At 41.8% G+C, this 71,728-nt stretch overlaps 1 protein-coding gene and 1 long non-coding RNA gene across 2 annotated transcripts; both read left to right on the top strand.

Moving 5' to 3' along the window:
- Nucleotides 1-825: 825 nt before the first annotated feature.
- On the top strand, nucleotides 826-7,653 carry LOC117498787. Its single transcript, XR_004557605.1, has 3 exons — nucleotides 826-924; nucleotides 5,352-5,706; nucleotides 7,525-7,653. It is a non-coding gene; the product is annotated as an uncharacterized LOC117498787 (long non-coding RNA).
- A 7,059-nt stretch (nucleotides 7,654-14,712) lies between these two features.
- Nucleotides 14,713-54,092, top strand: LOC117498786 (NLR family CARD domain-containing protein 3-like). Its single transcript, XM_034150937.1, has 14 exons — nucleotides 14,713-14,796; nucleotides 15,012-15,208; nucleotides 29,505-29,597; nucleotides 29,887-29,988; nucleotides 31,175-31,266; nucleotides 32,128-32,136; nucleotides 34,467-36,279; nucleotides 36,982-37,155; nucleotides 39,108-39,278; nucleotides 40,506-40,679; nucleotides 43,026-43,055; nucleotides 43,242-43,282; nucleotides 44,443-44,489; nucleotides 53,824-54,092. Exons 3-12 carry the CDS (start codon nucleotides 29,515-29,517, stop codon nucleotides 43,243-43,245), a joined length of 2,652 nt encoding a protein of 883 aa, XP_034006828.1. The 5' UTR covers nucleotides 14,713-14,796; nucleotides 15,012-15,208; nucleotides 29,505-29,514; the 3' UTR covers nucleotides 43,246-43,282; nucleotides 44,443-44,489; nucleotides 53,824-54,092.
- Nucleotides 54,093-71,728: the final 17,636 nt, after the last annotated feature.

Genomic DNA, 71,728 nt, shown 5'->3' with positions numbered 1-71,728 from the left:
GTTTTATTATTATTGATGTCTTTTCTCTGTCACTTCTTCCCTCCATCAGGTGACTCTGCTGTGGAACAGGAAGTGAAGACAGGCAGAGAGGTGAGAGAGGAGCAGCTGCACCGTGTGGAGTTTATTGATGAGGTTTCACCACTGATTAAAATGTAGTTATTAGTCAGTGTTTTTCTGGGATCCAGACAAATCTGCAGCTCAGGTTTGATTTGTTCACAGTTTATTTATTACGTGTTTGAGACGTGAAGAGGAGCGTGGAGGCATTTTGGAAAATAATCAAGAATGATGGGACACTTTCTGTCCTCAATATTAAACAAACTGACAGTATACCTTCCAATAAAAACAAACAATTGCACTGAAAGATTTTCTTGAACAAAGATTTGCCACCATAATTCTACAGACATTTAATTTACCAACTGGTATCAGAGTTAGGATTCAGTTTGTTTCCAATTAGGTTTTTTCACATGTAAGCAATTTGCTTTGGTGGGAATACATTTAATTATACATCAGCTCATCAGCTGTGAGCAATGTCCGCCCCAATGTGCTGTGATTGGCTGGTGCTACTGTGCTGTGATTGGCTGTAACTCTGATTGGCTTGTAATACTGTGCTGTGATTGGCTGTAACTCTGATTGGCTGGTGCTACTGTGCTGTGATTGGCTGTAACTCTGATTGGCTTGTAATACTGTGCTGTGATTGGCTACTGTTTTGTGAGCGACAGTAGTGGACATGGCTCAGCACTACATGACATGTTAACCGGTTACTTACCCGTTGGAAATCAACGATGAGCTGACAGAATCATTTGAATTTTAGATTTTTGTCTCACAATGAACTGGATTTTTATTACAATAACTCACTTTGTACCTTTCATAATTCCAGGCTCCAGTTTCCTTCCCATCTGAAAACACACCTGAATCTTCAGACAGGTAATCCTATAACAGGACCAAACACTTCTTTAAAAATATGTATTTGTATTTAATATAATAAATAATAATAATAATACATTTAATTTATATAGCGCTTTTCCAGACACACAACGCTTTACAAAAGTCACATTTAACAAACACAGTCATTCAGATTGGCGGAGTTATGACATGGGTGGAGGACCGGAGTGACGGGGTCTCGGCGGTGGGTGGAGGTGAGCAGGCGGCGGGCGGGGAGTCTGGACGTAGAACCGTAGAGGATGCTATTACAGTACTCGAGTCTGGAGGTGATGAGGGCGAGGGTGAGGGTTTCAGCAGCAGAAAAACAGAGGGAAGGTCGGAGGAGGGCGATGTTCTTGAGTTGGAAAAAGGCAGTTTGGTGATCAGGTGAGTTGACACAGCGGTTTCAGATCTGGGTGGAGGGGTCGACTTTGAGCTGTCAATAGGCGCGTTCACACCAACTACTTTCCTGTACTTAGTTCCGGCACTAAGAGCCCCGGCGCTTTTTACCCCAGGGCACTTAGTACAGATCGCGTTCACACCGGAGTACTTTTCTCTGAGGGAAGATTGCGCAAATGAGCCGCTGACGTCACTTCTCTTCTTCTTCTTTGGCTTTACTGGCAGGCCACAAACCACTTCAGGGCGAGTACAGTAGGTGGCGGTATGCACCTTAAAGTTGTTTGCAATCCGCTACAAAACAAGAGAAGAAGAAGAAAAACTTCCCGCGTATACTGCGACGCCCACCCACTCGCTGTACATTAGGCGTCTGTTGTTTACCTTCCGACCTCAGACATGATGGAGATGGAGTCGACTGAAGTTGTGCTGTTTGTGCTCATGTTATACAGCTTTGTAACTGAGTTAATGCAGCCTGAGCAACTTGCGTACAATAACAAAACAAGCCGAGCACGAGTGGTGGTGGAGAACGCTTTTGGCAGACTGAAGGGCAGGTGGCGGTGCTTGATGAAAAGAAACGTCTGCAAGATCACAATCCAGGTGGCAGCATGTTGAATATTACATAACCTTTGTGAAAGTAATGATGAGTACAGGGACGAATGGACTGCCTTACCGGCGACCCAGCTTGATGGGCCAGCGCCAGCCATTGCCGAAACTGGGGGGCAAGACACGCGCACAGCCCTTATGAGGCATCTGAACAGCGTGTAAATTGTACATTGTAAAAATGTTGACAATAAAGCTGATCTTTTGTACAGTGCTTTTGTTTCTCTTTTATTTTCCAGTCAAGACAGGCAACATACAATAGTGTACAGTGTGGCAATATAATAACAATAAACTGTGCCAGATGTGTTGTATGCACAGTAAATAGGCTCAGCAGCAAACACACCTGTATTATTTATTATATATCTTCCTGAGACCCACTGCATCCGTCTGCCATAAACACTATGGAAACCTACATGTTAGTTTTGGCCCATAGTGGACTCCATTTTGTGTTGTGTAAAATGGGGGGGGGAATTCAAAGTTTGCAAATCCCCATGTCCTCCTCAGAGGATAATCATAAAAACATTTAGTTTTAGGTCAAATAATATTTAAAATGATATAAATTATCATATTTGTGTATGTGCCCCTGCCATTCCTCCACAAGGTTGCAACATTGATGATAAATAAATGACAAATAAAGCTTTGCCAGTTTATAACCGATGAAACATGATGGTATCAGAATAATCACTTACATGTGATGTATAGGATGCTACACAGGTCACTAAAGATAAAGTGTCAGGAGAAATAAGCAAGCTACAGGATCTGTTTAACAGTAAATAGAAGTTCACATTTTTAATGTAAATAAAATAGAAGTTGTACATGTAAATTAACATTATCAATATAAAATAAAGTGTCAGTTGTATCAAGACTATATAATAACAGTAATAACAATAATATAAAATGAACTGGTGAGCATCTTGTCCTCCGTTTCCTGGGCCTTGGTGAACAGCACCATCTGATCCCCGTGCATCGACTCTTTCACCACCACGCACGCCGTCCTCCAACGCCTGGACGGTGTCAAAGAAATTCGCATCCCGTGTCCGCTTTCCTAAGAGGGGAAAATAAGCAATATACAAGATCTGTTTAGTCGCCATGTAGTTTTACAACATACTAGTGTGTGTGTGTGTGTGTAGCTGCCGCTCAAAGTGCCCTTCTTTATTGTTTTGTATTTTTGAAGAGTGCTTCATGTATGCTTGAACTTTGTTTAATGTTGTTGAGGCAGACATTTATACCAGATACAAAGGGAAGTAGGAACGGGAAGCACTTGGGGGAGTAGTAGAAGAGAACAGAGCATTAACAGCAGGATAAAAGTGGGTCACTCTGGATTAAACTCATCACTGCATCTGATTGGAAAACATCCAAATGGCAATTGTGATGGTTGCCAACAACCAGAGACAATACATCATGTATTTTTTAGCTGCCCGGATTATAACAGACAAAGACTCATTCTGAAAACTGCACTGGAACAACTCAACATCAAGGACATGGATTTCAAGTCAATATATGAAAGTAAATCAAGAAATGAAGCAAACAAGCTGATCTTCAAATTCCTCAAAAGCACTGGTCTGAGGACAAGGATTTAATATAAACATTTAATAAATCAACAGTAGGTGGCGATATATGCTCCAAGTGGAAGCGATTTCTTACCGGAAGTCATGTGACCTCTAGCCCGGATGTTTACAATGTTTGTGAGAGAGTAAAAAGGCGCGAAAATGTGTAAATGCCGGTCTAGGCGAATACGTTTTCACGCTGTTTCATAATTGTACCAAGAAGGAAATAAACATGATTGTGAACATCAGTTCCATGCGTAACGTTCTTTCAAGACAAAGTTACAGTGTGTGTACCTTTGCGTTTGGTTGCTGGTAAGGGAGACGAGCAAGCGCTTTGATCTTGAAGGCAAAGCTCGCTTGTTTCCAATCCCGAGAGTTGATTTTCCTCGCCTGAAACACACGATTAGTGCCATGAGTTAGTGAAGCAAATTACAGAAACACTGCACAGTTATTCACAAGTCAAAACGTTTTCATAGCGGCCGAGAATATCTAGCTAGCTAGATGTTATTAGCCAGCTCGGGGCCAGTGTTAGCCAGTTCAGCCTAGCATGGCTAGCTTGATCTACTGAGCAAATAAAAGTACATCTGAGACCATTATTGTGCAGATTAAAACCCCAGTGCATGTAGTTGATTTTACCTTCGTCGTGGTCGTCATCGTTGGCCACTGAATCCGCCGTTTGAGCGGCCTCCCACACCATCGGTCGATGCTGTCCGGGAGAAAAGGTCTGTGGCCTAGCAGAGCATCCAAGCGCTCGTACCATTTACTGGTCTTCCGGTCGTTACCACTCTTGTTATAATAGTCTTTAATTTGTTTGTAGTCCTGCCTGAGTTTCTTTATTTTTAGCCGGTATGCCGTGGCGCTGTGCACGATTCCCAGGTCGAGTGAAAGCTACTGAACTGGCTTCAGTAGCATTCCCTGGGTCGCGTCCTCGGCGTAGATCTCCAGAAGCGCCGACACCTCCTCATCACTCCACCGCTCCGATGATTTCTTGATGCTTGCCATAACTGCTTTCAAAAACAAACTACTCTCCGTCGGTGCGATGGGTTTTGTAGCGAGGAAAAACAATGGCGGCTCTACACAACATTTTCACAGTTGTACGGGGCGTGGTTTGCAATTCGCCCAGCCAATCAGCACTGGGGCACTTTTCACCCAGGAAAGTACGATCTCTCAGCGGGCTCTAAAAATGGGGGTAAAAGTTCCCGAGATTAAGTACTCTTTTGGTGTGAACGCGACATAAGGGGTACTAACGGAACTAAACGCGAAAAGTACGGTGAAAAGTGCTCCGGTGTGAACGCGGCTAATGGTGAGTGAGAATCACTGGGCAGAACAGGTGAGGGAATCCAGGCAGATTCATATTTGTGATTTATTGAGTTGGAGTACGTTTTTTTTGCATCCATAGTTTATGATCTGTAAGGCAGGCGGAGAGGGTGGAGTGGGTGGTGACTGTGATGTAGCAGGGGAAATCGATGCCATGTTGGCGGAGGATATGATGGGAAGGATGTACATGATAACGAGGAGGGGGCCTCTATGTGTAAGATGCTATACAGCAGTGGTTCTCAACCTTTTCCAGTCTCAACCCCTCAGAATACATTCAAATGTATCTGAAACATTTTGGATGATTCAACAACATATAAAACATAGGTGTAGTGGTTTAGGCGATTCCTGAGGAACTGTTACATATTAAGTATATCAATATTAATACTTGTATTCAAAAGTCCAGCTCTGGGAACGTTGAGGAATATAAATATCTCAGTTTTCTTAAAGCAGAAGACAGGAAGTGATTCACAGAGCAGATGGTATCAGTAGCAGAGTCACTACATTTATGAGACCTCTGTATGAAGTGATTGTTGGTGATTTCATAAAAGTGTTTTCCTGTTTATCTTCCAGGTCCACGAGGACAAACGTCCCAAAGAAACGGTGCATTTTGCAGTGAACATCTGATCAGAGCGTATTCCAAAACGACAAAGAAAACCTGAACTGCTGAAACACTGTTATAAAAGAAATACAGCGAACATGTACATTTTCACTTTAAACTGTTATAATTCACAGAGAAAATACATTTGAAACCAGTAAATATAACAGTGTTTTTCTGGTGAATTAGCATGACGACGCTGAATTTAAACAGATTGATTATTTCAGTCATTTTTCCTCAAAATGTATGATGTAATGTTTTCTGCTGTATTAATCACAAGAGCTTAACGTGATAGTAACTTTTAAATATTGCAGCTCTGTCATAAAATCTGTTTCTATAAATCCTTATTTACACTTTACAAGATTAACCCTTATGTCCTCCTCGGGCCTTTTTGTACCTTTTTTCAACTTTTGTTTTGTATTTGGGGATCGTTCAGCAGAGAAGAGGGTCCTGGGGTTGTGGGAGGGGTCAGTGAAGATGTTGGAGAGGGAGGCCGATTCAGTGGCAATAAGAGCATCTTTGTAAGCATTGAGATGGAGTTTGTGTGAGGGATGTTTTCTTTGAAAGACGTTCAAGTTGGCGGCCTCGCTGCTTCATTTGACGGAGTGCGGGTGAACCAGGGGGAGGAGGTCTTGAGAGTGACAGTTTTATTTTTGAGGTGGCTGGGGGTGTTGAGGGAGGGTGAGTAGGGTGGAGTTGAGGTGGGCTGGGTGTTGAGGGAGGTGAGTAGGGTGGAGTTGAGGTGGGCTGGGGGTGTTGAGGGAGGTGAGTAGGGTGGAGTTGAGGTGGGCTGGGGTGTTGAGGGGAGGTGAGTAGGGTGAGTTGAGGTGGGCTGGGGGTGTTGAGGGAGGTGAGTAGGGTGGGAGTTTGAGGTGGGGCTGGGGGTGTTGAGGGAGGTGAGTAGGGTGGAGTTGAGGTGGGCTAGGGCGTTGAGGGAGGTGAGTAGGGTGGAGTTGAGTGGGCGGGGTGTTGAGGGAGGTGAGTAGGGTGGAGTTGAAGTGGGCTGGGGTGTTGAGGGAGGTGAGTAGGGTGGAGTTGAGGTGGGCTAGGGGTGTTGAGGGAGGTGAGTAGGGTGGAGTTGAGGTAGGGCTGGGGTGTTGAGGGAGGTGAGTAGGGTGGAGTTGAGGTGGGCTAGGGTGTTGAGGGAGGGTGAGTAGGGTGGAGTTGAGGTGGCTGGGGTGTTGAGGGAGGTGAGTAGGGTGGAGTTGAGGTGGGCTGGGGTGTTGAGTAGGTGAGTAGGGTGGAGTTGAGGTGGGCTAGGGTGTTGAGGGAGGTGAGTAGGGTGGAGTTGAGGTGGGCTGGGGTGTTGAGGGAGGTGAGTAGGGTGGAGTTGAGGTGGGCTGGGGGTGTTGAGGGAGGTGAGTAGGGTGGAGTTGAGGTGGGGCTAGGGTGTTGAGGGGAGGTGAGTAGGGTGGAGGTGGGCTGGGGTGTTGAGGGAGGTGAGTAGGGTGGAGTTGAGGTGGGCTGGGGTGTTGAGGGAGGTAGTAGGGTGGAGTGTGAGGTGGGCTGGGGTTTGAGGGAGGTGAGTAGGGTGGAGTTGAGGTGGGCTAGGGTGTTGAGGGAGGTGAGTAGGGTGGAGGTGAGGTGGGCTGGGGTGTTGGAGGGAGGTGAGTAGGGTGGAGTTGAGGTGGGGCTGGGGTGTTGAGGGACGGTGATAGGGTTGGAGTTGAGGGTGGGCTGGGGTGTTGAGGGAGGTGAGTAGGGTGGAGTTGAGGTGGGCTAGGGTGTTGAGGGAGGTGAGTAGGGTGGAGTTTGAGGTGGGCTGGGGGTGTTGAGGGAGGTGGGTAGGGGTGGAGTTGAGGTGGGCTGGGGTGTTGAGGGAGGGTGAGTTAGGTTGGAGTTGAGGTGGGCTGGGGTGGTTGAGGGAGGTGAGTAGGGTGTGGAGTTGAGGTGGGCTAGGGTGTTGAGGGGAGGGTGAGTTAGGGTGGAGTTGAGGTGGGCTGGGGTGTTTGAGGGAAGTGAGTAGGGTGGAGGTTGAGGTGGCTAGGGTGTTGAGGGGAGGTGAGTAGGGTGGAGTTGAGGTGGGGCTGGGGTGTTGAGGGAGGTGAGTAGGTTGGAGTTGAGGTGGGCTGGGGTGTTGAGGGAGGTGAGTAGGGTGGAGTTGAGGTGGGCTAGGGTGTTGAGGGAGGTGAGTAGGGTGGAGTTGAGGTGGGCTGGGGTGTTGAGGGAGGTGAGTAGGGTGGAGTTGAGGTGGTTGAGCAGATCATCAGGTGAGCTGAGGGTTGTGTCCAGGGGGAGATTAGACGATAGCAGTTCGGAGAGATGGTTATGGTCAATGGAGTGGTAGATTACGGAAGTTGATGTTTCTGGGTGGGCAGGGTGTATTGTGCCTCCCTCGGGCCTTTTGTACCTTTTTCAAACTGTAGTTTTGTATTTGGGGATCATTCAGCAAGAACTCTTGAGTCAAATGTTTATATACAATGTCTTTTTACTCTTACATGTCTTTTATACTCTATCGATGCATTTGGACCCTCTGGACAACGTGGCAAAAATGTACACCAAAAAAACTGCTATTAAATCATATTATCATTCATCAATATGTTATTCAGCTTTTTTTCATAAATCCCTTAAACAACTTAAAACTTGCTCAAAAATTACCAATCATTCTCAGGATTTAACCCTTTAAATGCCTGTTTAATTTGTTTGAATTATTCATTACAAAACATCAGAAAAACATGATTTATTTCCCATATAATAAACAGTAGGGGGCTTTGGTGGTGATTAGAGTCAGAAAGTGTGGTGTGTGGTGTGTGTGTGTGTGTGTGTGTGTGGTGTGTGTGTGTGTGTGTGTGTGTGTGTGTGTGTGTGTGTGTGTGTGGTGTTGTGTGTGTGTGTGTGTGTGTGGTGTGTGTGTGTGTGTGTGTGTGTGTGTGTGTGTGGTGTGTGTGTGTGTGTGTGTGTGTGTGGTGTGTGTGTGTGGCGTGCCACAGAACACATGCAGTTGTAATGAGGAGGAGAAGACCCTGGAGCAACAATGAAGGCATTTCAGTGCAGAAGAAGCTTCAGAGATGGCCGTGCAGCTTTTATCTGCCAGCGAGGACTCATCTGAAGAAGACCCAAGCTTCGAGGGGAAGTCTGGAAGTGTCCCCGGGTTACAGGACGCAGAGGCGACGCAGAGCCATGGATTTCAAATGACGCTCAATCACAGATTACACTAGAGGGGAGGGAAAAGGGTGTGTGGGGAGAGACAGAACATATTTACAAGCAATCACACACATTTAATGTAACTCTCAATAGGTGTTACCATTTTTTTTATCCCCCTTAAATAACAGAATTAATGACATTATTTTAATGTTTTGTTGAATAATTATTTGTGCTGTTCTTTATTTTTTTATTTAATTTTTATTTATATTCATTTTTTTCATCACGTAAGTATTTTTTTTATGCCACTTAAATATAATTATTGTTTACAATTAATTAATTTGTTTTCAAGTTATTATTCGAGTCATATTTAGGGCTGTTATTAAAATAAATCTTTTATTTGTATTTTTTATTGTAGTTTGTTTTTCGAATTAAATCACAATAAAAAACATTTTATTTTTAAATGATATCAGACACAATATCGTTATCTTAAAAGCAGCTTTAATGTACCTCGAAATATCTCAGTGTTATTAAATATATATTTTTATTTATTTGTCTAATTATTATCAAATATTATGAAAGTAAAAGATTGACTCTCGTATGTATAAAATCAAATTAGATAAGATAAGGTAATGTAAGATAAGATAGGGTAAGGCAGTGTTTCTCAAACTTTTTCTTACCAAGGACACTTAACCAATAAAAAAACACTCGCCAAATATCCAAAAACAATAGGCCTGCTTCCCACTCCAACAGTACATAACAAATTACAGCCTGATAATGACAGCTTAACTCTCTGTATCGCTCGTTCACACATTAAATCAACAATACAACAACTGATTCTACAAGCATTTCGTTCAAATGCGATTTAAAATGCTCTCAGGTTTTACACCTCTTGTGAAATGTAGACTGCATTTATTACGGAGTTTATGTCCAACAGACTCACAGATCGTTGGCTACTGAGAGAAATGCAAAACCACACCGCATGTAGTACGACACAAACCTCCGCTGTGGATTTTCAAAACAAAATACAGTAAACTATGGTCGCAGGCCCAAGTTTAACTCTCTGAGCCCTTTTTTCACATGTTAGGCTGCATGTTAGGCTTCCAGGAGATTACAAATCTCCTGGAAATGGTACAAACAAGTGGCAACATGTGTGAGGAAGGTGTGGCGCTGGGCTATATCATGCAATTGAAAGTGAAAGTTAAGCTCGCTCCATTGCGGAGATATTCCCGTTAGAGTGCGGAAAACTTAAATGTATTTATTTATTTCAAATGTGAAATGTTACCAATATACTCACGGACCACTAGAGGGCGCTCACGGACCACCAGTGGTACGCGGACCACACTTTGAGAAACACTGGGGTAAGGTAAGTGATTATATGACATTTTAATTCATGTTCAAATTGATAATTATTTTTGTTTCCTTCACGTTAAAATAAATGCTATTGAACAAAGTATTTACACAAACTAAATAAATAAATGCTATTGAACAAAGTATTTACACAAACTAAATAAATAAATATAAATATAAATATGTGATTGAAAAAACACTTAAAACCAACAGAAGTAATTAAACACACACTGTCAAAAAGGATTTGATCAATAAATAAGTTTACATTTTTTCCATAAATAACAATTTATGCTATTTCTACTGAATTTCACAAGTTGTTATTATTTTAACTGAGCTTTAAAAGCCAGTTTTAATGACCGTTAAAAATCCAAATCAAATTAACCGTTAGTTTTCATTGGATTGTTCTAGAACTTTCCATGCCTCTTAACATGGTAGTGGTGATGACATATTACTGCGGTGAAAAATAGTCCCGGTGTTGAAGTTGTTTTTATTGATTGAAGGCATTTTGCAGGGACATTTTTGTTGACGTTATAGACAGTGAAACTATGGAATGCAAAAATTAAATAAATACATAACTAATTAAATAAATACATATATAAATAAATATGCCCTTCAAATAAATAAATATGGTTATGAAATAAATTCGTAAATAAATAAATTAGGCAATAAATATATATAAATGTATATTTAAATACACATTTATTTATTTCAAGAGACTTTCATTCATAATGCCACATTTATCTCGCTAAGCTGTACGAGGCTGGTTATCAACTCGGTAAATCAACCCAGGGTTTCTCCGTCCAGCTGAGAGTGCGTTCACGTGAAAGGGGCGGGGTTAGCAACATTTGACCAACGCTAATGTAATACTAGTCAGATTGCTCTGAAGATGGGAGGTGATATGCTATTAATGTTCACGTTCACACACTCAGTCGGTGATTTTAGCCGGACCCCTTTCCTGCATACAGCAGTTTAAACTGTATTTCCAATATGACTTGATGGCTTTAAACTCCGCACACTGAGCTCTGATTGATCAGCAGGCGGTGCTTTCACTGAGTTGGTCTCTTATCTGGAACCAGAGCAGGTTAGGTGTTCATGTTGCACTCAAGGACTCAAGCGGACATCACTTGTCTTTTCTCACTCGTGGCAACTTTATTATGAAAGACAACTCCGTCACAGTACCAAAAACCACAGAGGAAGACACGCTCTTCCTTCACCTGCACACCCTCAGGTGGAGCCTTGTGGCGAAAACAGGCACAAACTAACCCTGCTTCAGCAACAAACAGAACATACAAACAGTCATACGTAGTTAGCACAAAGACACTGGACAAATAAACATGAACAAAACGTGTCAATCAACCACATTGTGAACTATGTCGTCACATTCAACATAAGTTACCATGGAGATCTACCCCGGTAAGAAGTGAAACAGCGTCGTAGGACAGAACACTCAGAATTAACCCTGAAGTTACCTCGCTAACCGCAAATCTGGCTTCGTAGTACAGAGGCCTGTACTATGAAGCTAGATTTTCCTAACCTGGATATGTTTGAGTTAGCCGGTTGGCCCAATCCAAAACATACGCGCTCTCGCTAAACTGTACTACGACGCTGGTTATCAAGTGGATCGCTCAAGCCAGCCGTGTCCTATCTAGTTAGGTGCGCGTTCACATGAAAGGGGTGGTATTTGGAGCATTCCACCAATCTCAAACACGGACAAGCGTACTGACAGCGCAGCGTCATACTTCCTGAATGAAAAGTGAACTTTAATATTAGTCAAATATGAAGAAGTTAAACTTTAAACATCCATGACTTAAACACTTTATCCAGGATAAAAGCCACATAGCTGCACCTGCAAGGTGAATACAGCTGGTAAAAGAAAAAGTGTTTGAATGCGTACATTAACAGGTTTATGAAATCACTGCCCCGTCCAAGACACGATCTGACTTTAATTAGGAGAATTTGACTCGAGTGTTTCGTCAACTTAATGTGTTGCTTAAAATAATACTTCTGCATACAGTATGTGACACTGTGAGTGTTGCACGGCCAGATACGGCTCAGCTGACTCAGATAAGGAAATATATGATACATTATGATGTGATATGATATGAATGATAATGGGACACATCGACGTCTGCACTCACAGTGCCGCGGACTGTACTTAATGTTACTCTGATCCGGTTACTTATGTCGTGGCAGATATTTAAGTAAGCTTTCTTAACGCTAATGTTATAATAGTCAGATTGCTCTGAAGATGGGAGGGGATATTCTATTAATTTTCACGTTCACACAGTCAGTTGATTTTTGCCGGCCGTCTTTCCTGCAACGGCAGTTTTCTGTATTTCCTCTATCCTGTAATATGACTTGATCGCTTTAAACTCCGCACACTGAGCTCTGATTGGTCAGCAGGCGGTGCTTTCACTGAGTTGATCTCTTAGCCTGCCACCTAACCTCCTCCCGAGGAGGTTAGCCGCTCAGCATAAGTTACCATGGAGATCTAGCCCGCTAAAAAGAGAACCAGCGTCGTAGGACCGGAAAGCCAGAGTTTTCCCTGAAGTCAGCCGGCTAAGCGAAAATCCAGCTTCGTAGTACAGGCCTCAGGGCACTGGAGTGCAAAACAAGAGCTATTGAGATTGAGTCGGTGCTGTTGCTTTGCTCTGGATCTGTGAGCTAACCACGCCCCGTTCATTTGAATATAAGAAATGTAAATGTAAAGAGCTGTGAAATAAAAATGAAATAAAAGTCTCCTGAAATAAATAAATGTGGCATTATGAAATAAAAGTCCCATGAAATAAATAAATGTGTAATTAAATGTACATTTATATGTATTTATTGCCTCATTTATATATTTCAGAATTGATTTAATAACCATATTTATTTATTTCATGGACATATTTATTGATATATGTATTTATTTAATTATTTATGTATTTATTTAATTTTGGCTTGAACGGCATTCCATAGCCCTGCGCCGTCTTGTCCATTAAACGAGTAATGCTAATGCCCTAATTGTGTTCAGGCAAAGCATTTCTACCGTGTATGAATGTCACTTTTCACTCCTGTTTCAACCCGGCTCCTGGGCTGCAACAAAAAGCAGGGAGGCGAGACGAGGGGTAAGAATATAACAATTGTTTATTTATAATAAACAAAATAGTGAATGGAACCAGCAACAGGTCCCCGAGGCTGGCACAGAGAGAGTGCCCAGAGGAGTGAGAGAGGGGTATCCGGCTGGGCTCTCTTCTTGTAGGCCTTTTCGACCCAGGTGCAGCTCATCGGGTAAACGTCGGCCCCACAGCACCGGATACTGTAAACAGAGAGAGAGAGAGAGAGAGACCACGGAACGCCTAGTGGTGTGGAGGGGTCGTCACACTCCTAAAATGTGGGAGCTGCCGTGGCGTTTGCAGCTAAACTCCGTTCTTTGGTGTACGTTTCACGACAGAGAACGTAACTGAGGGGAAAAGTTATGCTTGTGTTATCGGCTAATTACGCTTTGAGTACAGAGATGCATGGTGGGTGCCGTGTCCGTACTTACTTTTCCCATGATTTGATGTATTTAAACCAAAGTTTATCATTATGATGGTTTAGATTTAAATAATTGTGTTATATCGTATTTATGTGTGTGTGTCTGCAGTGTTACTGGTTGATCTCTCAGACTGGAGAAGATGAGTGAGGAAGAGGACAAGTCTTCAGTCTCCAGCTGTCTGTCTCTGAAGAGTGACCGCTCTAAAGAAAGACTTATATTCTTCAGAAATGAACCTGGACCCTCAGACACAAAGTAAGAGTCTGTTTCTACGGTAAACTGACCTGATGAGGATTCAGTTTTTATATAATCTAACCTGTTCTTTTATGATCGCAGTAAAGAGTTGTAGTAGAGTACAGTTTAATGGAACTCTTGCTCCTTGGCATCATCAGCGATAGTAAATGATCTACTGGTGAAATCATCCTCACACTGACATGTTGGACTTTGTGTTAAATCAAGCTAATAAAATACAAACATGTAAAACCTTTCACTCTCAAATGAACTGAAAAAGCAGAAACCCTCAATCACGATTGAAAGTTCAGAACAAGTCCAAAAATCTTTGATTGGGTAAACAGACAGAAGTCAAACGCTGAAAAAAACAAAACATTTCCACAGACGGAGAGCAGAGTCTCCAGTCCCCAGCTGTCTGTCTCTGAAGAGTGACAGGTCTAGAAACAACCTTATAAACTTCAGTAATGAACCTGGACCCTCAGACACAAAGTAAGAGTCAGTTTCTTCTGTAATCTGACCTGAAGAGGATTCAGTTTTTATATCATCTGATCATCTGAACTGTTCTTTAATAATGTGCGCATTATATTAAAAAAAACACAGGAGAGTACTTACTTTTCCCATGGGCAATGTGTATTACTACTGTTACAACATATTTTATAGAAAATCAAAATAATAATATACGTTTATCGAAGTACAATGCCCATAAACTACATGTCCCACAATGCACCTCGTTCTGTGACCTGCCACTGAAGCGTCTCTATATCAGCCGTTTCTAGCAGCGGGAACAGTCAGTGAGTGCACCCTCTCTTTAGCAATAAGTGGATTTCACAGGACATGGTTACACAAATAGATCTCTTAGAATATGATGCATTGCTGCAGATTAAACTAACCAACATCATTTTAAGGAGTTAAAACATCTAGAGCAGTAAACTGCAATACATGCAGCAGTTCACCTGCACACTTTAACTTTAGTGAGGTTTTTTTTTAATGCAGGATGTTTACTTGCACTGGGTTGTTTTCAAACTGTTTTAATAGCTTTGTTCTGCTTGTGTTTAGCTGCATGTCTATTTCTATCTTACTGAATATAATCCCTGTGTGTTCCTGTTCAGCTGATAAGGCTGGTTATGAAACAAGGGGAGGAGCTGCAGACAGGGAGGGACGTTGAAAGTTAAAGTATGAAGTCAGAGTGGTCAGACTGCCAGACTCCATTTTACACTTCGAGGGAGCAGGAGGAGGAAAACAGGGTGAGTGTTAACACCAGGCTCTGCTGCGTTTTTAAGACATCACAAATGTACTTTGTTAAACTGTATGTATAAAAAAGTAGTTAACAAAACAAAAACAATTCCTAGAGTCCAAGGTGACATTTTCAAATGTTGTAAACTTTTTATTTTCCTGGTTTCTGATTTCATTTGATTTAATTCAGAGCTGAGCCTGGTCATTAAGTTCATTTTGTCAGCAGGAATTCCAAAGTGTGGATCCTGAGCGAGTAAAGGACGAGTCCCACAAGCTGACATGCAAACTCTGCAGGAAAAAAAGTCTCCTCCATATCCTCACCATCAGGGCGCAGCTTCCTGAATGCCGGCTTCATAACAAAGCACGGAACTTCATTTTCCACAACGTGTGTTCCTTTCTCAGACTCTGAGGAAAACAGCAGCAGTGAGTCAGGCAGCAGCCTAGCTTTGTATCAACATATGAAGAGTTTGGTTCCAAAACGCTATAAATCCATTTTGATTAATTTGAGTAAAAATGTGTTTTCTTTACCAAGAAAAGTGGCAAGTGAAAACCACTATTTTCTGTTTCAAACTTTCACATAGCATCTTGAGGTTATAATAACATAACAAATTAAAATCCAGATTTTGATTTTCAAAGATTTATTTTAAAAACTGATAATTTTTTCCCCAAAATGCAATAGATCCATTTTATCAATATAAAAGTTATTTTTCATATTGAAACTGTGCAACAATACATAACAGTAAGTAAGTTGATACATATGAAAACCTCTGAACTTGGTCAATACTAAACTTCTATTTGGGCACTGGGCCAAAAATACATTAATCATCGCTCCCAAAATGTATTTAACGGGTCATCTTGTTAATGCTACACATTCATTACAACAATAAAACATTACATGTGAGGAAAATGTCATCATGAACAAGAACATGAACAACAATATCACATTAGACCACAGAAATTCCAAAATGACATTCATCTTTGCCATGTTACATTCATATTAGTGCTGTACGTTGTACGATTGTCTTGTGCATACTATAAATCCATTGCATTCATATAACTATATTTCTGTGTAAAACATTCAACAACTTATCATTCATTAGGAGTGGAATGGCCACTCTCAAAAGGCTGGCACAATGGGCAGCTACTCTTCATGACTGTCACAGTCAACCTCATTCAGCTGTGACTGAGAGAGTGCATCATCATAGAAGGCACGCACATTGTCACTCACACCAATTGCAGAGAGCAAGTTCAGGACATCCTTCCTTTTTGCTTCTTTCACTGTGCTTTCTTTGGGAAGCTGACTTGGCTTGAAGTTTGCCCACTTCTTTCCTCTCTTCAGCACAGAGTGGTAGCAGTATTCACCGCTATACACAGCCTTGAATCCCAGTTTCTCCTTCCTGAATTCCAGCATTCTTGCTTCACTTAGCTTAAATGACTTCTGTGACTTTACAAAAGCCTGTGTTTCTGTCTTGAAATCATAAGCCTCCCAGTCTTGCCCATAGACGTGTACATTTCCATGACTGCGCAAAAGCTGATAGTATTCCTCTGGCATAAGAATGGTATCCTTCTTTCGAACCTGTTGCTCAATCCTCCCAAACACACGATCCACGGGCAGAAAACTGTGACCCCTTATAGGAAACATATACTCAGCACCAGTGTTGGGCAAGTTACTTTTAAAAAGTAACTAGTAATAGTTAAAGTCACTGCTCTCAAAAAAGTAACTAGTTACTTTATTAGTTACTAAATTATAAACGTAACTAGTAACAAGTTACTTTACTTTACTTTAAAAATAATAACAATAAAAATACAAGTTTTTGTGTTGTTGGAAAAGGTCTTTCTGCACTGTGGCCCTGCTTTCACTGCTTTCACTGGTATTTTGCTGACTAGTTCTCTGAAGGCAACAGACTCGACCGTTGCGATGGGCAGCATGTCCTCAACAACATACCTGGCAATCAATCTGTTTAGTTGACTCTGGGTGACATGTGGCGATTTTAAAAAATCGTTTTTTGGCTGTTTAGATGGTGTTGCTCCATCTGGGTCACTGCCGGTGGTTGAGACGGTGGGGTCTTTGGCGACTAGTTTTATAGCCCCATGTACATTAGTTAGGTGCTTCAGGAGATTGGCATTGCTGTTATTCGATGTGGACAATGCTTTCTGTCCTGCACACAGTTTACATTTGACCGTAATATTTTTTGCGTCCTTTATCCCCACAAATTGAAAATAGTGGTTATATCTCCAAGTTGTAAATGCGCTGCTGCTCTCGCTGATACTTGCATCTGCCATTGTGTGTGTGTGTGCTGGTGGTGGGCGTTGCCGTGTATGTGTGTGTGTTAGCAAGTGTTTGTGTGTCTGTGTATTTTCCCCATAAGGCAAGACCCGCCCAACTCTGTCTCTGATTGGCTTACCTTGAAATGTTACCCCGCGTTAACCAATCATCACTCCTCTCTGGTCACTTTCACTTTTCCATGGTACTGTGAGAGGACATCACTGTATTCGCCTGTAATGGCGCGTTTCCACTACAGCGCGCAGCCCGGTTTAAGAGGGCTGTGACGTCAGCGGCCCGTTTGTGGTTGCGTTTCCACTTGGCCTAGTACCGGCCGGCTGGTCCTAATTCTCAGTTTTTCTGGCCTCATAAAATCGTGGGGCCAGGGCCAGAGACAACCGGGCTGTGTTTGTGACGTCAACGCTCTCGGCTGCTGATTGGTCGGAGAGAATCGTCACAATCTGCGCGCGAGATAATCCATTTTTACAAACAGCATTTTTGTTAACAGAGGAGCTACAACAATGGCAAAGAAAAGCACACCATGGTCGGTCGAGGAAGTGACGACGTCCATTATATTGCAGATGATAAGGTCCAGCGGGTGCTCGACGGGACAACTCGCAATATCAAAGTCTTTCAGGAGGTCTCTACACAGACACTGGACTCTCCAACGGCGTTACTGGAGTCTGCATGGTACGTTTTTGCTAACGCTGTTATTTGCTTGAAAGCTTTGTGTCCCTGCTTTGTGTCCCTATCTGTTCTAAAGCTCACTTCTAACAAATAAGTCTATTTTATCCTTACATTTATGTTCGACAACCCCGATGGAGCCCCGAAGGCTAGCTAGGCAGATAGCATTAGCGAGAGCTATTGTTTGCTAACACCATATGTGCCATTGTTTACGTTCAGTTTGTCTTTTCTATAGTTGTTGTTGCTATTTATAGTATTGTGCTGCAGTAGTTTGTGGAATTTACAAGTCATGTTTCTGTTCTAGATGATTACATTGGGACTAGCGAGGAGGAACAGTTCCGAACAACGTCCTCTGCATCAACAGCACAAACCGAGGAGGAGAGGATCTGGCCCTGCAGGAACGGCAACTGGCCCAGCAGAATCAATGCCATGTCTTATCTTATTGCTTGTTGATAAATAATTGCACCCACCAGCGATCGCACAGAAAGATGGCATCATCTAGGCGTCCCTCTGCAGTCAGAAATATCATAAACACCATCGTCCACAAAGCACTGTACAGGGGTTTATGGATTTAAGAGAATACTTATCACAGTGAAACCTTTATCATCTGTTGCAATTAAAGCAAATAAGAGAATAAATACTTGGTTAAATAATACATTTTAACTCTTTAGCAGGACAACTCTGCATACTGTTTGAAATTGAGTTTGCTAGCTTGAGGTCCTCCTCTAAAACATAACATTACATATTTTGTAATGGTATTAAGAATACATGATAAATACATGTAGAAAAATTACTCAATTGTAATACCCTCGTTGTGCTAGACTCAAACACATTGCTTATATATTTCAAAGAGAAGAGAACAAAAGAAAACACCTATACAAAGAGAGCGGTGCACAGCGCTTAATATTTACTTGCACTATATTTCTGTTGATCTGGGTTATTGTGTTGCACTGTTGGAGGAGCCTGTGACCTAAGATGTTCATTGTCATAACTACACTAGCTATGTTCGTATGACAAAATAAAAAACCTTGAACCTTGAGGCTGTGTCTTTCAGACAAACCATCATAATCATATTATTTTATGCTGTGGATACTTTAGCCTCCATCCATGTTAACAATTTTTTACACTTGCATTTATGAATATAGTTCTGTTGTGTTTTACACTTTTGTATTTATGTTTATAGTTTGCTTTGATATTTGCTTAATTTATTAGATTATTATTATGGGGGCAGTACTGGTGCTTGAAATTCAAATATTTACTAAATAGTCAATTCTGATAACATTTTTTTGGTTTAAATAATTTGACAAACACATGTATGTGAAAAAGAAAAGATGTATTTATGTTCAATACAATACAATGAATATTTAGGTATTACACGTAGGTTTTCCTCAGGCATCCTGAAGTTCTCCACCCACTGAGTGTGTGAAAGATGGAACAATCACATTCCACCACTCGGTAGCTCGGTCGGTAACTTCTGAAATACACAAACAAAAGCATACATATTTTAATACGTAAAAGTGGTAGCTACAATTAATTAAATACTTGAAATACTTTGGTCGTATAGGGAGAGTGAGCCTAAACACATTGCTAGTTAGCGAACGTTAGCTTACCAAGTAGCATTGTAGTTAGTAGTGATTCGAGTCGTCCTGTAGTCTCTGCGGCGTAGGAGGACTGCCCGAACTCTCGCGTCAGCTTCTTCTATACCTTGTCTTACTATACGTCGCCTCTTTCGAAACAACTCTTGTCTATTTCTTGTGATAATAAACCACACAGCAAAAAACAAGCAAACGATCGCTTTCACATCTCCATTGTTGTGTCGCATTGAAGATGACGTCACGGCAGTTTTAAGCAGCGTCGCTCCGCCTACACTGTGTTACTATAGATACTGACCCGGTTCCTAAACTGTAATGGAAACGCGCCACAAAGTGAGCTGGTCCTAACGAGGCCGGGCGCGGCCAAAGGAGGCCGAGCGGGGCCGAGCGAGGCTGTGTAGTGGAAACGCGGCATTAGTTACATCCGCACGGAGATTCGGTTCAGTTGGACCACATAATGTAACGCAGTAACGCACCCATTTAAATCACAGTAACTATAACGGCGTTACTGAATGGGAATAGGTAACTAGTAACGTTATTAGTTACCGCAAAAGGTAGTTGCGTTACAGTAACGCGTTAGTTTGTAACACTGATTCTTGGAAAGGCCTCCTTTATAAAGGAAAACAGCATGGACAGCAGGTTAATATTTTTGTTCTGACCAAAACAAGAATCGCTGAACAATCGCAGCCTCTGAGCGCGGTGAAGAGCACCACTTAACTGTTGACGTAAACAGTGGTCCAGAGCTGAAGCAGTCATATTGCTACCTTTTCTATTCTCATGCTCCATCCATGTGTACAGATGAACATGATCCACTGCTTGCTTACTTCCCGTCCCATGGTGAATAACGACACCAGAGAGATACATGTAAAGCTGTCTGGAATAGTATGCCTGACCTATGGCGGTTTTAGGGAGTATCAAATTCTGCATCATGTCAAAGCAAAGGGTCACTGCATCATGATCTATCTGCCCCAGCAAATCATAGAACACCCGTGCTCGTCTCCTGTGTAGGATGTAGGATGCAGACTCACTGCGTTTCTCTTCTTCAGTCAAGCTGGGGTCCTTGACTCTCAGTTGAAACCTGGCACATGAAGAACAGGCATCTGTGGCAGGATGCCCGAATCCAAGGTTGAAGTGCTGTCGAAAAACAGTGTAATACAGGGAGTAGCTGACTACATCATGGTTTTGTTGGTCGAATAGCTCGTGCATTCTTTTCACACTGAGGTCACAGGGTAGGTATTTCCGGCCAGGTGCTCCCCTTCTTCCATAATGGCTAGCCCTACATGTAAAAGTGTTGATGTGATCCATCACGTGCTGCTTCTTGGCATCATTTGCTGCCACCTTACGAGCACCACCCCTGAGTTCTGGTCTGGCTGTAGCGTTGAGAGCATAATACCTTGCCACTCGAGACACACGATCCTTGCCAATACCTGCAATGACAGAAAAATGACATTTTGTTTGTATGTAGGTGTGTTTGTAGTATATGGAAAGCCCAATGTGCCATAATACGCATACATAGTTTCGCGCGAATATACGGGGAGGTCCGTATATTCGCGCGAAACTACGCGCAAACTTTCACGCGTATTTTCGCGCGGTTTTTAATATGATAATGAGCCCCTCCTTCTGATTTCCTTAGCCAATGAGTTCAAAGTGTCTTCAACCAATCAGTGAGGGGTAAAGCCAGACCAAAGCAATCTGTAGATGAAAAGTTCCTGACATTGTGAGGCTGTGCTGTAAATTGTACATTATTCCAGATTCAGGGGACTAAGTATGAATTTGCCTTTGAATATAATACATATATCACCTTCATTGTCTTTTAAAATAAAATCAGGACTGATTCATGACTTCATATTCCATACTGAGGTTCATGTGATGTGTACAAATACAAATTGAGCATTACAACTTTTTTTTCAACCAAGTATTTATGTTAACATAAGAAACTGTAAAATTTCAATATTTACAATATCAGAACTTTCTCAACCAACTATTCATTATACATGTAAAGACAGGGGGAGCAGTGTAATGGTCTTTGTCCGTCTTCCAAGACAGTGGGGCTGGCTGCTGTGTAGGTGGGGGTGATGGTGCATGGGCTGCTGGTGGCTGTGTCGGAGGGAGGTAGGTGGGATTGTCCCGGGTTGATGCTGGTGGATGTGTGGGAGGTACGTGTGCTAGGCGAGACTTCTTTGCTTGCTGGGTTGATCGTGATGGCTGTGGTGGAGGCCTTTGTACCGAGAGGTATCTTATGGCGCGTTTCCACTACACGGCCTCGCTCGGCGCCGCTCGGTATGGCTGGGCCGCGATTGGCCTCGTTAGGACCAGCTCACTTTATGGCGCGTTTCCATTACAGTTTAGGAACTGGGGTAGTATCTATAGTAACGCAGTGTAGGCGGAGCGACGCTGCTTAAAACTGCCGTGACGTCATCTTCAATGCGACACAACAATGGAGGATGTGGAGATGTGAAAGCGATCGTTTGCTTTTTTTTTGCTGTGTGGTTTATTATCACAAGAAATAGACAAGAGTTGTTTCGAAAGAGGCGACGTATAGTAAGACAAGGTATAGAAGAAGCTGACGCGAGAGTTCGGGCAGTCCTCCTACGCCGCAGAGACTACAGGACGACTCGAATCACTACTAACTACAATGCTACTTGGTAAGCTAACGTTCGCTAACTAGCAATGTGTTTAGGCTCACTCTCCCTATACGACCAAAGTATTTCAAGTATTTAATTAATTGTAGCTACCACTTTTACGTATTAAAATATGTATGCTTTTGTTTGTGTATTTCAGAAGTTACCGACCGAGCTACCGAGTGGTGGAATGTGATTGTTCCATCTTTCACACACACTCAGTGGGTGGAGAACTTCAGGATGTCTGAGGAAAACCTACGTCTACCAGGGGTAGCAGTGGCACAAGGTGCAGAGGAGGGCAGGGACATACGAGAGGGTCTGATGCGCTACCTGAATACCTAGAATGTATAATGTAATACCTAAATATTCATTGTATTGTATTGAACATAAATACATCTTTTCTTTTTCACATACATGTGTTTGTCAAATTATTTAAACCAAAAAAATGTTATCACAATTGACTATTTAGTAAATATTTGAATTTCAAGCACCAGTACTGCCCCCATAATAATAATAATCTAATAAATTAAGCAAATATCAAAGCAAACTATAAACATAAATATAAAAGTGTAAAACACAACAGAACTATATTCATAAATGCAAGTGTAAAAAATTGTTAACATGGATGGAGGCTAAAGTATCCACAGCATAAAATAATATGATTATGATGGTTTGTCTGAAAGACACAGCCTCAAGGTTCAAGGTTTTTTATTTTGTCATACGAACATAGCTAGTGTAGTTATGACAATGAACATCTTAGGTCACAGGCTCCTCCAACAGTGCAACACAATAACCCAGATCAACAGAAATATAGTGCAAGTAAATATTAAGCGCTGTGCACCGCTCTCTTTGTATAGGTGTTTTCTTTTGTTCTCTTCTCTTTGAAATATATAAGCAATGTGTTTGAGTCTAGCACAACGAGGGTATTACAATTGAGTAATTTTTACTACATGTATTTATCATGTATTCTTAATACCATTACAAAATATGTAATGTTATGTTTTAGAGGAGGACCTCAAGCTAGCAAACTCAATTTCAAACAGTATGCAGAGTTGTCCTGCTAAAGAGTTAAAATGTATTATTTAACCAAGTATTTATTCTCTTATTTGCTTTAATTGCAACAGATGATAAAGGTTTCACTGTGATAAGTATTCTCTTAAATCCATAAACCCCTGTACAGTGCTTTGTGGACGATGGTGTTTATGATATTTCTGACTGCAGAGGGACGCCTAGATGATGCCATCTTTCTGTGTGATCGCTGGTGGGTGCAATTATTTATCAACAAGCAATAAGATAAGACATGGCATTGATTCTGCTGGGCCAGTTGCCGTTCCTGCAGGGCCAGATCCTCTCCTCCTCGTTTTGTGCTGTTGATGCAGAGGACGTTGTTCGGAACTGTTCCTCCTCGCTAGTCCCAATGGAATCATCTAGAACAGAAACATGACTTGTAAATTCCACAAACTACTGCAGCACAATACTATAAATAGCAACAACAACTATAGAAAAGACAAACTGAACGTAAACAATGGCACATATGGTGTTAGCAAACAATAGCTCTCGCTAATGCTATCTGCCTAGCTAGCCTTCGGGGCTCCATAAAAGCATGGGTTGTCGAACATAAATGTAAGGATAAAATAGACTTATTTGTTAGAAGTGAGCTTTAGAACAGATAGGGACACAAAGCAGGGACACAAAGCTTTCAAGCAAATAACAGAGCGTTAGCAAAAACGTACTATGCAGACTCCAGTAACGCCGTTGGAGAGTCCAGTGTCTGTGTAGAGACCTCCTGAAAGACTTTGATATTGCGAGTTGTCCCGTCGAGCACCCGCTGGACCTTATCATCTGCAATATAATGGACGTCGTCACTTCCTCGACCGACCATGGTGTGCTTTTCTTTGCCATTGTTGTAGCTCCTCTGTTAACAAAAATGCTGTTTGTAAAAATGGATTATCTCGCGCGCAGATTGTGACAATTCTCTCCGACCAATCAGCAGCCGAGAGCGTTGACGTCACAAACTCAGCCCGGTTGTCTTGGCCCTGGCCCCACGATTTTATGAGGCCAGAAAAACTGTGAATTAGGACCCGCCGGCCGGTACTAGGCCAAGTGGAAACGCAACCACAAACGGGCCGCTGACGTCACAGCCCTCTTAAACCGGGCTGCGCGCTGTAGTGGAAACGCGCCATAAATCTTGTGGCAGGCACAGATGGAGGTGGAGGCTGCTGTAGTAGTGATGTGTCGGTCGCGAACGAGCCGGCTCAAAGAGCTGTTGCCGGCTCAAAGAGCTGTTGCCGGCTCGCGCCCGCAACAGCTGACGATTTGATGTCAGCTGTTGCTGTCTTTTTTTCTATAGTTAATACTGAAATAGAGCCCTGCTTTTTTTGTCAGTGCCTTTTCTTTAAATATAATTTTAAAATGTCGATACAGTAGCCCCTTTTTTTAAATGTCTATGCTTAAGTTTTTATAGGTGTTGCTATCTGCTTTGTGTAGCGTGGTTCTACAAGCAAGTCTGTGCATTCATTGGGTGGTATAGAGAGATACAAGGGTCTGTAAATGCAATGAAAACAATTGGCCACAGCAAATAATTGATATTAAACATGTAATTTTTACTTTTGAATACTTCAGTACAAAGGATGTATTGAATAATGTAAGTGATATGTGTACACATATAAATCATTAGTCAAAACAGGGCTACATTTGATTGAATTATAAAAGGTATAATATGTGGTAAACTGAAGAGCCGTTTGGGAGCCGAAAGAGCCGGCTCTTCTTGGTGAGCCGAGCCAAATGATCCGGCTCACCAAGAAGAGCCGGAATTCCCATCACTATGCTGTAGTGTAGTGTACCTTTACATTTAGCAAATCAAAATAACTGTATGACGTATTTGTCTCTAATCAAAAATGGAAATAAATTCACATGCCATATTATGACTTTTATGGAGGATTAAAGCCTTCTTAATTTACAGTAATACAGTGATAACACACACAACCCGGTTGACTGTACTCCCTTTAACCTGGCTCTGGTGTACACTGATAGGCACAATATTAGCATAGCATTAGCGCTATTAGCATTTCAATATTATGAACAATTATGAACTCAGACCAGCATTTCACATCAAGGTTCAAGGTTCAAGGTTCTTTATTGTCAATCTGACATAGCTACAGAGTAATTATGTAGTTGAAAATCTTATGTCACAGGCTTCTCCAACAATGCAACATAATAACATAATAACAATAAGAGCAAGAGCAATACAAAAAGATTAATAGTTATAAAATAAAGTGATGATGTGGAATAGTGCAGTACGAGTCTATATACAAGTTATTGGAATGATATATATATATTAGGTATTAGATACATAATACTGAGTAGCAGATGAATGTTTTGAAGTTGTTTCAACAGTTCAATTTTTTAACAGTCTCACTGCCCGCGGGAAGAAACTGTCTCCGAATCTTCTTGTCCTTGCCAGGATGCTGCGGTAACGTCTGCCAGACGGCAACAGAAAGAACAGTTTGTGGCTGGGGTGGATGGGGGACTTTGATAATCCGTAGTGATTTCTTCCTGAGCCGCTGGGAGTAAAGGTCCTCCATGGATGGCAGCTCCGTCCTGGTGATGTGCTGTGCAGTTTTCACCACCCTCTGTAAAGCCTTACGATCGAGGTCGGTGCAGCTGCCGTACCAGGCCGTCATGCTGCCAGTCAGGATACTCTCTATCGTGCACCTGTAGAAGTTGCAGAGTATCCTGGAATCCATTTTGAACCTCCTCAACCTGCGGAGGAAGAAGAGCCGCTGTCGAGCTTTCTTGGTGATGGTGGTGGTGTGAAGAGACCATGTCAGGTCCTCAGTGATGTGGACCCCAAGGAACCTGAAGCTTTTGACTCTCCCCACCGTAGTCCCATTGATGGCGATGGGGGCGTGTCCCTCTCCCTGCTGCTTCCTGTAATCCACAATCAGCTCCTTTGTTTTGCTGATGTTGAGATGGAGGTTGTTATCCTGGCACCAAGATGTCAGGTTTTCGACCTCCTCTCTGTACGCTGTCTCGTCATCGTCTGTGATCTGACCGATGACGGTCGTGTCATCAGCAAACTTCACGATGGTGTTGGAGCTGTGTGTGGCCACGCAGTCGTGGGTGAACAGGGAGTAGAGGAAAGGGCTGAGCACGCAGCCTTGAGGGGCACCGGTGTTGAGAATCAGGGTGGAGGATGTGATGTTTCCCACCCGCACTGCCTGGGGTCTGCCCGTCAAGAAGTTCAGGATCCAGTCACAGAGGGCGCTGTTGAGCCCGAGGTCTCTGAGCTTGATGGCCAGCTTGGAGGGCACAATGGTATTGAATGCTGAACTGTAGTCAATGAACAGCATTCTCACATATGTGTTCCTGTTCTTCGGGTCCAGGTGTGAGAGGGCAGTGTGGAGGGTGAGGGCTATGGCGTCGTCTGTGGACCTGTTTGCTCTGTAGGCAAACTGCAGGGAGTCCAGAGATTCAGGGAGGGAGGAGGTGATGAATGATTTGACTAACCGCTCAAAGCACTTCATTACGGTGGAGGTGAGTGCTACTGGGCGGTAGTCGTTGGGGCAGGTGATTATTGTCTTTTTCGGGACAGGAACGATAGTGGAATGTTTGAAGCATGTGGGGACTACATACTACATATTTATACAAGCAGAATACACTTGAAATGTAAGCCAAACTAGTGCACGGGAGTCATACACCTAATAACATAGTAGTTTGAGTCCTACATTATTCAGGGAGCGATAGCCTGTGCTAAAGAAGCTAGCGGACGCCATTAGCCACTGTAGTGGAGCCGAACTAGCTCACAGAATGACACATTAAACTATACATAAAACAGTTTCAAACGCACTTCTTAGATCGAAATATGACATCATCTTTGTACACACTACTAACCTGTTGAACAGGAGAAATGAATGAAGCAGAGGGAACGTTGCTGCCTTTCTAGCCAGAATGCCAAGTCTGCGGCAGACACATAATAACAACACTTACTTTACGGCGCACTGAGGCCTTTCCGTGTCCTATACTGCCCTCTGCTGTTTGTAATGATATACACTATTTAACTCTCAGTTTTTACTCAGCCCCCCGGCATGTGTTCCCGACAGGTGAGCCGGCAGTGATAAAAAGCCGGTCAAAAACCAGGAAAGCGTCACACCAAGCTGTCCCTCGTTGATGATGTTAATAATAAGAATAACAATAATAGGACCAGTAGAACTGGTGGATAGACCACGCTATAGAGCAGGGCACCTTGAACATCTGGATCCGTAGTCTCCGATGAAATTGACCACCTCTTTTTCCTCGGTATGGACTCTGAAGCATCTCCAAGGACACACATCGTGTTTCTTTTCATCCGTTCATTCATTTCAGAAATTCTAAAGGCTCCTTATTATCTCCAAAAGTGCTATTACATTGGTAAACAAATAAGCATATACAAACAGCTAGCGCAGATTCTTTGATAGAGACAAAGATAGTTGCTCAGCAAAAAAAAGTTGTAATGCTCAATTTGTATTTGTACACATCACATGAACCCCAGTATGGAATATGAAGTCATGAATCAGTCCTGATGTAACTTTTCTGTGGTGAAAGTAGAGTGATAGAACTATTTTACTTACTCCAAATTCTAATTTACACATTGTCATTTTAGACATGAATAACACATTTATATAGGCCTATAGTGTAATTCATAGATTTCACTACTTTTCTGAACCAAAGACTTTGGTGAACCAAATCTGAAACACCAAAAAAAAAGGATGACATGAGTCATTGTTTCACAACAGTTTTGAAGTTTTCCAAAAATCGGATTTCTAAGCTTAGTATCTCATAAGACAGTGCTCTAAGGTGAGTGACTTTGCATTTCTAGCAAGACCAGAGACTGTACTGAACATTTTTGACATGTAACACCATGCCATGTTATAAGAAGTACATTTAAAAGTTGATTTAAGGAGACATCTAAAAATTGAGAAACCCTTCACTTCACACTCCAGAGGGTTAAGGAAAAGGGTAATGTGATTTTATTTTAAAAGACAATGAAGGTGATATATTTATTATATTCAAAGGCAAATTCATAGTACTTAGTACTTAGTCCCCTGAATCTGGAATAATGTACAATTTACAGCACAGCCTCACAATGTCAGGAACTTTTCATCTACAGATTGCTTTGGTCTGGCTTTACCCCTCACTGATTGGTTGAAGACACTTTGAACTCATTGGCTAAGGAAATCAGAAGGAGGGGCTCATTATCATATTAAAAACCGCGCGAAGATATGCGCGAAAGTTCGCACGAATATACGGACCTCCCCGTATATTCGCGCAAAACTATGTATGCGTATTATGGCACATTTGGCTTTCCAAAGTAGTATGTATGTGTGTATGTATGTATGTATTTATGTATTTATCTATATATTTATTTATCTATCTATCTACATTAATTCATTAATTCATCCATTGCTTCATTCATTGCTTAATTTATTCATTCACAGTATCCATTCACAATGACAGATGACATGGCCAATAATGGCTTGCGTTTCTTCCCCACCGCAGAAACCACCACAGGTTCATGAATGCCGTCAAAATTATTCATGTTTTTAAGTAGATAATTACAAAAGCCGGTAGGATGCCGGGTGCATTCAGGGCGCCGCCATTATTGTTTACACTGCGTGGAATGGTGCTCTGTGATTGGTTGAGCTGCGTGGAATGGTGCGCTGTGATTGGTTGAGCGGATGTATCGCATTCTGTAGAGAAGGGAGACTGGTGTTTGTCGCTGTTTGGAAAGAAAGTGAGAAAACAGGACAGAATAACACGGCGGATATCGCGTTTTGCGTAAAATTGAATATTGACTTTTCAATACTGACGAAATACAATACTGATTTCGACGGGAACTCATTTTTTACAAAAGTGGCGTTTATCGCGTTTTGGAAGCAAACTCTTCACATATAGACCTATAATCATTCTGACCTCAGAAAACGATAAAGATTTAATTTCATGACGAGGGCGTAATGCGCAGAGGGATTTTTACAGACGCTCATATCAGTGTTTCCATTTCCTCTGTAGTATTTATTGGGTTGTTATATTCAGATATGAATAATAGAAACTAGAACTAAATGTGTGTGTCCTCGCTGCTTGTTCACACACACACACACACACACCTTACCGGAGCTTCTGCTGTTTACAACGCTGCGTCCGTGCGCTGTGACTCTCATGGCTCTCTACATTTAATTTATATTTTAAAGGTTCATTTTTACTGTTTTATTTTATATTGTATGTGAAGCACAACGTACCATGCTGTTATAATAACGCTCTTTATCTGCCTTTGAAACTGAAACCATTTTGGGATAGGGTTTAATAGGCGTGCGTGTGTGTGTGTGTGTGTGTGTGTGTGTGTGTGTGTGTGTGTGTGTGTGTGTGTGTGTGTGTGTGTGTGTGTGTGTGTGTGTGTGTGTGTGTGTGTGTGTGTGTGTGTGGTGTGTGTGTGTGTGTGTGTGTGTGTGTGTGTGTGTGGGGGGGGGGGGGGGGGGGGTTGTGTGTGTGTGTGGGGATGTGTGGATGTGTGGTATATCTCTCAGACTGGAGAAGATGAGTGAGGAAGAGGACAAGTCTTCAGTCTCCAGGGACAGACCTCCAGGCTTCAGTGATGAACCTGGACCCTCAGACACAAAGTAAGAGTTACTTCTGTAAACCTGAAAAGGATTTCGTTTTTATATAATCTGATAATCTGAATTGTTCTTTAATGATCACACTAAAGACACTCAGTAGAGTACAGTAACACCGTTTAATTGAACTGTTGCTCCTTGGCAGCGATAGTAAATTATATTCTAGTGAAATCATCCTCACACTTGACTTGTTGGACTTTGTGTTAAATCAAGCTAATAAAATACGTCAAATACGAAGTCAAAATCTGCTCTTAACAAGAACTAATGATGTTTAAAACATTTGTTGTTTCCACAGACAGAGATCAGAGTCTCCAGTCCCCAGTCTGTCTCTGAAGAGTGACTTTTCCATGGAGACCCCTCCATACTTCAGTAATGAACCTGGACCCTCAGACCCAAAGTAAGAGTCTGTTTCTACTGTAAATTGACCTGAAGAAGATTCAGTTTTTATATCATCTGATAATGTAAACTGTTCTTTAATAATTTGCGCAGTAAACTAAAATAAAACGCAGGAGAGTACAGTACAGAAACACAGTAAGATAGTATAGAACAATTTTGGATTTATTTGTTGTTTGAGGTGCAATATCTGACTCAGCTTTAAGACATGAAGACACTATTATTTTCCGCTTCGCTCTAATGCATTATTTTCAGCGGAAAGTGGGCGGGGCCGTCATTTAGGCTGAAGTGACATGGCGCCCTCATACCATATTTTTCTAGAAAAGTATCTGTATACAAGACGTTAAACAAATGAAAAAGCAATCATACTAACTTCCTAAGCCTCTTTTTAGATGTATTTTTAAGATATTTATTAATAATAACTTGGTGAGCAATTCAATTCTTCAATTAAAAGACACAAATGCGTACCTGGCAACACGAATGAAGTAAAGATGTGAAATTCATGTCGTCCGTGTATTCACACAACGTGAAAATGTACACGTTGAGTGTAAAGTTAGTGACGCTCTGTAACAACCTGTCAGTGTTTCTGCTCCTGACGTCACTGACGCTCTGACGTGAATCAGAGAAGGAAACATCAGCACTCAGAGCTCTACAGTAGCTCAAATTAAATCAGGGTTATTAATGTACGTGTATCAACCAGGGACTGCTACTCACAATATAATAGCTGCTGTACTTCTGACTTTATTAAGTTATTCTGAGTGTTGATGGAGCAGCTACAATGTTAGCTGAGCCTTAATGAAGCTTAATGATCTCCATTCAGATAACAAACATTACAAACACATGTATTGTCCTATTGCAGACAGACCTGTCTGCATTAACTATTTTTTTTTTACAAATCACTATCATTACGTTGTTATTTCAGCATCCTTTCCATATTTGTATTGCAATTGATTCACAGCAAATTCTTTGTAAATTGGTTTTATAATGCTAAAGTGTACCAGATGAATACAGCTTTGTGTGTCTCAGTAGATACAGGGAACATGTGCTCCTCTGGGTCATGAATCCAGACAGGATGCTGTTTGGTTTTATAATAATGTGAAGTTTAAACTATCTACCTGATCATGAAGATATATTATCTGGTCCTCCACCACTAATGTAAAGTGCTGTAAAGGATGTGTTCCTCTCCACAGAGGGAAGAGGAAGAGTCCTGTTCCTGTGGAGGAGCAGCTGTCCAGCGGTGCTCTGTGTCAGGACGTCCTGAAGGATCCAGTCTCTACCAGCTGTGGACACTGGTTCTGCAGACAGTGCATCACCTCATACTGGGAGCAGAGACCTCCATCAGGAGACTCCTGCTGTCCCCAGTGTGGAGAAAGATGGAACATTGTACAAAGTAAGAGCTGAACACATGCAGCCTCTTTACCTCCGTCTGGGCGCTGGGTCTCTACTCTTCCAAAAAACATTGTCTCATCTGATCTCTTCTTTAAGGCATTGTTTTTTAAAGTTTGTACAAAAATATTTACCGTGGGACAGCAGTGTTTCAATAAAAACACTTTCTGTCTTAATCTCAGGGAAACATTAGCACTGCACAAATATCAAATGTATGTATGATCAGAGGTGGGAAGTCACTAAGCAGATTTACTCTAACTCGAGTACTGTAATTGGGTACAGTTTTTAGGTACTTTTACTTTACTTGAGTATTTCAATTGTATGCTACTCTGTACTTCTACTCTACTGCAATTCAGAGGTAAATTGTGTACTTTTCCTCCACTACATGTATTTAATACCTTTACAGGGTTCCCGCGGGGTCTTAAAAAGTCTTGAAAAGTCTTAAATTTGATAATCAGAATTTAAGGCCTTAAAAAGTCTTAAATATGATCAAAACATTTTGAAAGGTCTTAAATATGATTTAAAAGGTCTTAAAAATGATGGGATTTGAAAGGTACTTCTGTGTTGCGATCACGTCTAAATGTGTTTTGGGGGAAATGTCCGGGCTGCAAAGTAACCAGTGCGGTAAGAGCCTTTCAGTTCCCCCCAACAATTTGTATTGAAATAAATCAACATGGAACCAGTAATCACTAACTTTGCATCCCCCCGGCCCCTTACCGGAGAACACCCAGCTAGTAACCTAGCAACCAAGCTTCAGCTAGCGAGAGCATGCTCGTGAACCGTTGCGCCGCTGTTATGTATGCCTGCTGAGATATGCATGCACCTCACGGGAGCGCGCACAGCGTAAAGCAAAAACTCCCAGACATTTCAATGATTTGTGCGGCAAAGTACGATTTGGAAACTATATCATTTCCTTTTTGGAGGGCATGCATAACACGGAAAACACCAGAGCCTCGCTGCGGGGAAACTTTGGCGCTGTTCAGAGTTTGTTCTAATCTGTCAAAATGAGAGACTGCTTTCAGATCTTTCCGTCATTGTGAACAAAAATGGTAACGGAAAATATTCGGTTAACGCGACCACTGTCTCCGGGCTACGCTTGGGTCTACGTCAACTCTAAAAGTGGAGGTGCTGTGGACGCTAAATACCGTAGGTAAACACCAATCCTACAACAGCAACGATGACAGATTGTAGCCAAGAGAGCAGAGCTCAGAAGATAGCTCTTGTCAGACATACATACAGAGAGACATACACACACACACACTTTCACGGTTAGGCTGTTCTTTTTTTCTTCTGGTTTTTGGCTAACACAGTTCTGTGTGCTGTTATGTTCAGTCATCGTTCTTATGTTGATTGGAATACATTTACTTTGAAAGTAATTATGGGACGTATTTCTTCCTTCATAGCAATTTTCATTCATTCTTTCTTGCCGTGAAATAGGTCTTAAATTCTATTCAAAGTGGTCTTAAAAAGTCTTACATTTGAGTTGGTGAAACCTGCAGGAACCCTGCTTTAGTTGAAATGATGTGAAAGCTTTGAGAACACTTTCATGATCAATCATTCTAAAACATATCATATATATTATTCTGAAATGGACCAATCTGCACAATCACTACTTTTACTGTCGCTACTTTCACTATATTTTGATGAGAATACTTTTATACTTTTACTTAAGGAACATTTTGAATGCAGGACTTTTACTGTAACAGAGTATTCCTACACTCTGGTACTTCTACTTTTACTCAAGTACAAGATCTGAGTACTTCTCCTACCTCTGCATATGATAGTTATGATATCTGCCAGCTAGTATTTGGTTGTTCCTTCTGGAGTCTTCATGTCCAGAATTTGTTTGGTTTATTGTTGAGGGAGGCGTGTGGCGCAGTGGGTTAGTGCGTTGGTGTTGCGATCGGGGAGGCACAAATTGCACACTTCACCCCAAATTGCTCCAGCGGGGATTGCCCACAGTATTGAGTATGTAAGTCGCTTTGGATAAAAGCATCTAACAAGTGACATGTAATGTAATGAGTTGTGAAGCATGGACGTCGGGGTGCTGGATCTCTGCTCTTGTATCACTTTATTATCAGATCTTCTTCCAGGTCTTTTGTGAAGTGTCACAATTCTTAGTTTTGTGTGTACAGTATAGTTTCCGTTTTTATTTTGAAATGCTGTTCTCCCTGTGTCTGGACTTCCTTCCTGTGTCTGATTGTCTCTTTGTGTTTCTGCCTCCCCTCCCCAGCTGTGTCTTGTCCTGTGATTTCCCTTCGGTGTATTTAGTCTTCTCTTGCTCCCTGTTCGGTCGTCGTCTTTCCTGTCCATGTTACCTGCCTGCTCCCGTTTGAAAGTTTCTCGTGCTCCCAGGTTTGTCCGGCAGTGGCTCAGTCAGTAGGGGCTTGGACTGTGAGCCGTAGGGTCGCTGGTTCAAGTCCCCGACCAGACCTAAACATGGAGTATGGACTGCTACTTGGAGAGGTCCCAGTTCACCTCCTGGGCCCTGCCGTGGTGCCCTTGAGCAAGGCACCGGACAACCCTCTTCCCCCCCACTCCCATTGCTCCCCGGGTGCTGTACAATAGCTGCCCACTGCTCCTAGAACTAGACTCCTGGTACTGGGATGGGTTAAAAGCAGAGAACACTGTGCTGTATGCTCTGCATGTGTGACCATTGAAGAGGGTTTCATCCCTTCTTTGTTAGTGTTAGGTTGTTTTTTGTTTTTTCATTGTCATCGGCTTTTGGATTAAAGCTTGCCTTTTGTTACTTGACCTTTTTGTATTTTTTACTGCATTTGGGTCCTATTTTCCCCCAATCCTGACATGAAGGGTATTAAAAAAGATTCATATTTGGAAATACTGTACAGATCTTAAGCTCAGGGGAATGTTAGCCATGCAATGAAATTTGACAGAAGATAGTGAAGATATCTGATGGCGAGGATTGTTGTCTTTGTTTCCAGGATTTTGTACTGGTTCATCGGTTTGGGTTAAGTATTATTGTGTGTTTTATTAAAATCATGACTTTTTAAACAATGTCGCTATTTTTTGTTTTATTTTCATCCTCAGATTCTCAAAAGCATTTTCCTGATTCTCTCATGGTTCCTTCTCTTTCAGCAGATAGTGGTCTGCAGGAGGTTTTAGATGAACATAGGCTCAGTCTGAGGAGGAGATGTGAACGTGTGACTGAAGGAACTGAACAAAGTGAAACCCTCCTCAACAGCATCTTCACTGAGCTCTACATCACACAAGGCCTCAGTGAAGAGGTTAATACCCAACATGAGGTGAGGCAGCTGGAGACAGTTTCCAAGAAGAAGCCCCTCCATGACACTCCAATCAAGTGCCAGGACATCTTTAAAGCCTTACCTGACCAACAGACTCACATCAGAGCGGTCCTGACCAACGGAGTCGCTGGAATTGGAAAAACCTTCTCAGTGCAGAAGTTCACTCTGGACTGGGCCGAGGGTTTGGAAAACCAAGATGTCAGTCTGGTGATCCCGCTCTCCTTCAGGGAGCTGAACCTGATCAAAGGTGAGCAGTACAGTCTTCTCAGGATGCTCCATGATTTCCATCCAACCTTACAGAAGGTCACAGCAGAGCAGCTGGCTGTCTGTAAAGTGCTGCTCATCTTTGACGGCCTGGATGAAAGCAGACTTTCTCTGGACTTCAGAAACAATGAGGTTGTGTCTGATGTCTCACAGCAGTCCTCAGTCAACGTGCTGCTGACAAACCTCATCAGGGGGAAGCTGCTTCCCTCGGCTCTCGTCTGGATAACTTCCAGACCTGCAGCGGCCAATCAGATCCCTCCTGAGTGTGTGGACAGGGTAACAGAAGTACGAGGCTTCACTGACGCCCAGAAGGAGGAGTACTTCAGGAGGAGATCGAGGGATGAAGACCTGTCCAGCAGAATCATCTCTCACATCAAGAGCTCCAGGAGCCTCCACATCATGTGTCTGATCCCAGTCTTCTGCTGGATCACTGCTGCAGTTCTGGACCACATGTTGACTACAGACCAGAGAGGAGAGCTGCCCAAGACCCTCACTGACATGTACTCACACTTCCTGCTGGTCCAGACCAAGAGGAAGAAGCAGAAATATGAAGAGGGACATGAGACGAGTCCACAGCAGCTGACGGAGGCTGACAGGGAGCTTCTTCTGAAGCTGGGGAGGCTGGCGTTTGAACATCTGGAGAAAGGAGACATCATGTTCTACCAAGAAGACCTGCAGCGCTGTGGTCTTGGTGTCACCGAGGCCTTGGTGCACTCAGGAGTTTGTACAGAGATCTTCAAAAGAGAGAGTGTGATATTCAAGAAAACAGTCTACTGCTTTGTTCATCTGAGCATTCAGGAGTTCCTGGCTGCAGTCTACATGTTGCACTGTTACACCAACAGGAAGACAGAGGTACTGGAGGACTTCCTGCAGGAAGACTGTGACTATTACATACGTGATAGCAGTGATCCGGATTACCCATCCCTGGATGTCTTCTTAAAGGAAGCCATGAAGAAATCCCTCAGAAGTGAAAATGGCCACCTGGACCTGTTTGTCCGCTTTCTCCACGGCCTCTCTCTGGAGTCCAACCAGAGTCTGTTAGGAGGCCTGCTGGGTCGCACAGACAACCGTCCAAAGATCATCCAGAGAGCCATCAACAACCTGAAGGAGATGAGAAGTGATGAAATCTCTCCTGGCAGGAGCATCAACATCTTCCACTGTCTGACAGAGATTAACGACCTCTCAGTACATCAGGAGATCACAGAGTTCCTGAAGTCAGAGAACAGATCAAAGGAACTCTCTGTGATCCACTGCTCTGCTCTGGCCTACATGCTGCAGATGTCAGATGAGGTTCTGGATGAGTTGGACCTGAATAAGTACAACACATCAGAGGAGGGACGACGGAGACTGATTCCAGCTGTGAGGAACTGCAGGAAGGCCAAGTAAGTCTAGATGTGATTAACTTTATAAATTAGATCAGAAGTTTAAGTCTTCAAATATCCCAGTTATTCTATTTATTTTAATCATTGTTACCTTGTACAGTTTTTAGATCTCTTCATATTCCTTGTCAAACAAATTAAGGACTTAAGAGGTTTTCTCACAGCAGCATGTGATCACAACATACAGCAGTATGTTACAGTTATCAGGGAATGCAGTCATTCATCGATCATTCAGTTTGTTTAAAGGTCTCCTATCATGCAAAATGCACTTTTTGATGTCTTTTATACATAAATATGTGTCCCCGGTGTGTCAGGGAACTAGGGAATCTAGATCTGTAAAGTAACCAAAGGTATTAAATACCTCTAAATTGTAGTGGAGTAGAGGGACACAGTAGCATAAACTGGAAATACCCAAGTAAAGTACCTCACAATTGTACTTGCTTACAGTACAATATAATAATAATAATAATAATATATGTTTTATTATTTTTACATTTAAATAAATCAATACTAATTCGGTTCGCAACTTTTTCCCTTTCGAAAATGACAAAATGTATCGATAAAAATACCGTTAAAGTACGGGATCGTTAGGAGTAGTAGAACCATTAACGATACCCATCCCTAGTCTATAGTTGTCTCATCAAACTCATAAAGTTAATGTTTCCTCTCTTTATGCTAATACTTTTTGTAATATTTGTGTGACAGACTTTCTTACTGTGGACTCTCAGAGACTCACTTTGAAGTTGTGGCCTCCGCTCTGAAGTCTGACCCCTCCCATCTGAGACATCTGAACCTGATGAAGAATGATCTGCAGGGTTCAGGACTGAAGCTGCTGTGTTCTGGACTAAAGAGTCCAAACTGCAGACTGGAGACTCTCATGTGAGTTCAATAACTGTATTTAATAATATCATTATTGTAAATGAAAAAAGCCTCGTTCCTTCTTCTCCATCCTTCTTTATAGTCTTCTTCCTCCTCCCTCTCTGCATCAGGTGGTCTCCCTCTTTCTCTCTTTCAGTCAGAAGGAGGTCACAACTGTTCAACTTTTAATTATTGAACATTAAAAAATGTAAGGTTTAAAAATTAAACAAATACAAACTTATAGTAAAGATATGTCATTTTAAAGAGAGGGAATATGAACATTTTTCATGAAAGCAGAACACATTGTCAATGTCATGTCTTTAGAATCAAAATCTTTTCTTTAAACATTTCAATTTCAAAAATGCAAACTTTATACTTTAATTAATTAACAGAGATTTCATTTATTAACAGAGACAAATAAGGGCAGCTTGTCTCTACGATTTGCTGGCCCAGGAAGTTGATTTGAATCTGTGTGTAGGTCGCCTGCATCCTGTGCCTCATTGTCTTCATACCCGCTGTAACTGCTCTCAAGGTGTCAAAAACCACAAGCGCCTTCTCTGAATGGTAGCTGGAACTTTTACGCTTTTATTGCACCATCTAGAATGTTTAGTGTGCATAGGTAAAAAGTTCAGGATGTTCTATCTAGTTGCACATGACTTGTTTCATATGCCTGAAACAACAAAGAAGGAAACATACATCCTTTCCATTCACAGCCAATTTAGCATCTTTTTATCAATGGTAAGTTTAAAGGAGACCTATCATGCTATATTTGAATAATATATTGTAGGGCCATACCTATATAAAACATGTCTGCAAAGTTTTTTTTTCAAAATACCAAACAGATCATGCATTTTAGCCATGCCTCATTTTGCTCTATTTTGCTCTCAACCAGCCCTGTTTTTGCAAGAGCTGCAGCTGACCACGCCCCCCTGCAAAGGAGGGGGGCGAGGCACGAGCGTCATGTTACCATGCTGTTACCATGCCACGGCAACCTTTCATTCCCCTGATAGGTGGAGAGTTGCCCATATAGGCGGAGCTCCTTGTTTCTGACGTCAGAGATATTTCAAATCTGTATCAGTCTGTATCAGATCCGTTGCAGCCCCGTTTTTAGAGATTTGGGTATGGAGGAAAAGAGAGAGGGTTGTGTTTTCTGACACTTGGTGAGTTCCCTGACACACCGGGGACACATATTCATGTATAAAAGTGCATTTTGCATGATAGGTCCCCTTTAATAGAAGTAGGTGAGGTAAAGGTCAGGTATGACACGGCCACTTACACAGCAGAACTGTCAACAAACCCATCGACTCCGGAATGTCGAATTTTTCACCCGCCCCGCCGGCTTTGCCAAATATCGCTACATGAATGGCGTCTTAAAGCCCTCCAAAACAGGTTTTACCAGCAGCACGAGATGAAAAAGAATAATAATTATATGCAGAACAATAGGTCTTCGCACACTTCGTGCTCAGGCCCTAATAATAATAATTCCACCAATAACAATAGGTTCCTCGCACTTCGTCCTAGGACGCCGTTGGGTTCTAGCACTCTCGTGCTCGGGCCCTAATAATAATAATAACTTACATTTATATAGAGCCTTTCAGGGGACCCAAGGTCGCTTGGTTCCTGTTCCCCGGTGTGTGCAGGTTCGGTTTCTCCTTGTTATGATGGTAATGAGCTTTTTGTGGATTAAAGCTTGCTTTTTGTTCAACTACTTGACCTCTTGTTTTTTTACTTCTTTTGGGTCCTGCCTTCCTTCCAAACCCTGACAGATGAGCTGTGAGGGAGATGAATGAGTTGGTAAAGTTCTGGTGACCGAAAAAAACTGCTGCAGAGTTAGAGTTCAGATTATCAGGGATTTGTTTCTACATCATTGTTGACATTAAAACCTTCTTCAGCTCTGAACAGATTATTAAACGTGGAGTTATTACAAACAGGAGCATTGTTTTCTAAAGTTACATCATGTTTTCTTTATTCAGACTGTGGGCCTGCAGGTTGTCAGAGATCAGCTGTTCTGCTCTGGCCTCAGCTCTGAAGTCCAACATCCATCTGAGAGCGCTGGTCCTGAGTTTCAACAAGCTGCATGATTCAGGAGTGGAGCTGCTGAGAGATCTTCTGGAGACTGCAGACTGCAGACTGGAGACTCTCAGGTCAGTTCTCCATCTTTCACTTCTGTGCTGAGATGAAGAGAGTTGTGTTGACTCTGAGCTGCAGACATCAGGCTGATATCACTCTGATCCTCACTGAGCATCTTAATGCTAAAATTCCTACACTGCATAAACATTTTTATAAACAAATGATATAAGAAATACAACAAATTAATATTTTGATTAAATCTCGCAAACACAAATATTTCTACTCTTCACTCCATAAGATTGATCTCTCTCTCTCTCTCTGTCTCTCTCTCTCTCTGTCTCTCTCTCTCTCTCTGTCTCTTCTCTCTCTGTCTCTCTCTCTCTCTGTCTCTCTCTCTCTCTGTCTCTCTCTGTCTCTTCTCTCTCTCTCTCTCTGTCTCTCTCTCTGTCTCTCTCTGTCTCTCTCTCTCTCTCTCTCTGTCTCTCTCTGTCTCTCTCTCTCTCTCTCCCTCTCTGTCTCAGAATAATATATATGATATGTTTTATAACTATTGATCATGAAAGTGTTCTCAAAGCTGGTAAAGGTGCAGCTAGTTTGAATGACTTTGTATACTGCAGGGTAGCTTGTGGATTTACTCCAGGTGGAACTAAAGTCTGATTTAACACTTGATTAGATTTCACATCATTCATCCACATCTGTGAAGTAACTAAAGCTATTAAATACATGTAGTGGAGTACAAGTACACCATTTACCTCTGAACTGTAGTGGAGTATAAGTACATGGTAGCATAACATTTAATACTCAAGTACCTCGAAATTGTATTCAAGTACAGTTCTTGATTAAATGCATGTATGTTATGTGTGCTAGCAGCAAGAATCCACACTATAAATTAAATAAAGCAATGTTAATTCTGTTTGCAATTTGTTTAGTTATTCACTTAAAAGAAATAACAAAAAATACCGGATCGATAAGCAGTATCGGTAAGACTAGTAGTACCTTTAAAACTTTAACCATACCCATCCCTAATCCTGACATATTTGTGATCTTTGTAAACGTTGTGATCTTGAGTTGAATAGATGGAGCAGAGTTTCAGATGTGAAGTCACCTCTTTATTATTGAAGTAGAAGCACGTTGTCTTTAATATTAATGAGAGATCTTTTCACTTTTTGTCTCCTACAGTTTTTACCTGTTTGGAGTTTCCACTTTCTAACCTTCTTCAGCTCTGATCAGATTATTAAACCTGGAGTTATTTCAAACAGGAACATTGTTTTCTAAAGTTACATCATGTTTTCTTTATTCAGACTGGAGTTCTGCAGTTTGACAAAGATCAGCTGTTCTGCTCTGGCCTCAGCTCTGATGTCCAACCCCTCCCATCTGAGAGAGCTGGACCTGAGAAAAAACAATCTTCAGGATTCAGATGTGAAGCTGCTGAGAGATCTTCTGGAGAGTCCAGACTGCAGACTGGAGACTCTCAGGTCAGTAAGGGGTCAACTCTCTGCTGGTTCAGCAGTATTGTATTAAACACAGGGAGGTGGAGGTGTTTCTCTCACTGGAATCACAACAAGTCAGTGATGTTACCCACTGACTGCAGGTTCTTTCTTTAATTCTTCCAAAAACAATATACTGTAAGCAAAGCCATATTTAGTAAGTAACGTTTTAACAAACATATGAAATTTGACAGAAGAGTGAAAGAGAGACTGTTTTGTTTTCCTGTCATGTTTCTAGATTACTGAGCAGTTATTTCCTCTGATGCAGCTGAGAGCAGTCAGTCGTAGTGTTTGCAGAACATATGAAGGGATGTAAAGCATTATGCTGCGTTCACAGTGTCGTAGTCAAGTCACCAATTCACGAGTCCAAGTCACTCTCGAGTCCCCACTTTTCGAGTCCAAGTCCGAGTCACCCAAGGAGTGTCCATGTCAAATCCGAGTCACAAGTCCTCATGTATTAATCTTAGTGGATATATTTGTTGAAATGTAGCTGCTCCTCTACATTGCTTTTATCCTGTCATTTTATACTAATGTGTCTATTGAACTGCTGTGAAGCCAGTTTGGCTACCATTCTTGTAAATGCTATACCAATATTAATATTATTATTATTATTATTATCATCATCAAGGTTGAGTCGAGTTCCAATATTGCCTCCAGTGCTCCGTTCTGGCTCCTTCAAAGAGCTGCTTTACGAATGAAAATGGTCTACATTAAACACAATGACACACTGTCACAATTCCTGGTTTAATTTCAGTTTATTTAATGGTTTGAAAACCCACAGAAACTGAAAAGACATTGTTAAGAACGTTAGAACATGAGAGAAAGTATTGTTGGTACCTAGGGCAGAGTCCTGCACGGGTCTGATTTTCAAGACCCGATCCCACCCCGCACCCCCGACATGCAATACCGAACCCGCCCCGCCACCCGCACATATTGCCAATTAGTTCCGCAAACCGACCCGTCCCGTCGGCACAAGATCCGCAAACCGACCCGAACCCGCATATCCTATATGAGCAGTGAAAACGTGCAATTATTAACACACGCAGTCTCTGTGGGACTAATAAAGGTATTCTGATTCTGATTCTGATATTTGTCTCAAAAAGCGTGGGGTGTTGGTTATTTTCTCAATCTAGGCTGACACCAAAAGCCTCCCAGACATTGGATTTCGCTCTTGAGGAAGTGTTATTGAAAATGCTGTATTCTCCGCTAGAGAGCTTCACCTCAGCCATTTCGAATGTGGGCGCGCTCAGCAGCAGATTGATGCGCTGCAGAGGTTATGATTATGCGCGGTCCCAAGGGGGAGAGGTCTGAGGATTTAAACATTAAACAAAATTATTATTATTTTAATATATTTATTATGCAACACCCGCGACCTGACCTTCATCTTTGTTTTACCCAGAACCGAACCCGGAAAAAAGCGTTTGAAAAAATACCACCCGCGAATCTTTTTTTTTGCGGGTCACCCGTTGGGTACCCGCGGGTACCCGACCCGATGCAGGACTCTGACCTAGGAGAAGAAAGGATACACATTTTAGCTTGTTGATGCCAAATAATAAAAAAAAATCTTTCTTATTGCTAAATAAATTGTATGGTTAAAAATAGGGCTGACTAATCCTTAGTTTCAACCATTGCAAGCTAGCTAGCATATTTATGATAATAATTTAAATAGATTTTTGGACCATCCAAACATTGTTTGAGTTCAAGGATTGAGAAACAATCTTAAAAGTAACATTGTTATCAGTGCGCTATATAACAGTGAAATACAAAACCATAATCCTGAGCCTTAAAAAATAAAATGTACAAGCACAAACAAAGCAAGCCACCTATTAACACACTAATGGTAAAAAGGGATATGATTCTAAATCTGTTGGAATGAACAAATATTTTGTTAATTTATTTCAAAACAGTCGGCAAAACATCACATAACTTATAAACGTCAAACACAAAGCGAATATAATAAATATTCGATCACAATGTTCAACAGCCAACACGTGAATGTTTAAATTATATCAATTAAGATTAAGCCCCAGAAAGCACATGGCTCCAAGTTGGAGCGTCAATGTGCAAGTCGAGTCGGAGTCATCGTGCGCGAAAATTCCCGAGTTCCAGTCCGCGTCAATCAGTGCGCGACTCCGAGTCGAGTCCCAGAAATCGGCACCGCGGCTGTCAGCTGTGTTTACTCGCCTCATTCAAACAAAACACGTTTGCGAGGGGCGGGGCTTATCTCCATGTAAATACTATGGTAGATACCAACTACAACAAAACGAACATATTTTACTGTCATTTTATTGTTAAACCTGACCCATAACTGTTGGATTGTGTTTATCCCTACAGTATCGATGGCAGCCCAGATCCAGAAGACCTGTGAGTACTGAAACCATATCCTCCATTCATCAAACCATTAAACTCTGATCCTAAAAGGTTCAACAGAAACATGTTTTAACTCCATCTTGTTACAGCTCTCTCAATCATTTTGGATTCTAATGTTTCTCTTTGTTAAAGTTTTATTATTATTGATGTCTTTTCTCTGTCACTTCTTCCCTCCATCAGGTGACTCTGCTGTGGAACAGGAAGTGAAGACAGACAGAGAGGTGAGAGAGGAGCAGCTGCACCGTGTGGAGTTTATTGATGAGGTTTCACCACTGATTAAAATGTAGTTATTAGTCAGTGTTTTTCTGGGATCCAGACAAATTTGCAAGCTCAGGTTTTATTTGTTCACAGTTTATTTATGACAGGGCGTGTTTGAGATGTAAAGAGGAGCGTGGAGGCAATTTGGAAAATAATCAAGATGGCTGTAGCTCAGGAGTGGCCAACCCGCGGCTCTTTGCCCAGTCTCAGTTCATATCGAATTTTAATTGTGTGTTTGTTTTTTTGCGCATATTTGTCCCAGTTGGATAGTGCTGCTGTGCTGTGATTGGATGGTGCTGCTGTGCTGTGATTGGCTGCTTGGCTGTTGGCTACATTGGCGGATGTTAACCGGTTAATAACTCGTTGGAAATCAACGATGAGCTGGCAGGATCTAGACCAGGCATAAAGTCCGGTCAGATTTAATACGGCCCGCAGCTTCAGTCTTCATGTATTGTTTATGGCCCGCAAGCATTGTCAAACAGAATAAATCTTTTAAATCTAATTCCTCATTTCACTGCATGGTGACACATAATAATAATACATAGGATTTGTATAGCGCTTTTCCTAATGCTCAATGCATTTCGTTGAAGGAGGAGATATTTCCCTAATTAATTAATTTGTGTATGGTTTGACTGAGTTTAATATTTTAGATTATTATTTGTCAGACCTGATTCTGACTGGCACCCCACTTTATTAAAAATAGGTCAAACCAGCTACAAAGTTTAAGATATTCCATATAGTCCGTTCACTGTTATCTGACTCTCCAGATATGAATGAAAGGCAGTGTTTTTAGAGATGTTCATGCCTGCCTGAGTGGCTTATATTTAGTTATACTGCCATTTGAAAAAATAATAAGATAATTGTGACAATGACAATTGTTATATAACAATGTATTTGTAAGTCACTTTTATGTTTAAAAAATGTCAGAAAGGACAATGGCCCCCGGGCATATTCACATGATCAAATCTGGCCCTCTTTGAAAAAGGTTTGGACACGCCTGATCTAGACTCTTTGAATTGTTGATGGTCTCACGATGCTCTGCTCTGGAATTGTAGTTTGTGTTCATTGAGCTGAACTTGATTTTTATTACAATAACTAACTTTGTGCCTTTTCATCATTCCAGGCTCCAGGTTCCTTCTCACCGTAAAACACACCTGAATCTTCAGACAGGTAAACCTATAACAGCACCAAACACTACTTTTAAAAGATATTTATATAATTATTTGTATTTAATATTATAATAATAATAATGCATTTAATTGATATCGTGATTTCAAGACACAGAAAGACGCTTTCCAAAAGTCACATTTAACAAACACAGTGGTGCAAGAGAAACTGACCATTTAACAGGGGGTGGGGGGGGCTCCAAGAGAAAAGGCTGTCTGAAGAGGGGGCTTTGAGGGGTTGTTTGAAAGATGATAGGGTGGTTGATTGTCCTGTGTAGAGGGAGGTAGTTCCAGATTGAGGGTGCAGCAGCAGAGAAGGCCCGGGCACCCCCCAGATCCAGGTCTTAGTCCTGGTGGTCTTTAGGGGGTTTGCATCTCCGGACCTGAAGCAACGGGTGGAGATGTGACGTTGAGGAGGTCAGAGAGAGAGGGAGGGGCCAGGTTGTTTAAGATAAGATAAGAAGTACTTTATTGATCCCAATTTGGGACATGTTTGCGTTGCAGCAGCATAAAAAGACAAGGCATTGTATAAATTAAAAGACAAGAAATAAACATTCCGAAATGTAAACATCTCAATAGAAATAAAATAGCATTAAAAAAAGAAAGTAGAAAATATACACGTTGAATTACACATATACAGTAACAAAATATAAAGCAAGATATTATATATATTTATAATTATGTGAGGAATGGAATATGACATATTAGATTGAATATAAATGTAACATGTACAGTGTGGTTTAAGGCTTTGTAGGTGGGGAGGAGTGGTTTAACCTGTTAAGCCCCGAGCCTGTTTTTCAGGTTTCAGGCTCGAAAATGACATGCCCAAAACAAATGACTACAACTTCACTTCTAAAAGGGTTATATGAATAATTTCTTTTATCAAAACAAGGTTACATCTGTGAGATGGATGTAGAAGTGTCAGAATCAATATAGATTTTTCTCAGTTAGAGTAAATTCAGATGGAACATAGTAAAAAAAGGTAAATTCTTACCTCCGCCTAAAGAAAAAACATTACTTATAGTGAAAACCACCCTTGAATGATGGGATGGTAGAATAAAAGCTTTAGGAATCCAAACTATAACATATAATAAGTACCCTGTATCAAGATTGAGGCAAAACAAGTGAAAAGTTCCAGGCGGAATAAGCTTTCGGCACATTTGGGTACATCTGGTTCCATCAGTGCCATTTGACCTTTTTCAGGTACCAGACTATAAAAATGATGTATTACATTGAATTATCACCATAGGTATTCATTCCATCCAAAGAAAAAAAATTCAAATAAAAAAAATTAATAAAAAATAAAAAAATAAACTTTTTTTTTAATTTGTGAGAAAAAAAAGACCCGTCGACGTGGGCTTTGGGGCTTAACAGAGACTATTCAGTATTTGACTGGGAGCCAGTGGAGGTTGTGGAGGACTGGAGTGATGTGGTCTCGTCTGTGGGGGGAGGGGAGATCTGGACGTATCGCAGTTTGCTGGTCATTTTGTTTGGTGAACAGGAGAGGATGCTATTGCAGTAGATAAAGTGATGAGGGCGTGAATGAGGAGTTCAGCGGCAGTGAAAGAGAGGGAGGGTCGAAGGACGGCAATGTTCTTGAGGTGGAAAGAAGAGAGTTTTGGTGATGAGGTTGGCATGTGGCAGGAAGGAGAGGGTGGGGTCGAAGATAACACCGAGGTCGCAGATCATGGTGGAGGGGCTGACGTTAGAGCTGGTGAGTGAGAATCACTGGGCAGAGCAGGTGATGAGTATTTCTGATTAATTGCAGTTGAGATGGAGGAAGTTTTCTTGCATCCATAGTTTAAGGCAGGCGGTGAGGGTGGAGTGGGTGGTGGGTGTGATGAGAGGTAGAGTTGAGTGTGGATGTGACCGAGGGGAAGGATGTTTAGGATAAAGAGGAGGGGGCCTCTACGTGTAAGATGCTATACAGCAGTGGTTCTCAACCTTTTCCAGTCTCGACCCCTCAGAATAAATAAAAAATGTTCTGAAAAATGTTGGATAATTCAACAACATATATAAAACTTAGGTGTAGTCGTTTAGGCGATTCATGAAGAACTGTTACATATTAAGTACATATATTGTATAAGTACATGCAGTACAGATGGAGCCTCTTATTTTGGACCCCAGCATACAGCTTCCTGCCGACTGCCAGCCAGTTGCCAGCCAGTTGCCTGCCAAAGACCAGTATTCAGGAATGTTAGGCCCTCCCACTATTCTCCAATTTCAGGGTTTAACCAGGAGATGGCGCTATATATTAAATAACTAAGACTTAGTTTTTCACAATAGAAAATGCAGATATTATATAAAAAACTAAAGTTAAAATCTTGTTTTTAATGCCCCAAGAGCAATAACATCTTGTCACAAGCTTTTTGGAAGAAAAAGACTGACTCAAGAGACCTGTAGTTGACTAATTACAGGCCTCAATAAAGTTCTGCCATTGGTTGTGAAAAACAACGGTGGACATAGTGGAAAGTGAAATTGACATTGTCGAATTTAATAAAAATACAAAATAATGTATCTGTGTACGTGTTTTACTATGTGATCTGCACTTATCAAACATCTAATTAAGGCGAGACACCCCAGGTGAATAGGGTATTTTTAACTTAAAGATATCAGCTAAATATTTCTCCAGTTAATTACTTACAATAAGGCAATTGTTTTTTGTATTACAAGTTTTCTGAAATAGCATGTTTAAATATCCAAATGAACCATTACCTCATGAAATATGCGCATATTTTAACACATTTCAGGAACCGAAATCTGAACTTTGGATAAAGCCAGGATCAAAATTATTGTTTCATTTTGTAGTCATATTAGTATCTAAGGCTTTTACAGAAGGGATTTTGGATATCTCTTTGTATCACTCCATAAATCAGAAAATACTGTCAACAGCCCTAAAATATCAATTTTCACCATGTTTTTAGGTATAAAATGTTATATAATTCAGGCTATGAATTATATATGACCAAACCCTTCTGTAAAAGCCTTCATAATATTGATAGGAATATAACTGGAAGGTTTGGTGTATGTAACTGCTGAGTGATTCTACAATTTAGGGTACATTCCATGTCCATTGATGTCCATTGATGATAATTATAATTATTCTAACTATTTTCTTCAAAAATATCATATTTTGCCTATTATTGGAAAGCATGTTATAATATCACACAAACATTATGTGCATCCTATGCTTTATTTAGCTTGAAATGTGTCATGATGTTCTTAAATTGTCAGTTTTTGCTATGTCCGTTTTTCAGTTGAGGGTGTCTTGGATTCAAAATAATGAATAAAAACCATTAAAGTAAATTTAAAAAATGATTCATTTATTTCAAAAGTCTAAATACTAAAGAATAATAACATATTTTTAATTGATTTCCCCCTTTAAATAATTTAAATATCTTAATATATGAATGTCCGCAAAAGTTCTGTCAACTATGTTACTAACAGAACTTCCCCCTTTAACTCAAAAATTGTTTGTCCCAATACCATGTCACCAGCATCACATGATGCCATGTTCCTCTTTGGCAGACATTTTGAACACACTGTGGTGATTGTCCTCTACATTTTTACAATATTTTATGTATAATAGCACATGGTCAATTAATATACTCATTGACAATCAACAATGTTACGTACATTGTTATGGTTTACAATTGTTTAATGATTTTAATTCAATTATATGTGCAAATGTGATGTTAACCTGTTCAAGAAAATGACATGTGGTCATCCAGGCAAGGCCTACCATTGAAATGATGGGTCAAAATAGGGAAATTGTCAACTAGGTTACCTGTCAACTGAGTTACCCAGTACTGTAATAACTGTAGTAACTTAGTTGACAGGTAACCTAGTTGACAATTTGTACGACATGTAGACGTCATTACACATCATTATCAATGGAATTTTGCACTTCTGCCTTGAAATTAACATAGTGCTGATGGTTAATAATGTGTCCAGTCAACTATGTTATTTGCGTCAAATGTTTGACTTTCATTGTCAACTATGTTGCACCTCATTTTTTCAAATTTAAAATATCTAAAATAGTGCTTCTGATATCCTTTATAGTATAATGTATATCTACACAGGTTGGAGTTTTACATGACATCTCTTAAAACTATCAAAATGACCTGTATGGTAGTTTTATAATACAAAATATCCCTAAACTTAATGACAGTGCTGAACATATAACATGAAAAAACAAAACTTTAATACAATTATTTTTTAAACTTTAAAAAATCTTTGGATATATGGTAGAATAGACTCAAGAGCCTTTCAAATTTGATTTTACTTGAAGTGCAGGACTTAATCAAATGATTGTAATGACATCAAGTTTGTCCGTAACATAGTTGACAAACTGAGTAGTGAAAACATCCTTTCCCTTAAAATAAAAAAATATATAAAAATGTTTAAGCTTTGCAACTAGTGGATATGTTACACTGAGGAATATACTAACTTGAACCACTGATTGTTCTATCTATACATTTTATTTGGCATTAGTAAATAATTATGCACATTTACAGATATTTTACATGATATGAGTGATAACACGTGTTATAAGGGCTATTTCGCACAATAGGTGTGCCTTGAGATTTTTACTTGTCCTTTGGTGTGCCTTGGGCACAAAAAGTTTGGGAACCACTGCTGTAGAGAAATGTAAACGTTCACCATCCCCCACCCGCCTACTGTATGTTGCTTTTTGACATGTAAATGGGTAACTACCCCCCTCTGAGTGAATACCTGTTGTACCTGTCCGGGGCTAAGCCCATAGGACGATGCTCTGATGTCATCACCCTCGCACATTGGTCATATGTTTACAAAAAACGATGTTAACACTTTCTCGTTCTTAATATATGCTATATTTAGGGTCGATATGTGTTGAATTTACTTTAAAATAGCAGATCACTGTTGCCCCTTTCACACCGGCGCTTTTCCAGCTCCTGCTGGGAGCTAGAGCCTGAAAAGCGCCGGTTTTTCCTGTTCACACCGCAGCGGCGGCGCGTCATAGCTCCGGAATGCGGTTCACTTCCAGCTCCAAAAAGTTGTCGGTCCAGAGGCAAGAGCTTTGGAGCTATGACGCGGCGTCGCTTACGTCTCTTACGTCGAGGCGTGCAGGAAACCTTACTTTGACCATCCGTTCGCTGTTATTGATCATTGTGGAGAGCAGGCAGACGTTTGGTTTGTTATTATAGCAGCTATCGGATGGAATTAATACATGGGCTGTACAGGTTGTCATGTCCGACTATCACAAGTAGAATCATAATGAAAAATACGCCGGTAAAAAGTGCCTGGAGAAAACGGCTTAGCAAGTAGTCCGTTTAGCTTCGGTTGCTATGCTAACATCACCCATGTTATACCAGAGAAACTTTCATAACAGCGTTGTGATGCCAAACAGTGTCAATTCAGACTGACACACATTCACTTAAGGGGAACTGGGGATATGTATCAGCTGCTTGTGTGACAGTCAGACAGTGAATACTTTAGAGCCGTGTGAGCTAACCCGGAGCTAACGGGAGAATACACTCCCGTTGAAGAGCAGCCAGCACTGCAGCGGTCGGTAAATGCTGAAACACATTAATAAACAATGAACCACGGCACTCTGGAGAAAAGTATAAGGTTGGAGAAGTCGTTATTTAATTTAATCTGGCTTCGTATGATTAAAAGCAACACGATCGTCGACCCGACGCAGTCCCCCCCCCCGTTGTTGTGGGAGAAAATCTCTCGGCAGCTCTGGGCAGTGTGAACAGAGCGGGAGCTGAAAAGGGAAACGGGAGCTGAACCAGAAAAGCTCTCGCTAGGAGCTAGAAAGGGAAAAGCGCTGGTGTGAAAGCCGCATGTGATTCACTTCTCCGCGGCTCCTCCGTGCAGAGAGGCCCCCCCCCCGTTGACAATTCACGAGCGTCTAACTCTCTCCCCCCTGTGAAGAGATATCACAGGGGGGGGTTGGGACACACACATTCCGATGGCCAATTCGTTTTAAACAAAGAGTGGGGTGGGGACTGGTGAACGGTATGGTCAATGTTTGTAAACACTGTGACATTTTGACTTTATTTGATCATTTCAGTTAAAAACTAACGTTCATATTTCATATTACTGTTTTGCCTGGCTGGACCTGTAATTTACAGGAAAGGAGTGCACGCTACTAAAGAGACACGCTACCATGGAAACCAAACAATGGTGTTGCTGTATTGAAGTCCGAGTGGAAACAGTCATATTTGGAGCGTTATGTTAGAATGAAACAGCGAGGTCGTGACTCACAAAAAAAAAGTGTTACTTCACTAACTGTAAGCTTGTCACTCAGAGTAACCTACAGTTAACTTAACTGTTGGAAAAGAAAGATCAGAGTTAGGAGTGTGAACACACAGCTGAGAGCTGCCGTTTCATTCTGACTGTTTAAAAAACGGTAACAACGGACTATTTTTCTTAGCGGATGCATGTAAATTTAAATCAATACATAGAACTATGTTTTAAATCAATAAAAATATTTTCTAAATCCATAAAAGCATTTTAATTAATATTGGGAGTCATGTCGTTACTTTGTTGAGAATGTGGCCATGTAATAAGCGGGATAATTTGCAGCGACTTGGTCATTATGGGGGAAAATAACACCCAGGGATCAAGGGACCCAGGGATCCCTCCGCGTCGCGGAGGGATCAGTAATTTTTAGTGAATTACTGAGTTTAGGCACGTTAATAACATTTTAATGAAGTTGAATACAGTATATTCATATTTGTCAGTGATTTCATGTCAATTCGGCGAACATAAACGATTAAATTAGGATTAAAAATCGAGAGCCGGCTGCTGTTCGTTACGGTAACCCAACTAGGATACTTGACACAGTGGCTTTTGGCAAAGCACACAAAGAAAACAAAAAAAACCGAGAGAGATGAATTATTGTTATTACAACGTGACTTCACTATTATTTAACAACTATTTTTATTGGGTTCTTTTATTTGGGGTTAAGTACATTGTCAGAATAAGTGAGAAATGGATTTAACTTCTGTTAGACAGCTATCATACTGAATAAATATTTATGCAAAAATGTATGGCATTAATAATGTATATCTAATTACATTTAAAAATGTATGGCATTAATAATGTATATCTAATTACATTAACTGTGAATGTCTTTCATTTTATTTAAAATGAAATAAAATTACATAAAACATTTTCCATAAAAAAGTTGATTCAAGAACAAATCAGTACTTTTCTTATATGACTATTATTGCTAAATTTGAAAGGTCTTTACCAGCTTTGGAATTATATATATATATATATATATATAGCACCTTCTGCCATCCCATCTCTACTGACATATGGATCTTAACAAAGATCCGCTATACATTAGTACCAGATATACTGTACATGGACATTTTAGTGAACCAGACCAGCTGTTTCCGCCGGGTCTTCGCTTCCCGGGCATCACGTTGTTTACAAGTGTGTTCAGATGCTAAATGACAAGTGCAAGTGACAATTGTTGTCGTCTTCTCTGTGAACGTTTTTTTCTCCGTTATTTTGCCATTTTCAGATTTAAATTTCGAGCGGAAAGCTAACCAGGAAGTAATAATTACTTAAGCGGAGAACGGAGAAAGTAAACGTTACAGCAGGCATAACAACAGCCGGTGTTTATTTTATTATAATATTCAAGAACAAATCAGTACTTTTCTTATATGACTATTATTGCTAAATTTGAAAGGTCTTTACCAGCTTTGGAATTATATATATATATATAGCACCTTCTGCCATCCCATCTCTATATATAATATCTATCCGTGACATATGGATCTTAACAAAGATCCGCTATACATTAGTACCAGATATACTGTACACGGACATTTTAGTGAACCAGACCAGCTGTTTCCGCCGGGTCTTCGCTTCCCGGGCATCACGTTGTTTACAAGTGTGTTCAGATCGTTCAGATGCTAAATAAAAGTTTAGCTTGTACTTTTGATACCCCGCCTCTCGGCACCACAACATCCAGTTTACTGTATTTCACATGAGCGATGTCGAACATTGAAAAGTCCTTATAAAATCTCTGTTATTAGATCAGTACTTTTCTTATATGACTATTATTGACTTGAACACTGAGAATGTATTTATTAACTTCAGACATTTGAAATATTTGAAATCAGATGAAAACAAACTGTAACGGACCCTGCCGTGTTATCTATGATTACTATGCCTTACTGTACATTCATAATTTCAGCCGGAGGTAGGTGGTAGGCGTTGCGGAGGAGCAGATTGCGAGTGAGGTGCCTGTTCTAAACGAACTATTCCAGCTGTTATAAAGCATTAAATAAAAAGTAAGCAAGGAATACAGAATGTTTCGTTACGTAACTTTGTTGAGAATGTGGCCATGTACATGTAATACATGGGATCATTTGCAGCGACTTGGTCATTGTGGGGAAAAATAACACCCATCCTGATCGTTTCAATGAAGTTGAATACAGAATATTCATATTTGTCAGTGATTTCATGTCAATTCGGTGAACATAAACATCAATGATGATGATTAAATTAGGATTAAAAATCGGGAGAGCCGGCTCGTTCGTTTTTTCCGACTAAACAACATCTATTATTTAGAAGTTGATTTCACATGACTCCAGTGTGGAACCCCACTGCACCCCCTGGTGGATCAATGATACATTGCAGCTGGCTTCACAATAATTAAATGTATTTATCATGGGGGCGGTATCAAGTCTGACTGGGGGCCGGCCGGCCATCACGGAACGTGCATGAACCGATCACGACCCTCGCACTTTAAACTGTCCAAAATAAGACGCTTCATCTGTACATACATATTTATACTTTAAGGCAGGGCTTCTCAAACTCCGGACCAAGGTCCGGATCCGGACCGAACTGCAAATCAATCCGGACCGAACCCTGTGTCCCATTATAAAAAATTTAAATTATACAAAATAAAAAAATAAAAACTTTCGGATTCTGATGTAAATTAATGTATATTTTCTTGTGTCTGACGCATTGTGAGAATGAACGTGCTTATATATTTACTTGTGTGCGCGAGCGTGACACGCATTGCAGACCGCAAGTTAACCGCAAGTTTACCTTGACTTTCTAATGCTTTACTGGCATTGATCCGGACCAGTGACCTTGTATAAAATTCACAAGTGGACCTTTAATAAAAAAGTTCCCTGCTTTAGGGGAACAAAAGTCCAGCTCTGGGAACGTGGAGGAATATAAATATCTCAGTTTTCTTAAAGCAGAAGACGGGAAGTGATTCACAGAGCAGATGTTATCAGTAGCAGAGTCACTACATTTATGAGACCTCTATATGAAGTGATTGTTGGTGATTTCATAAAAGTGTTTTCCTGTTTATCTTCCAGGTCCACGAGGAGAAAGGTCCCAAAGGAAAGATGCATTTTGCAGTGAACATCTGATCAGAGCGTATTCCAAAACAACAAAGAAAATCTGAACTGCTGAAACACTGTTAAAAAGAAATACAGCGAACATGTACATTTTACACTTTAAACTGTTATAATTCACAGAGAAAATACATTTGAAACCAGTAAATATAACAGTGTTTTTCTGGTGAATTAGCATGACGACGCTGAATTTAAACAGATTGATTATTTCAGTCATTTTTCCTCAAAATGTATGAGGTAATGTTTTCTGCTGTATTAATCACAAGACCTTAACGTGATAATAACTTTTAAATATTGCAGCTCTGTCATGAAATCATTTTCTATAAATCCTTATTTACACTTTACAAGATTAACCCTTATGTCCTCCTCGGGCCTTTTTGTACCTTTTTTCAACTTTTGTTTTGTATTTGGGGATCATTCAGCAGAGAAGAGGGTCCTGGGGTTATGGGAGGGGTCAGTGAAGACGTTGGAGAGGTAGGCCGATTTAGTGGCAATAAGAGCATCTTTGTAAGTATTGAGATGGAGTTTGTGTGAGGGATGTTTTCTTTGAAAGACGTTCAAGTTGGCGGCCTCGCTGCTTCATTTGACGGAGTGCGGGTGTGAACCAGGGGGAGGAGGTCTTGAGAGTGACAGTTTTATTTCTGAGGTGGGCTGGGGTGTTGAGGGAGGTGAGTAGGGTGGAGTTGAGGTAGGCTGGGGTGTTGAGGGAGGTGAGTAGGGTGGAGTTGAGGTGGGCTAGGGTGTTGAGGGAGGTGAGTAGGGTGGAGTTGAGGTGGGCTGGGGTGTTGAGGGAAGTGAGTAGGGTGGAGTTGAGGTGGGCTAGGGTGTTGAGGGAGGTGAGTAGGGTGGAGTTGAGGTGGGCTAGGGTGTTGAGGGAGGTGAGTAGGGTGGAGTTGAGGTGGGCTGGGGTGTTGAGGGAGGTGAGTAGGGTGGAGTTGAAGTGGTTGAGCAGATCATCAGGTGAGCTGAGGGTTGTGTCCAGGGGGAGATTAGACGATAGCAGTTCGGAGAGATGGTTATGGTCAATGGAGTGTAGATTACGGAAGGTGATGTTTCTGGGTGGGCAGGGGGTGTATTGTGCCTCCCTCGGGCCTTTTTGTACCTTTTTTTCAACTTTAGTTTTGTATTTGGGGATCATTCAGCAAGAACTCTTGAGTCAAAGGTTTTATATACAATGTCTTTTTACTCTTACATGTCTTTTATACTCTATCGATGCATTTGGACCCTCTGGACAACGTGGCAAAAATGTACACAAAAAAAACTGCTATTAAATCATATTATCATTCATCAATATGTTATTCTGTTTTTTTTCATAAATCCCTTAAACAACTTAAAACTTGCTCAAAAACTACCAATCATTCTCAGGATTTTAACCCTTTAAATGCCTGTTTAATTTGTTTGAATTATTCATTACAAAACATCAGAAAACATGATTTATTTCCCATATAATAAACAGTAGGGGGCTTTGGTGGTGATTAGAGTCAGAAAGTGTGTGTGTGTGGTGGTGTGTGTTGTGTGTGTGTGTGTGTGTGTGTGTGTGTGTGTGTGTGTGTGTGTGTGTGTGTGTGTGTGTGTGTGTGTGTGTGTGTGTGTGTGTGTGTGTGTGTGTGTGTGTGTACCACAGATACACATGCAGTTTTAATGAGGGTTATTTCATTAGTGAGCAGAGAAGGAGAAAGACCTGGAGCAACAATGAAGGCATTTCAGTGCAGAAGAAGCTTCAGAGATGGCCGTGCAGCTTTTATCTGCCAGCGAGGACTCATCTGAAGAAGACCCAAGCTTCGAGGGGAAGTCTGGAAGTGTCCCCGGGTTACAGGACGCAGAGGCGACGCACAGCCATGGATTTCCAATGACGCTCAATCACAGATGACACTAGAGGGGAGGGAAGGGGTGTGTGGGGAGAGACAGAAACATATTTACAAGCAATCACACACATTTAATGTAACTCTCAATAGGTGTTACCATTTTTTTATCCCCCTTAAATAACAGAATTAATGACATTATTTTTTATGTTTTTGTTGAATAATTATTTGTGCTGTTCTTTATTTTTTAATTTAAAGGTGGGGTAGGTAAGTTTGAGAAACCGGCTCGAGATACACTTTTTGTTATATTCCATGGAATGCTCTTAACATCCCGATGGCAATGAATAGCTGAAGTGCTTTGACAAAAAATCCATAAAAAAATGTAATCTGTGGAAGCCGTAGCGCTGTAAAAAGCGCCGGCCCGGCTAAAATAACTGGATGGCCTACCTGCCTGTCAGCCTTCCATCTGTGCACAAACTTATCTCGTGCCCTCATTGGTCATGTGAGCGTTCGTGTGTGTTGGAGGAGGGGCTCTGTAAGGAAGTGGCAGATTTTCTCCGGTTGTGTATTTTCAAATTCTAGCGATCTCGAGCCGGTTTCTCCAAAATTACCTACCCTACCTTTAACCTTTTCTATATCGCCTCGTTCACACATTAAATCAACAATACAAATACAACTACAGATTATATAAGCATTTCGTTCAAATGCGATTTAAAATGTTCTCAGGTTTTACACCTCTTATGAAATGTAGACTACATTTATTACGGAGTTTATGTCCAACAGACTCACAGATCGTTGGCTACTGAGAGAAATGCAAAACACACCGCATGTAGTACGACACAAACCTCCGCTGTGGATTTTCAAAACAAAATACAGTAAAACTATGGTCGCAGGCCCAAGTTTAACTCTCTGAGGCCTTTTTTCACATTTTTGTAAAAATGCTATTAAAACATGAACCTTGGTGACCATCGGGCTTGCCTGCATGGTCTGCCTACAAAATTAAAATAAAAAAACGTTTATGCTCCCCAACAACAGCCTCTGATCATCAACAGACTTCATGCAATGCTTCATTGGATGCATATATTAGATAATAATCTCTATCTCACTAAAACATCTAAATCTACTTCCAGCATGGATACATGTTCATAAAATACATCCATTGTTTGTTTTATATGCTTCTTGAAATCTAAAAAAACCACATCGTTTTTCTAGAACAGATAACAAATCGCCTGAAAATGGTACAAACAACTGGCAACATGTTTGACGAAGGTGTGGCGCTGGGCTATATCATGCAATTGAAGTTGAAAAGTAGAAGTTAAGCTCGCTCCATTGCGGAGATATTCCTGTTAGAGTGCGGAAAACTTAAATGTATTTATTTATTTCAAATGTGAAATGTTACCAATATACTCACGGACCACTAGAGGGCGCTCACGGACCACCAGTGGTACGCGGACCACACTTTGAGAAACACTGGGGTAAGGTAAGTGATTATGTATATGACATTTTAATTCATGTTCATATTGATAATTATGCTAAATAAATGCTATTGAATATTGAACAAAGTATTTACACAAACTAAGTAAATAAATGAAAAAGTAAAAGAAGCGACACATGCAGTTACACATCCATTCAGGATATTATACTATTAAATTAAAATGTAATTAAATACATGGTACTGCTAATGTTGAGCTTTTGCTACTTATTATCTATAAATCTAAAAAAAACACACCTTTAACATTAACACTGAGAAAACGCACTACAGTAGGTACTTGTAGGGCACACACCTACGATATAAACAAGAGTCATTTAATTATTAAACTACTTATCATTTTTCCTGCACAGTGAACATCAGTGATAATGAATTAAAATCAAGCAAAATTAAACAAGTCAACACACACACACACACACACACACACACACGCACACACACACACGTGCATTTTACATTACAGGTAAAATAAAAATACTCACTGTTTGAGAGGAGCTCCATTGGCGTGTCTTCTCTGCTGCGCTCACACACTTGGTCATTGCCGTTATGAACACACACACACACACACACACACACACACACTTAGCCATAACACCCCTCACTCTCCCTTCTTATCTCCCTCTATCTTTCTTAGACATTATGCATAATGAATATATAATAGTAACTTTGTTTTAATTTTGTATTTTACCCTGTTAATATTGTAGCGTCTCGCTACAGGAACACAGGGAGGCTTGGTTTGTCCTTTATCCGGGAGTTTATTATACAGATCACAGGTTACTGTTGGCCATAACCACGCCAAACAATCCACTAACTCTGTCGTATATCCTCACTCTCCGTCACATATTCCCCTAGCTCTTCTCTCGCTTCCCGCGTCTCCCCCTCCAGGAACCTCCCTCTTCCAGCCCCAACCAACCAGACAACACTCTCCCACCCAAACCCACAGCTACAGGTCACAAGAACCGTCCATCAAAACAGTGGCACGTTCACTGACACTCTGTAAAATGCAAACAAACTCTGAACAACAAACACATCAAACATCAACATTATAACCAGTCCGTTACACTTTCCCCCCTCCTCAAAGTCCCTCGTCCTCGAGGGAATAAACAAAGTCTCTCAGGTGGTTAGGGGGTCTGCGATTTCTCTGCGGCCGTGCCTGGTCTGCGGCAGGGGGAAACAGGCCCACCGTGGGGCTCAGAGTAGGGCAAGGGAAAAAAAGTCCAGGTTGTGGGGAACCAGGCAAGGTCGCTGGGTCATGGGAGGGGGTTTGGGAAGAAGAAAGAATAGTGTCCCTAGCCCGCTGTGTCTCACCAACTGATCCTAGTGGTGTCGCTGTACCCCGATAGGGTGCCAACCTGTCCCGGTGAAGAGCAACTATTCTCCCTCTCCTCTGCAGTTGGACCCTGTAGACGACCTCACTCAGTCTCTCCAGAACCCTGCAGGGCCCTTCCCAGTTGCTGTCCAGCTTTGGGCATCTTCCCTTCTTCCTCTGTGGGTTATACACCCAGACCAACTCGCTAGCACTGAAATGCCGTCCTCTAGCATGCACATCGTAGTTCCTCTTCTGCCTCGCCCCTGCACTCTGTAGCTGGCGCCTGGCAAAGTCGTGAGCAGACTGTAACCGTTCCTGGAGTTTCCTGGCATATTCGAACCCTGGGGGGTCCACAGGAGCGTCGGGGGGTAAGCCCATCATCATCTCGCCTGGCGTGCGCATCTCCCTTCCTAACATGAGGAGGGCAGGGGAGCAGGAAGTGGAATCTTGGGCCGCAGACCGGTACGCCATCAGCACGAGGGGGACATGGGCGTCCCAGTCTCTTTGGTGTTTCGCCGTCACTATGGCAAGCTGTTGAGCCAGTGTGCGGTTGAACCTTTCTACGAGGCCGTCGCTCTGTGGGTGAAGGGGTGTGGTGCGGGTCTTATGGGACCCCAGTTTTTCGCACATAGCCTTAAACACTCGGGACTCAAAGTTCCGGCCCTGGTCTGTGTGTATGACTTCAGGCGCCCCGAATCTGCTAAACATTCCCTCCACCAAAGCATCCACAATAGTCTCTGCCTCTTGATTTGGTAGGCTGTATGCCTCAGGCCACTTAGTGAAGTAGTCCATGGCTGTGAGGATGTAGCGGTTCCCTTTTTCTGTGCGGGGAAACGGCCCAAGAACGTCGATCCCGATCCTCTCCATTGTGCACCCTACCGGAAATTGCTGGAGCTGGGCATGAGATCTGTCGGTAGGGCCCTTACATGCAGTGCAGCTGTCGCAGCGGCGACAGTAATCTTCCACGTCTCGTCTGTGTTGGCCCCAGTAGAATCTCTGTCGCAGGCGCGGAGAGTCTTAGAGACCCCAAAGTGACCAGATCCTGGAGTTCCATGCACTGACCGAAGTACCGTCTCCCGCAGGGTCCTCGGCACCACCACCTGCCACCGTGTCTCTCCTGTAGCCGGTTCCTTCCACCCCCTCTGCAGCACTCCATCACACAGCCGCAGGGCTTCGAACATTGACCATAGCCCTTTTGTGGCACGAGAAAACTCAGAGATCTGTTCCCACCGGGGTTTGTGTTGTGCAGCCACCCAAGCGGTCACCGGCCTGATGTCGACATCCCCCTCCTGATTCTTCCTCCATTCGGCAGCATCTACAGCTAAAAGTCCATGGTCAGTTGATGCCCCGACTGGTCCCACAGCTGCACATATCACCTCAGCCTGTAGACATTCCCTCTCCTGTGTCTCTCTCTTCACGCAGTAGCGGCAGTCATCACTGTAGCAGGGGCGGCGGGAGAGTGCATCAGCGTTGCCGTGCTGCACGCCAGGTCTGTGAATTATGGTGAAGTCATATGCTTGTAACTCTTCAATCCAGCGTGCCAGCTGACCTTCTGGTTCTTTGAAGGACATGAGCCACTGTAAGGCAGAGTGATCAGTCCGGACTGTGAAGTGGAGGCCCCCTAGGTAGTACCTGAAGTGCCGGATGGCGCTGACCACAGCAAGCAGTTCCCGTCTGGTGACACAGTAGCGGCGTTCAGCTTTGTTAAATGTTCTGCTATAGTAGGCCACTACTCTCTCTCCTTCTGGTGTCACCTGGGCCAGCACGGCTCCTGCTCCACTGTTGCTGGCATCGGTGTCGAGGATGAAGGGAAGGGTGGGGTCAGGGGGAAAGAGGATCGGTGCCTCCACTAGGGCTTCCTGTAGTAAAGCAAATGCTGCTTGACACTCCACTGTCCATGAAAACACCTCTCCTTTCTGTAACAGGCGGAACAGCGGCGTAGCTATGCAGGAGAACCCTTTCACAAACCTCCTGTAGTAGGAAGACAGGCCCAGGAAGCTCTTCAGGTCCTGCACAGAGCTGGGGGTGGGCCAGTCCTTCACAGCCTGCACCTTCTCTCCCATGGTGCCGACGCCGCCCTCCGTTAGCCTGTGACCGAGAAAAGTCACCTCACGCTTCACAAAACAGCACTTCTGGGGGTGCAATTTCAGTCCTGCTCCAGCCACTCTCACCAGCACACGTTTGAGGGCCCCGAGAGCTGATTCGAAGGATTTCCCATGGACGAGGATGTCGTCCAGGTAAACAACACACTCATGGCGGGGGATGTCTGCCAGTACCTGGTCCATAAGCCTCTCAAACGTGGCAGGGGCATTACAGAGGCCGAATGGAAGAACTTTAAACTGCCATAAACCCCCGTTGGTGATGAAGGCTGTCTTCTGTCTGGCCTCAGGGCAAAGGGGGACCTGCCAATATCCGCTGCGTAGATCCAGGGAGGAGAACCAGGAAGACCCTGCCACTGTATCGAGTGCCTCATCGATGCGAGGAAGTGGGTACAGGTCCTTCTTGGTCACTTTATTGAGCGGTCTGAAGTCTACGCAGAACCGAAAGTCCTCCTTCTTTTTCTTAGGAACCATGACTACTGGAGCGGCCCAGGGGCTGTTGGAGGGTTCGATGAGTCCAGCCCATTGCATCTCCCCCAGTGCTTTATCCGCTGCAGCTTGTCTGGCCAGAGGGAGGCGTCGTGGTCTCATTCTAATGGGCTGTGCATCTCCAGTGTCGATGTTGTGTTCGATGAGATCTGTCCGGCCAATATCGGTCTCAGACAGTGAAAAACAGTCTTTGAATTCCAGCAAGAGCTGCAGCAGCAGGTTCTGCTCATTGGGAGTTAGTCCATCAGAGTTTCTCTGCCAGACCTCTGTCACTGCCGAAACTCTCTCATCGGCGACAGGTTCTGCAGCAATGACTGGGTGAAGACAAGGGTCCCGGGTCGGCAGGGTGGGGGTTTGTGCAGGTGCCGTCATCTGGGAGTCGCAACAAGCAACGGCGTCGGTCACTGTCTCGGTTGTCTGTGTTATAATGGTGTGGGTCACACGACAGCCTGTCTGGGGTGGCCGCCTACACATCTGAACGACCTGTCCATCTGGAAAAGTGAGTGTACCCCTCTTTGTGTCAATGACACAGTCTAATGTCCCAAGAACATCCAGCCCCAGGATGCAATCTTCCAGGTCTGCGACCCACACTGGGCAGCGAACAGACTTCTTTCCCACCCCCATTGTCACAATTGTCTCTCCCACCATCGGACATCGTTCCCCGGTAACTGTCTGTAATTTCACTATGGTGGGGCAAATAGTTGTTTTATTTCTCACTGTTTCAGGCTTCACAAGGGTTGCTGAAGAACCTGTGTCGACCAGCGCAAAACAGTCTGTTCCCGCAATAGTCACTGGGGCATACCAGCAGTCCTCAACCCAGGTTCGGTCCAGCCTGATGATTCGCTCCGGCTGGCCGTCAGCCTCTTCTGTTGGTTGTAACACTTCTACTTGGTTAATGCGCTGCGACGTTTCCTCATTTGAAGAGGGACGGGACACATCATCAGGGGTCCGCATTGTCCCGGTTATGCAGACCCGGCCCCGTTTCCCTGGTTAGCTGTGCTGCGAGGGCAATCTCGAACCAGATGGCCAGGCTGTCCACACCCCCAGCAGATCCTCTGGCGGGGTCTCTGAGACTCCTCCTGTCTCAGTGTGGTGGCACGCACAAGCTGTGTCAATTTTTCCACCCAGGCCGGCTCTGCTGTATTCAGCTCAATACCGCATGCGGCGCTCACCTTCGGTGTGTGGTCATCCGCACTCCATGAAGCAGTACATAGCATCTCTCTCTCTGTGGCTAGCTCCAAAGCCTCCTGTAGAGACTTGGGGTGGGCGAGCAAAGTCTGTGTACGCAGGTCGGCTGGTAGTAGGCCCTGGAGGAAGTAGTCCCGGGCTAACTCACTCTGGATAACAGGAGGCATGTGAGTATAGGTGCGGTGAACCAGCCCCTCAATGTCGTTGGCGAGCTCCCTCAGCGGCTCCCCAGGCCGTCGCTTGCGGCTACACAGTTCAGAGCGGAGCAGGCTAGCTGCAGAGCATAGTCCAAAGCGCCTCTTTAAAGCTCCCACCAAAGCATCATAGTCACTCCTATCATCAGGGTTAAGTAGTAGCAGGCTGGTTAAAGCATCCCCAGTAAGGCACATTGCGAGCTGGAGGGCCTTTTCTTCAGCAGACCACCTGCCAGCCTTGGCTAGCAATTCAAATTGTGCCTGGAATGCTTCCCAGTTAGCTTTGCCATCATACCTGGGTGTTTTCATAGATGAGGGGAGGGCTTCTCTGTGCTGCTCAGTGTGTTGACTCGTGCCTGCCCTCTTTGTCTCTGTTTTCCCGCGTGTGGCGTCTCTATCGGGGAAGTAGCCGGGGCGGTCAAAGCCAGCCTCAGCGGCCATTCTCATAGTCATTCCCCTTCCCCGACCCTCAGTAGCACCGAAGTGTTGCCGCTCGTCAGCTTCCTCCTCCCGTTTAATTTTAGAGTAGTCCCACAGCGACATGTTCTCACCGAGATGGAAACTGTAGGCTGTATGGCAGCAATCACTGTAGCACGCCGCTAGTTAGCTGTCGTTAATCCGGAGTTGAACTTTTACTTCTGACACCAAATGTAGCGTCTCGCTACAGGAACACAGGGAGGCTTGGTTTGTCCTTTATCCGGGAGTTTATTATACAGATCACAGGTTACTGTTGGCCATAACCACGCCAAACAATCCACTAACTCTGTCGTATATCCTCACTCTCCGTCACATATTCCCCTAGCTCTTCTCTCGCTTCCCGCGTCTCCCCCTCCAGGAACCTCCCTCTTCCAGCCCCAACCAACCAGACAACACTCTCCCACCCAAACCCACAGCTACAGGTCACGAGAACCGTCCATCAAAACAGTGGCACGTTCACTGACACTCTGTAAAATGCAAACAAACTCTGAACAACAAACACATCAAACATCAACATTATAACCAGTCCGTTACAATATAATTTGTTATTGATTTACAATGTATTAGTTTAAAGACTCCCTATTTAGCTTTTTGTGGTTTTCCAATTCTATATATTATTATAAAATGGACCAATCTGCACAATGAATACTTTACTTTTGGTACTTTAACTATATTTTGATGAGAATACTTTTCTACTTTTACTTGATGCAGGAGTTGTTCTTGTAATGGGGTATTCATACACTCTGGTACTTCTTCTTTTACTCAAGTACAAGATCTGAGTACTTCTACTTTTACTCAAGTAGAATATGAGTACTTGTGCTTTTACTCAAGTACAAGTACTGACACACGACATAAAATAAATAAATATGTGATTGAAAAAACACTTAAAACCAACAGAAGTAATTAAACACACACTGTCAAAAAGGATTTGATCAATAAATAAGTTTACATTTTTTCCATAAATAACAATTTATGCTATTTCTACTGAATTTTATAAGTTGTTATTATTTTAACTGAGCTTTAAAAGCCAGTTTAATGACCGTTAAATCCAAATCAAATTAACCGTTAGTTTTCATTGGATTGTTCTAGAACTTTCCATGCCTCTTAACATGGTAGTGGTGATGACATATTACTGCGGTGAAAAATAGTCCCGGTGTTGAAGTTGTTTTTATTGATTGCAGGCATTTTGCAGGGACATTTTTGTTAACGTTATAGACAGTGAACTATGGAATGCAAAAATGTAATAAATACATAACTAATTAAATAAATACATATATAAATAAATATGCCCCTCAAATAAATAAATATGGTTATGAAATCAATTCGTAAATAAATAAATGAGGCAATAAATAATATAAATGTATATTTAAATACACATTTATTTATTTCAAGAGACTTTAATTCATAATGCCACATTTATCTCGCTAAACTGTACGAGGCAGGTTATCAACTCGGTAAATCAACCCAGGGTTTCTCCGTCCAGCTGAGAGCGCGTTCACGTGAAAGGGGCGGGGTTAGCAACATTTGACCAACGCTAATGTAATGCCCGATTGCTCTGAAGATGGGAGGTGATATGCTATTAATGTTCACGTTCACACAGTCGGTGATTTTAGCCGGCCCCTTTCCTGCATACAGCAGTTTAAACTGTATTTCCAATATTACTTGATAGCTTTAAACTCCGCACACTGAGCTCTGATTGATCAGCAGGCGGTGCTTTCACTGAGTTGGTCTCTTATCTGGAACCAGAGCAGGTTAGGTGTTCATGTTGCACTCAAGGACTCAAGCGGACATCACTTGTCTTTTCTCACTCGTGGCAACTTTATTATGAAAGACAACTCCGGCCCAATCCCAAACCGCCCCCTACACCCTACCCCTACACACTACCCCTCCGTTCGCGCGGAGGGTCCGCCACATTAAGTGCTGTTCCAAACCAACGAGTGTGGAGCGGTGTGGGCTATCATATGGGCTCAGAACAGTCTCATAATACACACATGCACACAGAAGGAGTCACACTTGTATTTCCGGATCCACACTTGTGTTTTTCAATGCACACACAAATGTGTTCCGTTTCATATACATGTAAATAAAATCCAAATACAGAAAAAAGTTTTACATATGTATTTTTGATCCTCACATATTTGTTTTCCGTTTAAATCCCCTGAACCTGCAAACACAAACTGCTTTCTGTGCATGGATCGCTGTGCATTCGTGTGTGGGTTTTTTGAGACTCCCCTGACGGTCACCCGATTCGTACTTGTAATTTTTTCTATCTATAGCCAATCAGATGTCTCCTCAATTCTAAGCCAATCACATGAGCGCGCCCCCACAAGGGTAGATTTATTGCGTTCATGTCACTTTATATACGCATTTTGCGTAGTCCGGAGAAGGGTTTCCGCGGACAGAATTTAATTTTACCGGACAAATTTGAAACTTACCGGTCATGTTTCAATAATAATAATAATAAGAATTGTGTAGCAGCGTTTCCATTAGGTAATTACCGGACTATGACCGGATAATAACACGGGAGTAAGGATCATATCTTTTCCTCTCTCCCTCTCTCCTGACAGCCCGTCAGTTTCTCATGCAGCTCGCTAAAACTTCACTCGCGTTTATGTCCATATCGATCAGATCCAGCTCTCCTGATCGGCCTTTATAGAGAGCACCGATCAAACTATTAAGAGTGAATATCGGCCGATAATGACCGGCGGGGCTCCCCCCATTGACAGTTCACTGTCTAGCACTGGCTTCGTAATGCACTGATTGATTAGGCTAAGCTAACCTGTAGCTGCTCCCTCCACACTCACAACAACTTCATACAGACATAAATAAAGCAGCTGTATTCGCCATACAGGAAACACACATTTAAAACAGTTTTGCCTGCCGTTTTTGTGTACACAAGCATTCATTAATGGTTCGGAAAGTGGCACTGTACCTTAATAATATAAAGGCTTGTATTTGCGTGCATTTCCTGCTCGGAAAGTGGCAATGTACTGAGAGTGGAGGTGTCCTAAGATTAGCGCCTGCAGGCAGGCTCCATGGACCTGTCAGCTCCGGAGAGCGCAAAATGCGTACATGAAGCGCTACGTCATGAACGCAAGAAATCTACCCTCGTGGGGACGCGCTCATGTGATTGGCTTAGAATTGAGGAGACATCTGATTGGCTATAGATAGAAAAAATTACAAGTACGAATCGGGTCACCGTCAGGGGAGTCTCAAAAAACCCACACACGAATGTACAGCGATCCATGCACAGAAAGCGGTTTGTGTTTGCAGGTGCAGCGGTTTTAAACGGAAAACAAATATGTGAGGATCAAAAATACATATGTAAAACTTTTTTCTGTATTTGGATTTTATTTACATGTATATGAAACGGAACACATTTGTTTGTGGATCCGGAAATACAAGTGTGACTCCTTCTGTGTGCATGTGTGTATTATGAGACTGTTCTGAGCCCATACTATCAAGCCCTCAAACAGCGAGTCTGCATCGGTGCTGACTTGAGACCGGTCTCTACCTGACCGGAGTCACGCTGTGTGTGTCCGTCAGGAAACACGCTGTTTACAAGTAGTTCCAGCAAACATCCACTGATAAATTGCGATGTTAACAACCTCATGATAACCTCATCTTTTTTTAACTTAGGATCATACCTGTGTTTAGTCTAGATAAAGGTAAATGTGTGCATTTTATTATAAAGTTGTGTATATTTACAGACTGTTGCAAAAACTAAGAAGCTTATAAACATCAGGTTTAAAACTAAAAGAGCTTTACAAAAAAGTAACACAATGAAAGATGTTTGGAGTTTTATTTGAGTTATTAATTTACATTTTTTGTCTAAGAGATGCTGATTTGAAACCGTTGTTACATACAGTTACGGCATTTCCTGTTTCTGCCGGAGAGAGGGGAGTTTGTCCCAAAGCTTGCCGCTGTATTTACTCCCTCCATCTGACAGGAGGGAGTCTCGTTGAGCTGCGAGTGTGGCTACAGACGGAGTTCACTCCGCCACGGAGGGGTAGGGTCGAGGGAGTGGTTTGGGATTGGGCCTAAGTCACACGCTCTTCCTTCACTTGCACACCCTCAGACGGAGCCTTGTGGCGAAAACAGGCACAAACTAACCCTGCTTCAGCAACAAACAGAACATACAAACAGTCATACGTAGTTGGCACAAAGACACTGGACAAATAAACATAAACAAAACGTGTCAATCACATTGTGAACTATGTCGTCACATTCAGCATAAGTTACCATGGAGATCTACCCCAGCGTCGTAGGACAGAAAACTCAGAATTAACCCTGAAGTTACCTCGCTAACCGCAAATCCGGCTTCGTAGTACAGGGCACTGGAGTGCAAAACAAGAGCTATTGAGATTGAGTCGGTGCTGTTGCTTTGCTCTGGATCTGTGAGCTAACCTCGCCCCGTTCATTTGAATATAAGAAATGTAAATGTAAAGAGCTGTGATATACAAATGAAATAAAAGTCTCCTGAAATAAATAAATGTGGCATTATGAAATTAAAGTCCCATGAAATAAATAAATGTGTAATTAAATGTACATTTATATGTATTTATTGCCTCATTTATTTATTTCAGAATTGATTTAATAACCATATTTATTTATTTCATGGGCATATTTATTGATATATGTATTGATTTAATTATTTATGTATTTATTTAATTTTGACTTGAACGGCATTCCATAGCCCTGCGCCGTCTTGTCCATTAAACGAGTAATGCTAATGCCCTAATTGTGTTCAGACAAAGCATTTCTACCGTGTATGAATGTCACTTTTCACTCCTGTTACAACCCGGCTCCTGGGCTGCAACAAAAAGCAGGGAGGCGAGACGAGGGGTAAGAATATAACAATTGTTTATTTATAATAAACAAAATAGTGAATGGAACCAGCAACAGGTCCCCGAGGCTGGCACAGAGAGAGTGCCCAGAGGAGTGAGAGAGGCGTATCCGGCTGGGCTCTCTTCTTGTAGGCCTTTTCGACCCAGGTGCAGCTCATCGGGTAAACGTCGGCCCCACAGCACCGGATAATGTAAACAGAGAGAGAGAGAGAGAGAGACCACGGAACGCCTAGTGGTGTGGAGGGGTCGTCACACTCCTAAAATGTGGGAGCTGCCGTGGCGTTTGCAGCTAAACTCCGTTCTTTGGTGTACGTTTCACGACAGAGAACGTAACTGAGGGGAAAAGTTATGCTTGTGTTATCGGCTAATTACGCTTTGAGTACAGAGATGCATGGTGGGTGCCGTGTCCGTACTTACTTTTCCCATGATTTGATGTATTTAAACCAAAGTTTATCATTATGATGGTTTAGATTTAAATAATTGTGTTATATCGTATTTATGTGTGTGTGTCTGCAGTGTTACTGGTTGATCTCTCAGACTGGAGAAGATGAGTGAGGAAGAGGACAAGTCTTCAGTCTCCAGCTGTCTGTCTCTGAAGAGTGACTGCTCTAAAGAAAGACTTATATTCTTCAGAAATGAACCTGGACCCTCAGACACAAAGTAAGAGTCTGTTTCTACGGTAAACTGACCTGATGAGGATTCAGTTTTTATATAATCTAACCTGTTCTTTTATGATCGCAGAGTTGTAGTAGAGTACAGTTTAATGGAACTCTTGCTCCTTGGCATCAACAGCGATAGTAAATGATCTACTGGTGAAATCATCCTCACACTGACATGTTGGACTTTGTGTTAAATCAAGCTAATAAAATACAAACATGTAAAACCTTTCACTCTCAAATGAACTGAAACAGCAGAAACCCTCAAGCACGACTGAAAGTTCAGAACAAGTCCAAACATGTTTAATCTGGTAAACAGACTGAAGTCAGAATCTGCTCTCAACAAGAACTGATGATGTTTAAAACATGTGTTGTTTCCACAGACAGAGAGCAGATTCTCCAGTCCCCAGCTGTGTGTCTCTGAAGAGTGACTGGTCTAAAGACTTTAATATAACTTTCAGTAATGAACCTGGACCCTCAGACACAAAGTAAGAGTCAGTTTCTTCTGTAATCTGACCTGAAGAGGATTCAGTTTTTATATCATCTGATAATCTGAACTGTTCTTTAATAATGTGTGCAGTATAATAAAATAAAACACAGGAGAGTACTTACTTTTCCCATGGGCAATGTGTATTACTACTGTTACAACATATTTTATAGAAAAGAAAAATGCTAATATACGTTTATCAAAGTACAATGCCCATAAACTACATGTCCCACAATGCACCTCATTCTGTGACCTGCGCACTGAAGCGTCTCTATATCAGCCGTTTCTAGCAGCGGGAACAGTCAGTGAGTGCACCCTCTCTTTAGCAATAAGTGGATTTCACAGGACATGGTTACACAAATAAGATCTCTTAGAATATGATGCATTGCTGCAGATTAAAATAACCAACAGAATATCAAGGAGTTAAAACATCTAGAGCAGTGAACTGCAATAAATGCAGACTGCACACTTTAACTTTAGTGAGTTTTTTTGAATACAGGTTGTTAACTTGTACTGGGTTATTTTCACACTGCTGTATTTATTTTTTAATTCGTAACTTTGTTCTGCTAGTTTGTAGCTGCATTTCTATTTCTCTCATCCTAATAAGAATCCCAGTATGTGTATAAATACAATATCGTTTTAAATTATACTTGAGTTTTAATTATGATTGATTCTATTAATTGAATTAAAGATGTTTTAATTAATTCTACTAAAATGATTGTTACATTGTCATCATGTAACTATTTTGTTCTTTTATTTGCCTCACCAGAAAACAGTCACACCTCCTCTTGAAGACATTTTGCCTCCTGCTATGGACTTCAGGTTCACATTAGGTAAGCCCTTGAGTGTGTCAGAGTTGTTGTTTCAGAGGTTAATTCAAGACGTGTTATGTTTACATACTAATATAATAAGCATCAGGTAAACGTACCCATTTCTATTTTTTGAATCACAGATGGGATGGAGATGTAAACTATGCAGCACTAGTGTCACCACTCAAAGTGATATTTTAAAACATCGACTCCATCATGGAACCTTTGGACAGAAACGTGCCTTGCCCTGCATTCATGTAGACTGGCCTGCGCTCTCACTTATCAAGATGAAATAATCGTCTGTTCTTATTTATTCTAGGACCCATGTGCCACTTTATATAAATCTCTGAGCATGAGGTGGGGTTAAAAATAAGTAGATAATTTTATGAACTATATCAATATCATGACTATTTAGTTCATTTTCTTGCAAACCAGCCTTTTTTTTGATCGCTTAAACCCCTTGTAATGCATGTGAATAGCACCTCTGTTACCATCTGTTAACAGCTAATGTAAACTGGCTCGTTATGATTTCAAGACGGATTTGATTTTTGTTTTGAGGAAAACACATGGTGTGTCCTGATTTGTACTCAATGTAGTGTTTTGTTTGTATTTACAGGGAACAGCAGAGGTCGAAGTGCACCAGGCTCGTGATGCACAGCATGAAGTTATACATTGCCCAAGAGCCAGATGCAGTTGGAATAACCATCAAGTAATAACCATGTGTCTCCATGTATGTTAATGTGTTGTGCTTTAAAACAAACTTGTTACTGTTTTATGGAAACTGTTTTGAAATAATCACATTTTAATGAAATGATTAACATGTCCATAACGTTCCCTTTTTTTAATCTATTTGTTTAATCTGCAATGTTTCAATGCTATCAAATATTTAAAGCGTTGGATTGAAATCAGGAAGAGTTTGTCGTATATAGGTTCCGGCAACTCCATTGTGTTTTATAATTTACTTTATTTATTCTTGTCTTATGTGGTTCTTAGCAGATTGTTATTTGCATTGGTTACACGTAATATCTTGGCTTTTAATTGTAGGCTCATCTAATCTTTTCACAACACGTTCTTGAGTAGAGGAAAACTAAAAAAGTATGTTTCACCAACTCAAAAAATGCAAAAGTTGACTAAACTCTTGAAATTGCTTTGAAACTCTTGACAATTTATTTTTATTTTTACCAAAGCAACAGATTTTACAGTGTAGCTGTCCAGGTGATAAGGCTGGTTATTAAACAAAGGGAGCGGCTGCAGACAGGTGAGGGTGTCAAAGTCCAAGTATGATATTTTTCCAGACTTCATTCTACACTTCGACAGAGCAGGAGGAAGAAAACAGGGTGAGTGTTAACACCAGGATCTGCTGTTTTTTTTAGACGATAATAATTTACTCTGTTAAACTGTATAAAAAATAGGTTATCAATAATATATTTCCTAGAGTCCAAGGTGACATTTTCAAATGTTTAACTTTTGAATTTCCTGGTTTCTGATTCATCAGAGTTACATAACAGGTCTGCCTGAAGTCTGACTGATTTGATATATTTAAACCAACGTTTATCATTATGATGGTTTAGATTTAAATAATTGTGTTATATCGTATTTATGTGTGTGTGTCTGCAGTGTTACTGGTTTATCTCTCAGACTGGAGAAGATGAGTGAGGAAGAGGACAAGTCTTCAGTCTCCAGCTGTCTGTCTCTGAAGAGTGACTTTTCCCTAGAGACCCCTCCAGACCTCAGTAATGAACCTGGACCCTCAGACACAGAGTAAGAGTCTGTTTCTACTGTAATCTGACTTTAAAAGGATTCAGTTTTTATAATATCTGATAATTAGTAGAAAACAGTTACACAGTTTAATTGAACTCTTGCTCCTTGGCATCATCAGCGATAGTAAATGATCTACTAGTCCTCACACTTGACATGTTGGACTTTGTGTTAAATCAAGCTAATAAAATATAAACATGTACAACTTTTCACTCTCAAATGAATTGTAACAACAGGAACCCACAAGCACGACTGAAAGTTC

This window comes from Trematomus bernacchii, unplaced genomic scaffold, assembly GCF_902827165.1.
Source record: "Trematomus bernacchii unplaced genomic scaffold, fTreBer1.1, whole genome shotgun sequence".
Classification (NCBI taxonomy): Eukaryota; Metazoa; Chordata; class Actinopteri; order Perciformes; family Nototheniidae; genus Trematomus; species Trematomus bernacchii.
This window is presented reverse-complemented; position numbering and strand designations above follow the sequence as displayed.

Coding starts and splice junctions, on each gene's coding strand:
- LOC117498786 (XM_034150937.1), top strand. CDS start 29,515: ATGAGTGAGGAAGAGGACAAGTCTTCAGTCTCCAGGGACAGACCTCCA. Junction 39,279..40,505: donor TGCAGACTGGAGACTCTCAG/GTCAGTTCTCCA, acceptor TTCTTTATTCAG/ACTGGAGTTCTGCAGTTTGA. Junction 40,680..43,025: donor TGCAGACTGGAGACTCTCAG/GTCAGTAAGGGG, acceptor TTATCCCTACAG/TATCGATGGCAGCCCAGATC.